Source organism: Triticum urartu, chromosome 1A (assembly GCF_056163025.1).
Source record: "Triticum urartu cultivar PI428250 chromosome 1A, HENAU_Tu73, whole genome shotgun sequence".
NCBI classification, from domain to species: domain Eukaryota; kingdom Viridiplantae; phylum Streptophyta; class Magnoliopsida; order Poales; family Poaceae; genus Triticum; species Triticum urartu.
In genome coordinates this window covers 498749075-498820663 of record NC_141873.1, presented here as the reverse complement: position 1 = coordinate 498820663, position 71589 = coordinate 498749075, and the positions used below count along the sequence as shown (strand labels likewise).

The 71589-nt window shown below is 45.6% G+C and overlaps 4 protein-coding genes, 1 long non-coding RNA gene and 1 pseudogene across 5 annotated transcripts in view; 5 read left to right on the top strand and 1 right to left on the bottom strand.

Annotated features, from left to right (window-relative positions):
• Positions 1–2162, top strand: part of LOC125522361 (calmodulin-2) — a 2268-nt gene extending 106 nt beyond the window's left edge. Inside the window, exons 1-2 of the mRNA XM_048687426.2 lie at positions 1–90; positions 1511–2162. The exon at positions 1–90 is cut by the window's left edge and continues 106 nt beyond it. Coding sequence (XP_048543383.1) covers positions 15–90; positions 1511–1884 — 450 coding nt within the window. The 5' untranslated portion in view covers positions 1–14 and the 3' untranslated portion in view covers positions 1885–2162. The remainder of the gene's footprint in view (positions 91–1510) is intronic.
• A 650-nt stretch (positions 2163–2812) lies between these two features.
• LOC125522353 (putative calcium-binding protein CML9) lies at positions 2813–3701 on the top strand. The gene has a single exon (XM_048687418.2). The coding sequence runs from the start codon at positions 2979–2981 to the stop codon at positions 3435–3437; it is 459 nt and encodes a 152-aa protein (XP_048543375.2). The 5' UTR covers positions 2813–2978; the 3' UTR covers positions 3438–3701.
• Positions 3702–14287: 10586 nt separating this feature from the next.
• LOC147991953 (uncharacterized) lies at positions 14288–16675 on the top strand (annotated as a pseudogene).
• A 5649-nt stretch (positions 16676–22324) lies between these two features.
• Positions 22325–33354, top strand: LOC125522278 (uncharacterized). The gene is made up of 4 exons (XR_007289711.2): positions 22325–22683; positions 22978–23068; positions 29097–29691; positions 32906–33354. It is a non-coding gene; the product is annotated as an uncharacterized LOC125522278 (long non-coding RNA).
• On the bottom strand, positions 23198–29357 carry LOC125522267 (uncharacterized). Its single transcript, XM_048687346.2, has 4 exons — positions 29219–29357; positions 29050–29131; positions 26384–28590; positions 23198–26252 (listed from the first exon to the last, which is right to left on the bottom strand). The coding sequence occupies exons 3-4, from the start codon at positions 28440–28442 to the stop codon at positions 23395–23397; spliced, it is 4917 nt and encodes a 1638-aa protein (XP_048543303.2). The 5' UTR covers positions 28443–28590; positions 29050–29131; positions 29219–29357; the 3' UTR covers positions 23198–23394.
• Positions 33355–49655: 16301 nt separating the features above from the next.
• Positions 49656–50892, top strand: LOC125527121 (uncharacterized). Its single transcript, XM_048691688.2, has 3 exons — positions 49656–50075; positions 50161–50277; positions 50355–50892. Exons 1-3 carry the CDS (start codon positions 49755–49757, stop codon positions 50430–50432), a joined length of 516 nt encoding a protein of 171 aa, XP_048547645.1. The 5' UTR covers positions 49656–49754; the 3' UTR covers positions 50433–50892.
• The last annotated feature ends 20697 nt before the right edge of the window (positions 50893–71589 follow it).

The following is a 71589-nucleotide window of genomic DNA, read 5'->3' as shown; positions in this document are numbered from 1 at the left end:
ACCTTCTCGAAGCCATGGCGGACCAGCTCACCGACGAGCAGATCGCCGAGTTCAAGGAGGCCTTCAGCCTCTTCGACAAGGATGGCGACGGTAACCCCCCCTCTCCCCTCTCTCCCCTGTCTCTCGCGGCCAGCCGGATCGGGCTCGGGCGCCGCCCGACCTCGATCCGGCCGAATTGGGTTTTGTCTCTAGATCCGGTCGGTGATGCCTGGGCTGCGTGGTCTCTTTAGGCCTTTCGTGTTGCTCTGGGCGTGCGCCTGCGCGGGATGGATGCTTGCATCTGTTGGATGGGGTCGTTTGCTCGGGCCAGTTGTTTGTTCTGTGGCCGAGTGCGGGCGGGTTGTCTTGTTACTGTGTTCCGATTTTTGGCTGTAGGACTTGGGGGTGCTCCCGTGGGAGGAACAATTCGGGGGCAGCAGCGACTGGTTGCATTTAGGAGCTAGGGTTTAGAGCTGTAGAGTGTTTCGGAATTTCTAGTGACAGAGATGAGAATCAGGTTGGTGTCATACACTGATGTAAATTTATCTAGGCCAATGAGCATCTGTTTTGTTACAATTATAGTGTGGAACGCACCAACGAGTGGACTAGATGGAGAATTGGAGTACTGTAGTAGATGATGCCAAGGATTTAGTCAGGATTTCTCATCCTGTTTAGCTCTCCTTTTATAACGCGACACTGAAGAGACTTTTTGGTGACAGTAGCAGCATGATCTAGCTTCTGGTAGCCTGGAAGTTGGAGATCTAGTCTTAACTGTGTAGTCTAAGACCAACACTTGATTTGTAGATTCCTCTTTTCTAGTAGTGTCATAGCTCATTTCTGCATCATTTAATAGTTATTTCCTTGCTTGTGCTACATTGAAGGACTATGTTTCAGCACGGCTTTAGATGCAAGTTGGTCTGGTCTGTGATCTGTGTCATATCTAATTGTACACATGATGACTTGTAGAATTGTAAGGTTGACTTTTGATTTCATATGTTAAATGGGCAGCAAGAACTACATTTTATTTACTTGATAGGATGCAATCCAAGTTGATGCTAAACCTAAGCACTGCTTTCTTAAGGCTTCTGCCTGGCGGTCCATCATTTCTTCAGCTGATGCATGATTCATAAATTGATTTCTAGAATTCAGTATGTTGAAATGAACGTCAGCGACACTATAGGAAAGCGTCTGGCAAGTTAACCTATCTTATTGTTCCCTTCATGTTACCCAGCCGGCCTATAATATTTAATCCTTACTGCTTATCCTGCAATACAGTGCTTGTTTAAAGCCATGTTTGTTTACGATTCCCAGCTGTTCCAACTTGCAGCTCCTTATAGTAACAATATATAGGTGCGTGTAAGTGGCCAACATGCTGATTGGAGGTATTATGACATATCATGTGTTGTTAGGACAACAAGAACACATTGGGTATTTTATATGCGGCGAACAGACCAATCTTAAATCCCTAGTAAACTTGCTCTTATTTTATTTCGTAGCGCTAGATAACGAATGCTTGCTGAATTTTGTGCAGGTTGCATCACCACCAAGGAGCTTGGAACTGTGATGCGGTCCCTCGGGCAGAACCCCACGGAGGCGGAGCTGCAGGACATGATCAACGAGGTTGACGCGGACGGCAACGGCACCATCGACTTCCCCGAGTTCCTGAACCTGATGGCGAGGAAGATGAAGGACACGGACTCGGAGGAGGAGCTCAAGGAGGCGTTCCGCGTGTTCGACAAGGACCAGAACGGCTTCATCTCGGCGGCGGAGCTGCGCCACGTGATGACCAACCTCGGGGAGAAGCTGACGGACGAGGAGGTGGACGAGATGATCCGGGAGGCGGACGTGGACGGCGACGGCCAGATCAACTACGAGGAGTTCGTCAAGGTCATGATGGCCAAGTGAGGTGGCGGCGGGACAGGGGTCTTCCCTCCCACGAAATAAGCTTAAAATTCAAGTGGATTGGAATGCCAGACAGACTCGCGTGGTTGTATTTTGTGCTATGTTTTTTAAGGATACTGTTGCCTGTTGGGTAGTTGGTCGGGTTATCTATCTTGTAGCGGTGTAGTCTTGGGGGAGCAGCATCGGAATTACTACCTGGTTTCTTTTGGTTGTGGCACTTATCTTGTTCGTCTTATCATGGAATTTAGGGGCGTTCTGCAAATCTCGGTTTTTGCGCTGCAGTTTGCGTGTCTGCTTGGTTTGTGTTCAGCTCCAAAATGCTGGCCGGAGTACATTGTATGGATTCCATTTGGCATGCTTGGACCTTCTGGAACTTCGGTGGTAGCTGTGATTTCTGAACTGCGCTGGTGCAAATTGTCTTGTACAGTTGTTGGACGACGGAACAGAACTCAAGTCGACAGCAAAACGAACAGCTGCATTTGTCGCAATCTAAACAGGGATCCATATGATGGGGCCTGGTTAGCTCGAGATCCAGCTCCTGGCGCCGCGATTCCCCGCTGTACTCTCTGGTGTTTTGCAACTTGTACCATCTTATGATTGAACGAAACCAAATGTGGTGGATGGCACGTCGCTCTTGTGTGCCAACAATATGGCATGGAAGTGGTAATCATGCTATGCTATGATGATCAATTGTTGGGTACATAGTTGGTTGGCGCCAGCTCGTTGAACTATTCCTTTTCCCTTTTCAACCTGTCCGTTGTTTTCATCAAAGCATAAGCCGTTGATATTTTTATCATAATACATCTTTTTCCGTTTTGAAAAAAATATCTTCACCATAAAAATGCCAAAATTGGCAGAGTTCAACATTGGTGTCATCTGTCATGTGCAGCGATTTGCTTCGGAGAATAACGAGAGAGGGAAAGTTGTCATTGCTTACGATCTCTCTTGATTTTTGACCTGTCAAAAGGAAAGAAAAGCGACCTTCGCTAAAGTTGCTTCATCGTGACGAGCAGCCCGGACAGCAATTAGGGCAATCAATCAGTCCATTTCTTTCCCTCTCCCTCCAGCAGCTCGGCTCTCTCTGGTCTCTGCCCGCCATGGCGGCCAAGCTGACCCAGGAGCAGGCGGACGAGTGCAAGGAGGTGTTCGACCTGTTCGACGGCGACGAGGACGGCCGCATCGCCGCCGGCGAGCTGGTCACGGCGCTCCGCTCGCTGGGCCAGAACGTGGACGAGGCCGAGGCGCGGGGCTTCCTCGAGGACGCCGGCGCGGGCGGCGCCGGCGCCGTCGCCATCGACCTCCCCACGTTCCTGGCCGTGGCCGCGCGCAAGGCCAACGCCGGCGTATCGGCCAAGGGACTGGCCCAGTGCCTCGACGCGTTCGACGACGACGGGAGCGGCGTCATCCCCGCGGAGCAGCTGCGGCAGGTGATGCTCACCCACGGCGACCGGCTCACGGAGGAGGAGGCCGACGAGCTGGTCCGCAAGGCCGACCCCCGCGGCGAGGGCCGCGTCCAGTGCAAGGAGCTCGTCAAGGTGCTCATGAACAACAAGTGATCAGCGAGCTTCTCTGATCTGATGCGTCGATCGATCGGCCGATCTGGGGACCGGTGAAGTGTTGTCCTCCGGTGAGGAAATGGTGCCATGTTTCTTGATTTGGTGATGTACTCCTACTGGTTTTGCTGTAATATTGGATTGGATGCGAATGCTCTGCATACGCGAAGTCCTTGCTGCAATATGTATGCTGCGTTTGTTTCGTTGTATGTATGTATTGTATGCATACACAAATTGCTTTAACGACGATTTTGCACATGTATCAAAGACATTGCCAGCGCAAATCCGGTGCGCTGCTTCCTTGGTTTGGTTAGTGAAATCGGTAGGATTTGAAAATGGATATTTTTCGCAACCGGCCGTTTCAATTTACTTAGCATGTTTTTCTTTACGGATTTACTTTGCATATTAGTATTGTGTCTGAAGTTGAACTACATAAATTTTAAAACAAAGTATAGAAAAAATCATCAACATCTATAATACCAAATCAACACTATTGGATTCATCATTGAATACATTTTCACATCATATATATGTTTGTTACTGTACCACACATAAAGAAAGAGGTAATACTACATGCATACATGATGGGTGAATGGACGGATGCATCATATAGTTAACAAGAGTGGGGAAGTATCTTCCATGGTGAACCTCACTTCATTCATTTTCTTTGAAAATTACGAACTTCATTTGGCAGGCCTTCGTTGGAGGGGTTACCTCATATCGAGGCTAGACTAGAAGTGGTGAATCACCGGCTTCTTCATCAGCCGGTGAATGTGCAGGGTACGTGTTGGAGCTAGTTGGTCCCCTCCCATTTGCTCCGGAAGGGATGGTGGGGTTTGAAGTGGACACTGAAAGTAGTAGTTGCATCAAGAAATCACTCACTCTTCCGATGTGTGGACGGCGCACACACATGAGCCCGATCTCCAACACACTTTTGAGTCCCCCGTCAAATTGGCCCCTCAGCCCTTTGTCAGCTACATCGAGAATTGTATTGTTTGCTTGACATTTCAGGACCTTCTCAATAAGGTTGTTCTTCTCATTAGTCTGTATGATTGGTTTTTCACCGCTGACAATCTCGAGCAACATCACGCCTAAGCTGTAGACGTCGGATTGCCTGCATGCCTTTCCGGTCTCAATATATGCCGGGCCGATGTATGATCGACTCCCAATTATATTCATCCTTGTGCGTGAGGTTTGGGTATGGTTGACTTGTGTCACCAGCCCAAAGTCAGACAGTTTGGCATTGAAGTCCGTGTCTAGCATTACAATTCCTGGCTTGATATCTCTATGCACGATGCACTTGGGACATTCAGTATGGAGTATGCAAGACCGGAGGCAATTCTGTTAGAGCGTGGACTCGCTTCCCACTTGGATTGCACGATCGTCTCTCACCACGTCCTGCCGCGGTTGCGCCCGGCTCCCCTATTTATGTACTCCTCTCTGTATTCTATAAGGACACTCAACAATCAAGCACTTTACAGCGTGGACTCGCTTCCCACTTGGATTGCACGATCGTTGCACGATCGTCTCTCCCCACGTCCTGCCGCGGTTGCGCCCAGTCCCCTATTTATGTACTCCTCTCTGTATTCTGTAAGGACACTAAACAATCAAGCACTTTACATGGTATCAGATATCCGATCCATCCCTCCCCTCCCACGATCGCCATGACGAATCTGAAGGAAATATGCCCTAGAGGCAATAATAAAGTTATTATTTATTTCCTTATATCATGATAAATGTTTATTATTCATGCTAGAATTGTATTAACCGGAAACATAATACATGTGTGAATACATAGACAAACAGAGTGTCACTAGTACACCTCTACTAGACTAGCTCGTTAATCAAAGATGGTTATGTTTCCTAACCATGGACAAAGAGTTGTTATTTGATTAACGGGATCACATCATTAGGTGAATGATCTGATTGACATGACCCATTCCATTAGCTTAGCACCCGATCGTTTAGTATGTTGCTATTGCTTTCTTCATGACTTATACATGTTCCTATGACTATGAGGTTATGCAACTCCCGTTTTCCGGAGGAACACTTTGTGTGCTACCAAACGTCACAACGTAACTGGGTGATTATAAAGGTGCTCTACAGGTGTCTCCAAAGATACATGTTGGGTTGGCGTATTTCGAGATTAGAATTTGTCACTCCGATTGTCGGAGAGGTATCTCTGGGCCCTCTCGGTAATGCACATCACATAAGCCTTGCAAGCATTGCAACTAATGAGTTAGTTGTGAGATGATGTATTACGGAACGAGTAAAGAGACTTGCCGGTAACGAGATTGAACTAGGTATTGAGATACCAACGATCGAATCTCGGGCAAGTAACATACCGATGACAAAGGGAACAACGTATGTTGTTATGCGGTCTGACCGATAAAAGATCTTCGTAGAATATGTAGGAGCCAATATGAGCATCCAGGTTCCGCTATTGGTTATTGACCGGAGACATGTCTCGGTCATGTCTACATTGTTCTCGAACCCGTAGGGTCCGCACGCTTAAGGTTTCGATGACAGTTATATTATGAGTTTATGCATTTTGATGTACCGAAGTTTGTTCGGAGTCCCGGATGTGATCACGGACATGACGAGGAGTCTCGAAATGGTCGAGACATAAAAATTGATATATTGGAAGCCTATATTTGGATATCGGAAGTGTTCCGGATGAAATCGGGATTTCACCGGAGTACCGGGAGGTTACCGGAACCCCCCGGGAGGTATATGGGCCTTAGTGGGCCTTAGTGGAAGAGAGGAGAGGTGGCCAGGGCTGGGCCGTGCGCCCCTCCCCCCTAGTCCGAATAGGACAAGGAGAGGGGGCCGGCGCCCCCCTTCCTTCTCTCTCTCTCCTCTTTCCCCCCTCCCGAATCCTATTCCAACTAGGAAATGGGGGGAATCCTACTCCCGGAGGGAGTAGGACTCCTCCTGGCGCGCCCTCTCCTGGCCGGCCGCACCCCCCCTTTGATCCTTTATATACGGAGGCAGGGAGCACCCCTAGAGACACAAGTTGATCTTCGTGATCGTTCCTTAGCCGTGTGCGGTGCCCCCCTCCACCATATTCCACCTCGGTCATATTGTAGCGGTGCTTAGGCGAAGCCCTGCGACGGTTGAACATCAAGATCGTCACCACGCCGTCGTGCTGACGGAACTCTTCCCAGACACTTTGCTGGATCGGAGTCCGTGGATCGTCATCGAGCTGAACGTGTGCTAGAACTCGGAGGTGCCGTAGTTTCGGTGCTTGATCGGTCGGGCCGTGAAGACGTACGACTACATCAACCACGTTGTGCTAACGCTTCCGTTGTCGATCTACAAGGGTACGTAGATCACACTCTCCCCTCTCGTTGCTATGCATCACCATGATCTTGCGTGTGCGTAGGAATTTTTTTGAAATTACTACGTAACCCAACAGTGGCATCCGAGCCTAGGTTTTATGTGTTGATGTTATATGCACGAGTAGAACACAAGTGAGTTGTGGGCGATATAAGTCATACTGCTTACCAGCATGTCATACTTTGGTTCGGCGGTATTGTTGGATGAAGCGGCCCGAACCGACATTACGCGTACGCTTACGCGAGACTGATTCTACCGCCGTGCTTTGCACACAGGTGGCTGGCGGGTGTTGGTTTCTCCAACTTTAGTTGAACCGAGTGTGGCTACGCCCGGTCCTTGCGAAGGTTAAAACAGCACCAACTTGACAAAATATCGTTGTGGTTTTGATGCGTAGGTAAGATTGGTTCTTGCTTAAGCCCGTAGCAGCCACGTAAAACTTGCAACAAACAAAGTAGAGGATGTCTAACTTGTTTTTGCAGGGCATGTTGTGATGTGATATGGTCAAGACATGATGCTTAAATTTTATTGTATGAGATGATCATGTTTTGTAACTAAGTTATCGGCAACTGGCAGGAGCCATATGGTTGTCGCTTTATTGTATGCAATGCAATCGCGCTGTAGTGCTTTACTTTATCACTAAGCGGTAGCGATAGTCGTGGAAGCATAAGATTGGCGAGACGACAACGATGCTACGATGGTGATCAAGGTATCGCGCCGGTGACGATGGTGATCACGACGGTGCTTCGAAGATGGAGATCACAAGTACAAGATGATGATGGCCATATCATATCATTTATATTGATTGCATGTGATGTTTATCTTTTATGCATCTTATCTTGCTTTGATTGACGGTAGCATTATAAGATGATCTCTCACTAATTATCAAGAAGTGTTCTCCCTGAGTATGCACCGTTGCGAAAGTTCTTCGTGCTGAGACACCACGTGATGATCGGGTGTGATAGGCTCTACGTTCAAATACAACGGGTGCAAAATAGTTGCACACACGGAATACTCAGGTCATACTTGACGAGCCAAGCATATACAGATATGGCCTCGGAACACGGAGACCGAAAGGTCGAGCGTGAATCATATAGTAGATATGATCAACATAGTGATGTTCACCAGTGAAACTACTCCATCTCACGTGATGATCGGACATGGTTTAGTTGATTTGGATCACGTGATCACTTAGAGGATTAGAGGGATGTCTATCTAAGTGGGAGTTCTTAAGTAATATGATTAATTGAACTTAAATTTATCATGAACTTAGTCCTGGTAGTATTTTGCAAATCATGTTGTAGATCAATAGCTCGCATTGTTGCTTCACTGTGTTTATTTTGATATGTTCCTAGAGAAAATTGTGTTGAAAGATGTTAGTAGCAATGATGCGGATTGGATCCGTGATCTGAGGTTTATCCTCATTGCTGCACAGAAGAATTATGTCCTTGATGCACCGCTAGGTGACAGACCTATTGCAGGAGCAGATGCAGACGTTTTGAACGTTTGGCTAGCTCAATATGATGGCTACTTAATAGTTTAGTGCACCATGCTTAACGGCTTAGAATCGGGACTTCAAAAGACGTTTTGAACGTCATGGACCATATGAGATGTTCCAGGAGTTGAAGTTAATATTTCAAGCAAATACCCGAGTTGAGAGATATGAAGTCTCCAACAAGTTCTATAGCCAAAAGATGGAGGAGAATCGCTCAACTAGTGAGCATGTGCTCAGACTGTCTGGGTACTACAATCACTTGAATCAAGTGGGAGTTAATCTTCCAGATAAGATAGTGATTGACAGAATTCTCTAGTCACCATCACCAAGTTAGTAGAACTTTGTGATGAACTATAGTATGCAAGGGATGACGAAAACGACTCCCGAGCTTTTCATGATGATGAAACCGATGAAGGTAGAAATCAAGAAAGAGCATCAAGTGTTGATGGTAGACAAGACCACTAGTTTCAATAAAAGGGCAAAGGGAAGAAGGGGAACTTCAAGAAGAACGGCAAGCGGTGAAGAAGCCCAAGTCTGGTCCTAAGCCTGAGACTAAGTGCTTCTACTCCAAAGGGACTGGTCACTGGAAGCAGAACTGCCCCAAGTATTTGGCGGATAAGAAGGATGGCGAAGTGAACAAAGGTATATTTGATATACAGATTATTAATGTGTATTTTACTAGTGTTCGTAGCAACCCCTCGGTATTTGATACTGATTCAGTTGCTAAGAGTAGTAACTCAAAACGGGAGTTGCAGAATAAACAGAAACTAGTTAAGGGTGAAGTGACGATGTGTGTTGGAAGTAGTTCCAAGATTGATATGATCATCATCGCACACTCCCTATACTTTTGGGATTAGTATTGAACCTAAATAAGTGTTATTTGGTGTTTGCATTGAGCATGAACATGATTTGATCATGTTTATTGCAATACGGTTATTCATTTAACTTAGAGAATAATTGTTGTTCTGTTTACATGAATAAAACCTTATATGGTTACACACCCAATGAAAATGGTTCATTGGATCTCGATCGTAGTGATACACATATTCATAATATTGAAGACAAAAGATGCAAAGTTAATAATGATAGTGCAACTTATTTGTGGCACTGCCGTTTAGGTCATATTGGTGTAAAGCGCATGAAGAAACTCCATGCTGATGGGATTTTGGAATCACTTGATTATGAATCACTTGATGCTTGCGAACCATGCCTTATGGGCAAGATGACAAAGACTCCGTTCTCCGGAACAATGGAGCGAGCAACTGACTTATTGGAAATAATACATACTGATGTATGTGATCCGATGAGTGTTGAGGCTCGCGGCAGGTATCGTTATTTTCTGACCTTCACAGATAATTTGAGCAGATGTGAGTATATATACTTGATGAAACATAAGTCTAAAACATTTGAAAAGTTCAAAGAATTTCAGAGTGAAGTGGAAAATCATCGTAACAAGAAAATAAAGTTTCTATGATCTGATCGTGGAGAAGAGTATTTGAATTACGAGTTTGGTCTTCAGTTAAAACAGTGTGAAATAGTTTCACTACTCACGCCACCTGGAACACCACAGTGTAATGGTGTGTTCGAACATCGTAATCGTACTTTATTTGATATGGTGCGATCTATGATGTCTCTTACAGATTTACCGCTATTGTTTTGGGGTTATGCATTAGAGACAACTACATTCACGTTAAATAGGGCACCATCCAAATCCGTTTGAGATGACACCGTATAAACTATGGTTTAGCAAGAAACCTAAGCTGTCGTTTCTTAAAGTTTGAGGTTGCAATGCTTATGTGAAAAAGTTTCAACTTGATAAGCTCAAACCTAAATCGGAGAAGTGCGTCTTCATAGGATATCCAAAGGAAACTATTGGATACATCTTCTATCACAGATCCGAAGGCAAGACTTTTGTTGCTAAATTTGGAAACTTTCTAGAGAAGGAGTTTCTCTCGAAAGAAGTGAGTGGGAGGAAAGTAGAAAACTTGATAAGGTAATTGCACCTTCTCCCTTATTGGAAAGTATTTCATCACAGAAATATGTTCTTGTGACTACTACACCAATTAGTGAGGAAGCTAATGATGATGATCATGTAAGTTCAGATCAAGTTACTACCGAATCTCGTAGGTAAACCAGAGTGAGATCCGCACCAGAGTGGTACGGTAATCCTGTTCTGGAAGTCATGTTACTAGACCATGATGAACTTGCGAACTATGAGGAAGTGATGATGAGCCCAGATTCCGCGAAATGGTTTGAGGCCATGAAATCTGAGATATGATCCATGTATGAGAACAAAGTATGGACTTTGATGGATTTGCCCGATGATCGGCAAGCCATAGAAAATAAATGGATCTTCAAGAGGAAGACGGACGCTGATAGTAGTGTTACTATCTACAAAGCTAGACTTGTCGAAAAAGGTTTTTGACAAAGTTCAAGGTGTTGACTACAATGAAATTTTCTCACTCGTAGCGATGCTTAAGTTTGTCCAAATCATGTTAGCAATTGCCGCATTTTTATGAAATCTGGCAAATGGATAAACAAAACTACATTCCTTGATGGATTTAAAGAAGAGTTGTATATGATGCAATCAGAAGGTTTTGTCAATCCTAAAGGTGCTAACAAAATATGCAAGCTCCAGCGATCCATCTATGGACTGGTGCAAGCATCTCGGAGTTGGAATATACGTTTTGATAAGTTGATCAAAGCATTTAGTTTTATACAGACTTGCGGTGAAGCCTGTATTTACAAGAAAGTGAGTGGGAGCACTACAACATTTCTGATAAGCATATGTGAATGACATATTGTTGATCGGAAATAATGTAGAATTATTCTGCAAAGTATAAAGGAGTGTTTTTAAAGAAGTTTTTCAAAGAAAGACCTCGGTGAAGCTGCTTACATATTAAGCATCAAAATCTATAGAGATAGATCAAGACGCTTGATAAGTTTTTTTAATGAGTACATACCTTGACAATATTTTGAAGTAGTTCAAAAATGGAACATTCAAAGAAAGAGTTCTTGGCTGTGCTACAAGGTATGAAATTGATTAAGACTCAAAGCCCGACCACGGCAGAAGATAGAAAGAGAATGAAAGTCATTCCCTATGCCTCAGCCATAGGTTCTATAAAGTATGCCATGATGTGTACCAGATCTATTGTATACCCTACACTGTGTTAAGCAAGGGAGTACAATAGTGATCTAAGAGTAAATCACTGGACATTGGTCAAAATTATCCTTAGTGGAATAAGGAAATCTTTCTCGATTATGGAGGTGACAAAAGGTTCGTCGTAAAAAGTTACGTCGATACAATTTTTGACACAGATCTGGATGACTCTAAGTCTCGATCTAGATACATATTGAAAGTGGGAACAATTAGCTAGAGTAGCTCCGTGCAGAGCATTGTAGACATAGAATTCACAAAATACTTACGGATCCATATGTGACAGACCCGTTGACTAAAATAATCTCGCAAGCAAAACATGATCACACCTTAGTACTCTTTGGGTGTTAATCACATAAATGATGTGAACTAGATTATTGACTCTAGTAAACCCTTTGGGTATAGGTCACATGACGATGTGAACTATGGGTGTTAATCACATGGTGATATGAACTCTTAGTGTTGAATCACATGGCGATGTGAACTAGATTATTGACTCTAGTGCAAGTGGGAGACTGAAGGAAATATGCCCTAGAGGCAATAATAAAGTTATTATTTATTTCCTTATATCATGATAAATGTTTATTATTCATGCTAGAATTGTATTAACCGGAAACATAATACATGTGTGAATACATAGACAAACAGAGTGTCACTAGTACGCCTCTACTAGACTAGCTCGTTAATCAAAGATGGTTATGTTTCCTAACCATGGACAAAGAGTTGTTATTTGATTAACGGGATCACATCATTAGGTGAATGATCTGATTGACATGACCCATTCCATTAGCTTAGCACCTGATCGTTTAGTATGTTGATATTGCTTTCTTCATGACTTATACATGTTCCTATGACTATGAGATTATGCAACTCCCATTTGCCGTAGGAACACTTTGTGTGCTACCAAACGTCACAACGTAACTGGGTGATTATAAAGGTGCTCTACAGGTGTCTCCAAAGGTACATGTTGGGTTGGCGTATTTCGAGATTAGGATTTGTCACTCCGATTGTCGGAGAGGTATCTCTGGGCCCTCTCGGTAATGCACATCACATAAGCCTTGCAAGCATTGCAACTAATGAGTTAGTTGTGAGATGATGTATTACGGAACAAGTAAAGAGACTTGCCGGTAACGAGATTGAACTAGGTATTGAGATACCGACGATCGAATCTCGGGCAAGTAACATACCGATGACAAAGGGAACAACGTATGTTGTTATGCGGTCTGACCGATAAAAGATCTTCGTAGAATATGTAGGAGCCAATATGAGCATCCAGGTTCCGCTATTGGTTATTGACCGGAGACATGTCTCGGTCATGTCTACATTGTTCTCGAACCCGTAGGGTCCGCACGCTTAAGGTTTCGATGACAGTTATATTATGATTTTATGCATTTTGATGTACCGAAGTTTGTTCGGAGTCCCGGATGTGATCACGGACATGACGAGGAGTCTCGAAATGGTCGAGACATAAAGATTGATATATTGGAAGCCTATATTTGGATATCGGAAGTGTTCCGGGTGAAATCGGGATTTTACCGGAGTACCGGGAGGTTACCGGAACCCCCCGGGAGGTATATGGGCCTTAGCGGGCCTTAGTGGAAGAGAGGAGAGGTGGCCAGGGCTGGGCCGTGCGCCCCTCCCCCTAGTCCGAATAGGACAAGGAGAGGGGGCCGGCGCCCCCCTTCCTTCTCTCTCTCCTCTTTCCCCCCTCCCGAATCCTATTCCAACTAGGAAAGGGGGGGGGGAATCCTACTCCCAGAGGGAGTAGGACTCCTCCTGGCGCGCCCTCTCCTGGCCGGCCGCACCCCCCATTTGATCCTTTATATACGGAGGCAGGGAGCACCCCTAGAGACACAAGTTGATCTTCGTGATCGTTCCTTAGCCGTGTGCGGTGCCCCCCTCCACCATATTCCACCTCGGTCATATTGTAGCGGTGCTTAGGTGAAGCCCTGCGACGGTTGAACATCAAGATCGTCACCACGCCGTCGTGCTGACGGAACTCTTCCCCGATACTTTGCTGGATCGGAGTCCGGGGATCGTCATCGAGCTGAACGTGTGCTAGAACTCGGAGGTGCCGTAGTTTCGGTGCTTGATCGGTCGGGCCGTGAAGACGTACGACTACATCAACCACGTTGTGCTAACGCTTCCGTTGTCGATCTACAAGGGTACATAGATCACACTCTCCCCTCTCGTTGCTATGCATCACCATGATCTTGCGTGTGCGTAGGAATTTTTTTGAAATTACTACGTAACCCAACAGAATCCAGGCGAACCACCCAACACCGGCGGCCAGCCAACCCTACCTCCAAACTGCGGCGGCCAGCCTATTCTTCCCCTCACCGTCGGCCAGCCCACACCTCCTTCCCCAGTCATCCAGTCTGCTATTCCCTCCGCTCTCTCCTTCAGCGATACGATCACTGACATCACTCCTTTCATCCCCATTGTTCTTGATCTCCACAGCCACAACTACTATCATTGGAGGCATCTCTTCGAGATCCATCTTGGCCGCTGTTCTCTCCTTCATCACATCACCGGCGACACACCACCGGCCCCCGCCAATCCCAGATGGCTCAAGGATGACCAGATGGCTCACCATTATTCAGTGGCTATATACCCGCATCTCCACCGAGCTCTTCAACCTTGTGGTGACCAATGGTGCCACCGCCCGTGACATCTGGCTCGAGCTCCGCCGGCTGTTTCAGGACAACCGCAACGCTCGCATCTCCGCGCTCAACACGGAGCTCTGCACCATCACTCAAGGTGATCGCCCTGTCGGTGTTTTCTGCCAATGCATCAAAGCCATCGGGCGACGAGCTGCGTGAGCTCGGCGAGGTGGTTGCCGACCGCTCCCTCCTTCATGCGCTCATGGGTGGCCTCGACGACCGCTTCGCCCAGCAGGCGACCTTGATTCCCATGCTCGGACCTTTGCCAACGCTCGCCGAGGCGCGCTCCATGCTCCAGATGAGGAGCAGAATCAGGCGCGCAAGGTCAGCACGCCTCCCCTCTTCCACACCTCGGCTCGCCCTGCTCCGACTCTTGCGGGTTCGTCCGCGGCTTCCTCTCCGGCGCCTCCAGCACCTCAACCGCCGCCGGGGTGGTGCCCCAGCCCCAACTACCAGGGCAAAAACCCGATCTATCGGCCACCAAAGCAGGGATCGGCGTCTTCTTCGTCGAGCTCTACTCCTGCACCGCCAACCGCTGCACCATCTCCTGCGCCTTCCTCACCGGCTCCCTCAACATGGCGCCCTCCACACGATCCCTGGACGGGGCTCGTGCAGGCTTGGCCCATGCCATGGTCCGCACCCTCCCCGTACGGTGCTCCGTCGGCCTACACCGGCGCTTGGGTGCCTGGCCTTCGCCCTTCCACCGGCGCTCCTGGGCTCCTGGGCTCTCGTCCACCACAGCAGGCCTACACCGCCTATGCTCCTCTGTACCAGGCCGTGGCGGCGCCAACGGCGCACTCCTTGTACCCCTACGGGGTGCCCACACCATCAACCTGGGAGCACGCTGCATCACCAGCGCCATCGCCACCTTAGCCACCCGTTGCTGCTGCTGCTCCTTCATGTTCGACCGCGCCGGCCTGGGATCAGGCCGCCTTCATCGCCGCCATGAACTCTCTCACCACCCAAGACGCAGGTAACGAGTGGATCTTCGACTCTGGTGCATCTGCGCATATGTCTGCATCTAGTAGCTCGCTTTCTTCCATTCATCCCTCTCTTCTCTTTCCCTCCAATACTATTGGTAATGGTTCCACTGTCCCTGTCTCTTGTGTCGGCACTTCCTCTATCCCTTCCTCTCACTCCCCTCTTCTTCTTCGCGAGGTTCTAGTCGCTCCTGCCCTCATTAAAAACCTCATCTCAGTTCGTCGTTTCACTATTGATAACCAAGTTTCTGTGGAATTTGACCCTTTTTGGATTGACTGTGAAGGATCTTCGCACCCGGATGGAGCTGGCGCGCTTTGATAGTTCGGGCGATATGTACACCGTCCATGGCACCTCCACTCCTTCGCCCCACGCCATGCTCGCCTCCATCAGTCTGTGGCATCGACGGCTCGGCCACCCCAACCATGCTACTACAACCACCCTCCTCGACGCGTTTAGGATCCCTTACAGTCGTGACTCTCATGACTCGTCTCTTTGTCAATCGTGTCAATTAGGCAAGCATGTTAGGCTGCCTTTTAGTTCTTCTACTACCAGTAGCTCTTTCCCTTTTAAACTGTTGCATTGTGACTTGTGGACGTCACCTATCCCTAGTGTATCCGGTTTCAAGTACTATCTTGTTGTTCTTGACGATTATTCTCACTTTATATGGACCTTTTCCCGTACGAGCGAAATCTGGTGTTCACGGCTTGTTTGTCAACTTCCAGCGTTACGTTTTCACTCACTTCTCTCTTCCCATTCGCTTCTTGCAATGTGATAATGGTCACGAGTTCGACAACACCCGCAACCGTGAATTTTTTCTTCACCACGGCATTCTTCTCCGGTTTTCATGTCCCTACACCTCGCCCCAAAATGGGAAAGCTGAACGCTCACTTCGCACGATCAACGACATTCTCCGTACCCTACTCATCCACGCATCCATGCCTCCTCAATATTGGGTTGAAGCGCTTCGGCATGCCACATATTTACTTAATGTCCGGCCCACCAAAACTTGTCCTCGCTTCTCTCCCTATGAGTCTCTCTTCCTAGCCCTACCCACCTACGCCGATCTTCGTATTTTCGGATGTCTATGCTTTCCCAACTTATCTGCCACTACTGATAACAAACTCTCACCTCGTTCCTTGCCCTGTGTCTTGCTTGATTTTTCTGATTCCCACAAAGGCCATCGCTGCCTCCATCTTCCTACAGGTCGTGTTATTCTGTCTCGCCACGTCACATTTGATGAAACCATTTTTCCTTTCGCCACTCACGCTACCCCAAACTTTTCTGCCCCAATTTCCGGTGCCGTCACCCCTTCACCACGCTCTTCAGCGATTGACGTGCATGGCGCTGTTGACGTGCATGGCGCTGTTCATCTGGACCTTACTCACCCACTGCATGCCCAAGATTTGCCACCCACTACCGCTTCCGCAACCGACCAACCCAGCCACGGCGATCTCTCGGATCGCCCGCCACCCAGCTCCCCGGGCCCCGCCACTCCACCACACAGCTCCCCGGGCCCCGCCACTCCACCAACCAGCTCACCTGGTCCCGCCACTCCACCAACCAGCTCTCCAGGCCCCGCCACTCCACCAATCCCGACTCCTTCTTCTGATTCAGCTGGCCCCTCCATGCCACCGACTGCCGTTCCCGTTCCCATTCCTCGTAACGCCCACACCATGCGCACACGCAGCAAGTCTGGCTTTGCCCAACCTGTTGATCGCCTCAACCTCACAGCTTCCACATCTCCTATCTCCCCCATTCCCACCTCTTACAAAGCAACCCTTCTCGATCCAAACTGGTTCCAAGCCATGAAAGAAGAGTATGATGCCCTTCTTCTCAATAACACCTGGTCGCTCATTCCTCGACCTCCTGGTGCCAACGTAGTCTCTGGGAAATGGGTGTTTCGTCACAAATTCCATTCGGATGGTTCCCTCTCCCGCTATAAGGCTCGCTGGGTTTGTCGTGGCGATTCCCAACAACCCGGCATCAATTTCGACGAGACATTCTCTCCGGTCGTCAAACCTAGCACCATCCGTGTAGTTCTCAACTTAGCCGTCTCCTCCTCCTGGCCCATTCACCAACTCGATGTCAAAAACGCCTTCCTACACGGCTCTCTCACTGAAACCGTTTACTGCCGGCAGCCGCTTGGGTTTTCCCACTCTTCCTATCCTGATCACGTCTGCCATCTCCAAAAATCCTTGTATGGCCTTAAGCAAGCACCCAGAGCTTGGTTTCAGCGGTTTGCCTCATTCATCCAGAGTCTCGGATTCATTCCCTCACGTTCTGACTTCTCTCTGTTCATCTACCACTCTTCCACCCACACTGCATATTTACTCTTATATGTTGATGACATAGTGTTGACGGCCTCCTCCGACTCTCTTCTCACTCACATCATCTCTTCTCTGCGCCAAGAATTCTGCATGACTAACCTCGGTCATCTTCACCACTTTCTTGGTATAGCTGTCTCACGCTCTTCCGCTGGCCTCTTCCTCTCCCAACGCCAGTATGCTATTGAGCTGCTCTCCAAGTCCGGCATGCTGGAATGCCATCCTACACGCACACCTGTTGAGACCGGTGCCAAATTGTCTTCCGCTGGAGAACCCGTTCCTGACGCCACCCTATATCGTAGCATTACTGGCGCCCTTCAGTATATCACTCTCACAAGGCCTGAAATCACCTATGATGTTCAACAAGCATGCTTATACATGCATGACCCACGTCTTCCACATATGAACCATGTCCGCCGCATCCTTCGATACCTCAAAGGTACTCTTGATCACGGTCTCTCCAACCTCTCTCACAGCTTACTCGGATGCAGACTAGGCGGGATGCCCAGATACACGTCGATCTACCTCGGGATACTGTGTTTATTTGGGTGATAATCTGATTTCATGGTCGTCGAAGCGGCAGCTTATTGTTTCCAGGTCGTCTGCGGAGGCTGAGTATCGCTCGATCGCTCATACAGTGGCGGAGACTGTTTGGATTCGACAACTACTCAGCGAGCTTCACCGACCTCTGCACCATGCTACTATTGTCTATTGTGACAATATTTCCGCAGTGTACATGTCATGTAATCCCGTGCAGCATCGTAGAACTAAGCACATCGAGATAGACATCCATTTTGTTCGCGAGAAGGTAGCTCTAGGTGAGGTTCGAGTTCTGCATGTTCCTACTTCCGCCCAGTTTGCCGACATCTTCATCAAAGGGCTTCCAACAACAACCTTCCTCGACATACGCTCCAGTCTCAACGTCGTCGACGCCGCTGCTGACACTGCAGGGGGGTGTTAGAGCGTGGACTCGCTTCCCACTTGGATTGCACGATCGTTGCACGATCGTCTCTCCCCACGTCCTGTCGCGGTTGCGCCCGGCTCCCCTATTTATGTACTCCTCTCTGTATTCTATAAGGACACTCAACAATCAAGCACTTTACAAATTCCAATTAGTACATTGCACTCGAAACACAAAACACACAGTCTCTGCCAGATCAGACACCCCCTGAAGTCGAGCTATATTGACTAGGAGATTCACCAGGAGATAAGACACCACTTCGCGTGCTCTAAGCCCTGGAGGAGGTCCCCGCAAGGGATAGCCTCCAGTTAGGTTTCTTTAGTCTAGAAACCTCCAGTTTTGTAGCAACTCTCGGAACCTCCGGTTAGTTGCCCTCAGCCATCTCCTTCCCCATCGTGGTCGGCACCACTTTCTCAGTCGTCGGGGCAGCGCTGGTCCCCGGTCACCCATGGCCCAAGCCGGGGCAGCTCCTGTTCGGCGCATAGGCTGTCACGAAGCGACCATGCGCATACCCCTGCCCCACTCCCCGTTGTGCATAAGTGGGCCGACCCACGTAGATCATGTCCGGTTTTGGGAAGGTCCTTCCTAAGCCGGGTTTTTCTCCTTTTTCATTTTCTTTTTTCCATTGCCCCTTTTTGTTTTATAGTTTTTGTTTATTTTCTTTCGCTTTTTATTTTATTTTTATTCTTTGTTTTTTCTTTTTCTCGTTTTTTTGAATATTTTATTCACTGAATTAAAAAAATGTTCATCTAAATCAAGAATGTTTGTGACATCCAAAATTAGTCATCGTATCTTAAATTTGTTCACCACAATTTTGAAAAATGTTAATCCATTTTCTAAAAGTTCATAAAAATTTCAAAAAATGTTCTAGAATTGAGAATTTGTTCCTCAAATTCATAAAAATGTTCATCAAATCAAAGTTTGTTCATCTAATAAAAAATGTTCATCAATATTCAAAGGGAAAGGCTTACCTTCTGTCGGCCGATCTCGAGCCCACGTCCGTCAGCTCCATGTCCGTCGGATCGTCTTTTGATCCAACGGCCGATAGCACCCGTACCCACGCGCACGGGTCTACAGCTGAGCTGCTATTTCAGAAACGCTTTCTGCAACAGAGCGCTCGTTGCGGGGCTCTGTGGTGGTTAGATCCAGCAGTGAGGAGGCGGAACACCGTGCGGTTGGGACAGAGGCGGCGACTGGGTGGTCGACGGCGGCTAGGCAACCGCGGCAGACCAGCCGTGATGGCGATGACGACGAGATCTGAGGTTGCTGACGGCTGCACAAGCAGCAGGTGTGTATCCTTTTTTGCAACAAAGACCTTGTTTCAGAAATAAAAAACTATTCTGGGTGAATTGTTTTTTCAACAACAGGGTCTATTTTTAGAAAATTTCTACAACACATGTCTTGTTTCAGAAAAAATCAAAGATTTTTTTTTCTGCAATAAGGTTCCTGCTTCAGAAACATATGCCCGGTTACAGAAAGCGTTGAAGAAGCACACGATCATAGAGCGTACAAGGCCAAGAATTGCAACACGATGCGTGTTTCAGAAACATAGCTTCAGTTGCAGAAATCGCAAAAGAGTTTCCGGCGTGGGAGCTCGTTGCCGCCATGCCGGAGTAGAGGTTGCACCTGTGCTCAAAGCAGGGCCCCTCGGTGAGCTCAATTTGTGTCAGGTCCAACCATCTGACACACGATATGATGCGCTGGAGTAGCTCCCGCACGCCGGTGGCGGGCAGATTTTGCGGTGGGTTGGCCGCCGCGCCGCGCGGGGTGCAGCTCTGTCGGAGCCAGCGACAGGAGTGTTGTTTCTGCAACAAAGCATTTGTTGCGGGAATAACGAGTGGGCATGCGGAACGCGGGCACTAGATCGGACGGCTATCAGCTCGGGTATCCAATGGCCCTCGCGGCGACGGATAAAATCTAAACATCGACCGGCGGACGCGTAGCGTCGCCCATATTCAAATTCACGAACATTTTTATCAAATTCGTGAACATTATTCGCATTGAAGGACATTTTTTGGCTCCACGAACTTTTTCAAAATTCACATTTTTTTGAATTTTAGAACTTTTTTGAAATCCCGAATTATTTAAACAAGAAAAAGAATGAAAAAAAAACAAAACTAAAAAAGAAAATAGGGGGCGTCTTGCTCCGTTCATGGGCCGGCGCAAATGGGCGCGTGGGGGCAGCGCCGAAGAGAAGAGAGGAGGGCGTGGGGTATTTCCGGAAAATCCTACTTGACGCACCTTGCGTCTTGTCGAGCTTTCGTACAGAGGTTCGCCAGCGAGGGATGACCTGGGCCGGCCCGCCCACCTCTATGCCATCTCGGTTTTGGGAACCTTCCAGGAATTCCTGAACCGGCTTTCTTCGGTTTTGGGAACTTTCTAGAAGCTTCCTGAACCGTTTTTTTGCTGTTTCAATTTATTTTTTTACTGTTTCTTTTTTCTATTTTTCTCCTTTTTCTGTTTCTTCTTCTTTATTTTTCGTTTTTATTTCAAAAAATATTCGGAGTTTTCTTCTCAAATTTATAAAAAAGTTTGCATTTACAAAAATTTAGGAGTTTCAAAACTTTCTTGTTTTCCAAAAAATGTTTGTGTTTGCAAAAATTGTTCACGTTTTCAAATTTCTTCCGTAGTTTCAGAAAATGTTTGTGTTTTAAAAAAACATTTCCTTTTCAGTATTTCTGTTTCTTTACTTCATTTTTATCTTTTTCTTTGTATTTCATTTTTCTTCTCTTTCTTGTTCTTGAGAATTTCAAATTTTGTTCAAAAATTCAAAAAGTTATTCAGAAATTTAAAAAATGTTTCTGTTATTATATTTTGTTAACAAATTCAAAAATCCATTCTCCATTTTTTACAAAAATCTTTGCATATTTGAAAAAAAGTTCACCTTTCAAATATTCTCCATTCTTATTAAAATGTTCGCGTTTTCGAATTTTGTTCAGGAGTTTGAATTTTTTTTCCTCTTTCAAAATTCATTCACAATTTCAAGAAAATGTGTGTGCTTTCCAATTTTGTTCGGTAGGTTCAAACATTGTTTCCATTTCAAAATTTGTTTGCAATTTTCGAAAATGTGTCTATTTCTAAATTTGTTTGGGAGTTTCAAAAAATGTTTGCAAATGTTTAAAAATGTTTACATTTTCCAATTTTGTTGAGGAGTTTCCATTTTTTTTCAATTTTCAAAAAAAAAAAATTCACGTATCCAAAATTTGTTCTGGAATTTGAAAATGTTCATCTTCTTTTTTCGGTTTTCTGCTTATTTTCACCGATCCTTTTTTGATTTTTGAGAATATTTAACAGTTTTAAAAAATGTTCTTGATTTCATAAAAACTGATCATGTTTTTCAATAAATGTTTGAAATTTTTAAAAATGTTTTAATTTTCGTATTTTTGTTCTGAGTTTGAAAAAATGTTCTTGGTTCAAAAATTGTTCACGGATTCCAAAATATTTGCGTTTCCAATTTTTTGTTCAGAGTTTAAAAAAATGTTCCCTTTAACAAAAAATTGTTGACATATTAAAAAATGTTTGTGATTTCAGAAAAGTGTTCCGTTTTATCAAAAAATTCTTCGCATATTCAAAAAATATTCGAGCTATTTATTTTCCTGCTCAAATTTGAAAAGTGTTCGCTTTTTTACGAAAAACACTTTTTCAGAATAATGATAGAGTTCGGAATTTGACAAAATGTTCGGATCTACATAACTTCTAGCTTCGCGCGCCGTTGTGAAACCTGAAATCTTATCTATCTTGTTGGCTATACTCGCTGCGGGAGCAACGTCAGCTCCCATGTTCGATCCCTCCCGCTTGCAGTATTTTTTTGGGATTTTTCACTGTGTTGCGCTAATGGGCCGGCCCAGCTGGAGTCGCGCCTGTGCGTCCGCTCAGCAATTCGCCGCAACGAGCGGCTCATAGGAACAGCCTATATTTTCTGCTGGTCCAGCAGTTTGATTTGAGCCCAGCACAGCCCATCCCAACCAAAAAAGGCCCGAACCACACGCATGCTGCACGGTGTGCCCAGAGCACACGCTCGCGCCGGCGCCGCCGTCACCCACCCTCCGGTCTCCGTCCCACCCGGCCTTCCCACGCGTCCCCCTCCCTCCTGCGCCTGCTGACTGGCTGCTCCGACCCGACCCCCTACTGCCGAGCCGAGTTGCCTTTCAAGGCTCCGCCCCGGCCAGCGGCCGGCTCGCCGTGCTGCACAGCTGCAGCGCAGAGCGGCAGAGCCCCAGAGTAGCCGCCGTGCTGTTGTGTGCTGTGGCTGTCGCCTGTCGCCGACTCGCCGTGCCGTTGTGCACTCGTGCTGCTGCTGCCTCTCTGCTGCGCGGCTGCGCCCAAGATTGGGTATTTTTTTTCTGCCAAATTGATGCATTTGATTAGCCCCTGTCTTTCCTCTGCATTCGAACGTTGTACTGAACTAGTGAAATTGAACTGAAAATAATCGATGGATTTAATCAGTGTATGTACTCAAATTGATTCGTTTTTATGTCAATTTTATTTCATGTTGTAGAACTAAGGGAATGTTATGATGTGTTTTTGAGTAGCTATAAGTGCCCACATTTTCCCATGTTACTGAATTTATTTGTTTCTGGCCCGGTGCTTACTATTGTTCCTGGCTCCGCCATTGACTCGGCGCAGCCCACCGGAACTCACCGCCGCCGCCAGAGCTGTGACTCACATTCAACGTGCCATCCACTCCGCCCTCGTGCGAATCAACTTCAATGCGCCGGTACTACAACCGCCTCCCCTTTTTTTTGCGTCAATGCACCATTCTCTACTGTTCGAGGTGTGTGAGCTCGGACGCAACCTCGAATTGTTGACCCGTAATCCAGTCTGAGTGATGAGACGAAAACAGATATTTGAGCAAATAGATGGTAACACATGAGATTAACCAAAGCACATATCCGCGGTTGAGAGTCTTGGCATCAGTTGCGCTGCAACTGTGCTCTAGAACACTAGATTATTAATGGCCGGAACAGCAGAACGGCCAATTTTGACATAACATTATTTACTACAGTCTACATAGAACAGTACTACACTGCTACAGATAGGCATTTAGAAGATCTCCTTGTACACTATGTTTTTCGCCTTTCCTTTGCTTGCGTGCTCTTCGTCGTCAGTGATCAGGATCTTCAGGCCATGCCTGTTTGTTACTCTGGAGACTGCCACATAGAGTTGCCCATGAGCAAAAACTTGCCTGGGCAAGTAGAGGCCGACCTTGTTCAAAGATTGTCCCTGGCTCTTGTGGATTGTCATCGCGAAGCACACAGAGAGAGGATATTGCTTTCTTTTTAGAACAAATGGCCATTTAGGCTCGAATGGCAACATGATGATCTGAGGGATGCACACCTTAGCACCGACGTGTGCTCCAGTTATGATCTGCGCTTCGATGACTCTTTCTCCAAGTTTTGTGATTATCATTCTAGTACCGTTGCACAGCCCTGCACTTTGATTGATGTTGCGGAGAAGCATCACTGGCAGACCAACTTTGAGCTCAAGTAGGTGTTTTGGACATCCCGGATGCTTTAACTTGTTTAGAAACTCTGTAGTATACAACAATTCCATTTCATGGCTGTAATTCATCGATGTGCTCACACTGTCATGGCTCAGGTACGTCACCTTGTCACCTTGGATTTGACTCATAATATACTCATTGATTTCATTGACTGTCTCGTTCAATGGACACAGTATCGCCCTTTCTTCCAGGAACTCGTGTTTGCAGAGATTGTCTTGCAGGTCAGGATAGGTACTTTGGATGATTTCTGTTTTTGGATCATCTCTATTTTCTAGCAGCAGGTCACTGGGGATACTTAGATAGTCCTTTTTATCTAGTAAACATGTGTCTCCATTGCCAATCTGTAGTATCCACTCCGCAAATTCCGCAGTCTTCTGCTGCTCTGCTTGATCACTGGATAGAGATTTGAGCCGCATATTTTTTGTCAGATTAAATACCTCGAAATATTGCCAGAGGTATGAACATTTGATTGATGCATCTATAATGTGCTCCCGTCCTCCTTTTGGCACAACAGGGAGGATTTGTCGGAAGTCCCCTCCAAGAACAACAGTCATGCCGCCAAAGGGCTTGGCACAACTATTCTCATTTGTGAACCTCAGCACGTCCCTTAGGCTCTTGTCAAGTGCCTCAAAGCATTGTTTGTTTGCCATTGGAGCTTCGTCCCACAGTATTAGTGACGTCCTCATTAATAAATCCGCCACATCTGAACCTTGTTTGATGTAGCATGTAGATTGATCTGTCAGATTGATTGGAATATTGAACGTTGAGTGTGCTGTTCTACCTCCTTGAAGCAGAAGTGCTGCGACGCCAGAAGATGCAACTGCAAGTACGATTTTCCCCTCTGATCTTAGCCTTGTTGTGATAGCTTTCCAAAGGTATGTCTTACCTGTCCCACCATGGCCATCCACAAATATTATTCTCCCTAATGATTGATCAGCTGATTCTATTATTGCATCAAAGGCCTTCTTCTGATCAAAATTTAGATTCTTTAGTATTTGCACGTGCTCACCCTTCAGTTTGTCTTTGTCATAGTTCATCTCTTCATTTATAAGCCTTTTCTCAGTTTCATGTAACCCGGGCATATTTGGTAGCTCCATGCCAGGGTATTCCTTTAGTGATTTTCCAGCTTGTCCCATTTGCTTCTCAATTTCCATTAAACTGCATTCCCTTTTGTGTGAAGGACTGAAGGGGGCTGGAAAGTCCAAGATCCAGCTTGGTGTATGCTGTATGTCTTTAGAGAGGACCTCCCAGTTGGATTCCCATAACATCCTTGGGTCAGTAACCTCACAGTGGCACAGTATAGTTGCAAACAATTGTCGTAGTTGCACCCCAGATGCCCAGTTGGATGCTTCCTTGATGCATTCAATCCACTCATTGTCATTGTTCAGAAATCCTAGCGCACGACATGCTGATTTGTATGACGAATGCACAATTCCGTTGACTGTCCTGATGTCTTCAAATGTCATGCAACCCTTCGCAGTGTTGAGGAGAACTCTAAGATAGTACCTTTCTCCACTTGCAGGATGTGCATTGTAGATCCTGCCAATTTTCTTTCCTCCTCTTCTCCGTGTCCACTTCTTTTCTGTGTGATTCCATGTCCATTTTGTAGGAAACTCTGAATATGTTAATTCTCTGGCATCTTCATGCTTTTTGTTCGTCTCCATCCACTCGGTAAACATAGTGACACCTGATCTTGGGTGTCTAATGATTTCATCTAGGTTTCTGGAGTCAGGAAAAATTACTAGTTGCTTGTTCTCCTGGTGAAACGTTAGCCTCTCAACAGATGGTTCTTGGTATTGCAGAGGGAATCTGAATATTCGCCAGCATGCTTCAGTCGCTGTTATGTATCTACATCTTAGGTACATTTTAATCTCATCATCAGTCTTTGATGGTACTTTTTCTTGAACCAGTGCTGTTGCTTGGTCATCTCCTTTGTGTATGTCCTTAAAGAGGTACTTGATTGACATGCATTTATTACACCACTCCACATTTATGTGCGCTTGGAATTTCACCAGCAGATCTTTGTTGTATGGTACAACAAAACCATTGTTCATTTTGACTCCTCCCTTATCTATTTGTCGCCCATTGTCTCGTCTCCTGTATCGTGGGAAATGGTCTTCATCTATGATCGTCTCTTCAGAAAATATTTTTGGAAAGCGCTTGGTGCACATATATTTCTCCATGCACGGGGACTTTGGATTTGCCTCTCCACACGGTCCGTGCATCATAAAATTCTTGACAGCTTTGAATGTTTCTGGATCCTTGTCATTGTCCGGGATCTCAGCGCATATTATTTCATCAATTTGTGAGGGCTTGAGACTTTTTTGTCCGTTTTCAAGGAAAATTAGAATATGGGCATGTGGGAGTCCTCTCTTTTGAAATTCTATTGCGTAGACGGCTGCATTTTTAAAATTTGTGTTAGTAAATGACTGGCCATGAAAAAAAATGCAAGCATCTGATACTGATAAAGTGATAAGTGATGATTCACGAATACTCTTTTTTTGCGGGAAATGATTTACAAATACTTACTTGCTTTAGTCTTTCCAAAATGCTGTTTTCTGCTAATATCAGACATTAGCTCTTTCAGTTTTAGCATGAACACTCGAACTATAATATCAGGACGTTCTGCTGGCTTCTGGTTCCCAGCTTCATTTAGCATCAACCGAATCTCTGGCCAATTAGGGTTGCATGTGAATGTTATGAACAATTGGGGTTGTCCAGCCCAACGGCATATTGCCATCATATCTTGGTAGTTTTGCTCTTTGTTTCGAGGACTTCCTGTAAAACTTGCTGGGAGTACTATTCTCCTCCCTACTTGTTCTGTCCGCGTGTCTCCTTTTCTGAATGCATCCTGTAGTCCGTCATAAAGTTCCGTTCGTAAAATTCCTTGATTTTGTCTGATCCAGTGGAGCCTATTATGTTCGATGCATGTGAAGACATCAACCACAAACTGCATTGACAGATTTCCACACGTTAGCATTAACATCGACTGGCCTGGGCGCTGTTGGAGGTGATATGCATAGTATTCCAGCATGCTGATGTATTTCTTGTTACTTAAACCTTTCCTTTTGTTGTATTTTATTCCAAGTCTATAACCATCTTCTCCATATGGGAAGAGCAACGGGTATTGCATGGCCATGAATTTTGGATGGATTTCTGATATCCTTTTAGGTTTCTTATCTTTGTACTCAAGAACAATGTCACGTCCATATCTTTGGGTTGGATCTTTGACTATCAACGCGGCAACTTCTGATGTTGATGGCATGTTGTGTTGTCTCCCATCTTGATCCCTATCACCGAGTAACCTTAGAGTCAAGTTATTGTAGTCATTTTCTTTAAATCTATCTCTTGCCATCCGGAACGATTGTGCCAATGTGTTATTCTTGTCGAGCATGGTTAGTAGGCCACTGACAATTTTTTCATCTAGTGAGGCATCACGTTTACCAGACCTTGATGCTTCTATCCTGTTCTGGATCTCATTCTTTGTGTCATAGATATACAACTGTTGAAAACGAGGCTTATTTCCTTCTTCAGGTAGCAGGGTTCCTATCTGGTGGCGGTTCTGACCATTCAGTCGGAAAACATAAGGTCCACGCCCTTTGTTTATTTCCTTATCCAAAGTTCCCCCCATTGATGTGAACGCAAACATGGAATTGTAAGACCTAATGTTTTTTCGGTAGTTTGCTGATATTTCCCCTCCACCCCTTGTCAATAAACTTGTAAGGTAAGGCGGTGGTTCTTTAAATGGCGGCAAGATAATCTTCCCTTGTTTGCAGCATTGTCCAAAGGATGGTTGTGTGCTACTAGAAGATTGTAGTTTTTCTCCATGCCACATAAGTGCATGGCAGTGCTGGCAGATGCATGTTGGCCCCCCAAAGTTCCATATCTTACTGGCATTAGAATTGTCAACCCTGTCTATTTCACCATTATTGATTCTGGCACGTTTTCTGCTCTTATTAAGTTGAATTCGTGCTTTCCTCTTCATTCGTGCCGTTCTTGTTAAGTCGTCCTGGCGTCTTAGTTTCATCATCTGGTCAGCCATTATTGCACTGTTTACAGCTGATGATTCCATGACTTGTGCTGGTTGATAATTTGATTTTGCCCCGAACGTGTGGCAACGTTGGCAAGTGCATAATTTTTGCAATCTCCAGCCCAGTGTTTGTTGTTTTCTTATAGCTGCCTCCTCAAAATTCCATATCTTACTACCAGTATTTGTGTTGAATTGCTCCTTCAACACAAGTTTCCTCTTCATCCTTGCTGTTCTTGCTAATTCATTTTCTTGTCTTTGTTTGGTAATTTGCTTCACAGTTACTGCACTGTGTACAGCTGATGGTTCCTTGAGTTGCAATGGTTGATGATTTGAATTTCCTCGTAACACCTTGCAAATTCGGCACCTGCACATGCATGGTTCCTTGAGTTGCAATGGTTGATGATTTGTACGCAAGTTCCAAAAAGGTATTTGTTGATCTGTATAGCTGATGGCAGGTAGGGCATCTCTTCCTTTGCCTTTTCCCATCAGGTCTGTATCTGTTACACTTAGTGGCCTCTTGCGCTGATGGTCTCGCTCTTCCTTTTTTCTCTTGCTCATCAGATTAGTTCTGTACCGATGCTTGATTTTATTTATCTTGCTGCTCTTTCTGCTTGTGAGTTCGGGTCATACACTCTTCCCCCTTCAAGATTTCTACTGATTCTTTTGACTGGCTTTAATTGTTTTGGCCCTGATGGGCATTATTTTCCTGCACACACACGTGAGAAAAACATGACACAACAGATCTTTTAGGCTGGAGAAAAATTCCACAGCTCTTACGAATAGCACGAGTCAAATTCAGTACTTGCAGAAAAAATTGTGATCACATAGCATAAGAGACTTGGTGTCTGTTTGGGAAAAAACAAGAGCTGCCTTGATCTATTATTTTGTTAGCAAACCAAGTCAGGGCCCGCAGAAGTTGGCAACAGCTTGAATTAGTGCTGAACGATGTTATAAATGTTCAAATTAGACCCGTGTTATTACCTACATGAGCTAAGGCAATCATGTTTCTTTCTTTCTAAGTCAAAGTCAGTGCATATCATTGTCTTGCTTCAGAGCAACCCAAAACTGTGATCAGGTGAAATATTTGGCTAGCATAGCAATGTATATTTGTGAGTTGCATCAACCATTTAGAGGAAACTTGAGTTATGTGTTGTTGAGACACTACCTTCAACTGACTAGCTTCAATTGTTCCCATTTCTCCTCTGCATGAAGCTGCATTGCCCTGAAAGCTAGAAGAGATTGTCCGACTGAAATACAGAAGAACAAGATGAGTCCATGAAAGGAACGCGGCCGTGGATCGTGAAAGAAGGATAGGAAATGAAGCACAAGATCACCTTGCACCTGCGTGCCCCACCTGGCCGTCTTCTCTGCAGCACAGTCTGCCGTTGGATTGCTCCTTGAACACAAGTTTCCTGACCATCAGTAAAACTCTGAACTGATTTCTCGCTGCTGCCGATGCATATCCATCCTTCCCACAGCCCACTCAAGGCAGTGACCGCAGATGCGTACTGGAAGGTGGCGATCTAGCAGAGCGGCGCAGGCCGGACAGAGGTCTGTGCCTAGTGGAGCGGCAGCTGCCGGTGCCTGTTCATCTAACACCCCTTGTAACTGATGCATTCTTGTACAGTCTGATCCCGTGACCATGTGCTGAAGAAAGTGACACCCAAAACTGCAGAATCTGCTTCAGTCTCTTCTCACCAGGATATGATGGACATGACTCTGAACCCCTTTGGATTCCTTTGGCGCTGCGTGCGTGCGTGCGTGTGCAGTACAGTATGAGATTCCCACTCCAGCAGCAGCACGCCAGGTCTTGTCCATGCCCCACGCCTTTTATGCAATTCACGTTTTTGGCATGTTTCCATTTCATTTTGAGGTTTTGGCCAGAGCCAAATTGAATGAATATCCGGCTCTTCACATAGTGATGTGCATGTAATATAGTTTTTCTTCTTCTTCTTCTGAACTGTAACAACACACTTTGATAAGCTGACGTTAATTGTTCCGTGTTTTGGTTTTTGCAAGAAGAATAAACCGCCGAGGGAAAGGGTATGGGCAAACCAATTCCTTGCTGACCATCCAAAATCATGACCAGAATGATGGTAATGCCAATTTTAGTCGCAATCCAAACATCCAACTTCAGGTCCCGTGATCAGCCTACCGATCAATCGCAACGTTTGCATTGCGAAGCTGACAGGTGCATTGCTGCGATTCCTAATAACAAAACAGACAACCAGACTAACCTTAGTGCAAGGGTGACAAGCAGAAATACCATATGGTCAGCTGGCCCGACATTTGCAAGCCATGTGATCAGGATGGTCTGGGCATCATGTCGTCCAAACACATGAATATCGCCTTGCTGACCAGATGGCTCTGGAGGATTGCCAACGGTGAGGGCGGGCTTTGGCTTGACATCATTATAAACAAGTACCTTCGGGGCCAGCCGCTAGCCTTTTGCCAGCGCTCCGAAGGGTCCCAGTTCTGGCAATCCATCATCCAGCTGCTTCCGGTCCTTCGCATCGGTTCGTCCATCTCGATCGGCTCCGGCTCTGCTACATTGTTCTGGTTCGATCGTTGGGCGGGTGACGCCCCTTTTGCCGCTCGATTCTCGGATTTATTCTCCACCGCGGTGGAGCCTAGGATCTCGGTCGAGGTCGCTCTCTCGGACCTTGGGCGCCTCGCGTTCTGGCGCCCCTTTGGTCCCCCAGATGTTGCTGCCTGGGATGAGATGCTCGAGTGCATCTCCCTCCACACCCCCGACGTAGACAGGGTCTCGCATCGCATGTCGTGGCACCTTGAGCCCTCGAGCCGTTTCTCCACTCGGTCCTTGTACCAGGCCATCGCCCCGTCGACGGCCCCGGCGGCTTTCACTGTTGTCTGGGCCGTCAAGCTGCCGCTCAAGATAAGGATATTCCTATTGCAATGGATTAGGGGTCGGATACCTTCTCGGGTGGAGGTGCTCAAACGTAATGGCCCTGGGGACGGAATGTGTCCCCTCTGCGGTACAATAGAGGATGCGAACCACATATTCTTTGTGTGTGTCACGGCCCAATTGTTGGGGAACGTAGTAATTTCAAAAAATTTCCTATGCACACGCAAGATCATGGTGATGCATAGCAACGAGAGGGGAGAGTGTTGTCCACGTACCCTCGTAGACCAAAAGCGGAAGCGTTAGCACAACGCGGTTGATGTAGTCGTACGTCTTCACGATCCGACCGATCAAGTACCGAACGCACGACACCTCCGAGTTCTGCACACGTTCAACTCGATGACGTCCCTCGTAGTCCGATCCAGCCGAGTGTTGAGAGAGAGTTTCGTCAGCACGACGGCGTGGTGACGATGATGGTGTTCTACCGACGCAGGGCTTCGCCTAAGCACCGCTACGATATAACCGAGGTGGATTATGGTGGAGGGGGGCACCGCACACGGCTAAGAGATCCAAGGGACCAATTGTTGTGTGTTTGGGTGCCCCCTGCCCCCGTATATAAAGGAGTGGAGGAGGGGGAGGGCCGGCTCTCTCTATGGCGCGCCCTAGGGGAGTCCTACGAGTAGGATTCCCCTTTTCCTAGTAGAACTAGGAGCCCTTCCATGTAGTAGGAGTAGGAGGGAAGGAAAGGGAAGGGAAAAGGAGAAGGAAGGAAGGGGGCGCCCCCCTCCCTAGTCCAATTCGGACCAGCCCATGGGGAGGGGTGCGGCCACCCTTTGAGGCCTTTCTCTCCTTTCCCGTATGGCCCATTAAGGCCCAATACGAATTCCCGTAACTCCCCGGTACTCCCGAAAATACCCGAATCACTCGGAGCCTTTCCGATGTCCGAATATAGTCGTCCAATATATCGATCTTTATGTCTCGACCATTTCGAGACTCCTCGTCATGTCCCCGATCTCATCCAGGACTCCAAACTCCTTCGGTACATCAAAACACATAAACTCATAATAAAACCGTCATCGAACTTTAAGCGTGCGGACCCTACGGGTTCGAGAACAATGTAGACATGACCGAGACACGTCTCCGGTCAATAACCAATAGCGGAACCTGGATGCTCATATTGGCTCCTACATATTCTACGAAGATCTTTATCGGTCAAACTGCATAACAACATACGTTGTTCCCTTTGTCATCGGTATGTTACTTGCCCGAGATTCGATCGTCGGTATCTCAATACCTAGTTCAATCTCGTTACCGGCAAGTCTCTTTACTCGTTCTGTAACACATCATCCCGCAACTAACTCATTAGTTGCAATGCTTGCAAGGCTTATAGTGATGTGCATTACCGAGTGGGCCCAGAGATACCTCTCCGACAATCGGAGTGACAAATCCTAATCTCGAAATACGCCAACCCAACAAGTACCTTCGGAGACACCTGTAGAGCACCTTTATAATCACCCAGTTACGTTGTGACGTTTGGTAGCACACAAAGTGTTCCTCCGGTAAACGGGAGTTGCATAATCTCATAGTCATAGGAACATGTATAAGTTATGAAGAAAGCAATAGCAACAAACTAAACGATCACGTGCTATGCTAACGGAATGGGTCAAGTCAATCACATCATTCTTTAATGATGTGATCCCGTTAATCAAATGACAACTCATGTCTATGGCTAGGAAACTTAACCATATATGATTCAACGAGCTAGTCAAGTAGAGGCATACTAGTGACATACTGTTTGTCTATGTATTCACACATGTATTATGTTTCCGGTTAATACAATTCTAGCATGAATAATAAACATTTATCATGATATAAGGAAATAAATAATAACTTTATTATTGCCTCTAGGGCATATTTCCTTCACCAATTCCTATGGAGTTGCTTTCGTGAGGCCGTGGGCGTCCATTGGTGCCACACTAACCCCACCGACCTCCTCGCGGAGATTGAGGCCATCCCCCCTTCGGTCCACCACATTAGGTGGCTCACCGTAGGCGCGCTCGCGTGGACTCTCTGTACGGTCTGCAATAAGCTTGTGATTCAGCGCGTTCCCCTTCGACGTGCAACTGACGTTGTCTTTAAACTGTGTGGTTACCTGCAGCTCTGGCGGCCGCTTAGCCGCCCTTCCGACCAGGACGCCGTCAACACCTTCATCGCCGACCTTCGCTCGATGGCGCGTCGTCTGTCTCCGCCGCTTCCACCGCCTCCGCCAGAGCCTGATTAGCCTGTTGTGGCTGCCCCACCCGGTGCTGGGTCTGGGCATGTGTGTTGTGTAGGGCTTGTTGAGGTGTGCCCTCAGCAGTACCCCGTACTTGTGTCGTCTGCTGCCTTGTGTGTGTGCCTCTGTGCCTGCGTGTGCGTGCATGGGTTGAACCTTGTTTCGTGGTTGTGCTCTGGCAATTTGCTTTATATATAAAGCGGGGTGAAAGCCTTTTTCGATAAGCAGAGAGCACATAACCATTCTCTGCTATAAATTGTACTAGCCACCAAGAATCCAAACCGCCATGAAATAAGGCTGAAAGATAGGTTTTCTCACACATGCCGTCTACTCTAGCACATAGACTTGGCTTTTTTTGAGATAAAAGAAAACTTTATTCATTAGAGATAGCAAGTACATCGTTTGTGAGGGTCATTACAATTTCATTTACAGGTTCCTCAAACCAATTAGAAATCAACGAAAATCTAGCTAAAGTCGCAAGCTTATGAGCTACTTTATTTGCTTCTCTGTTGCAGTGTTCGAATCTAGTAGCAACGAAGTCACAAGCATAATGAAAACAATTGTCGAAAATTGCCGCCGCCACACCCGCCGGCTGTCCTGCGTTCTTCATGGTATCAATCACCTCCAGGTTGTCCGAATTAATAATAAGGCGATTACATCCCGCCCTTTGCGCCAATGTTATACCAAATTTAAGAGCTGAGGCTTCCGCCATCAACACATCTTCGCAATAGTCAATCTTCCCGTTTCCTCCAGCGATAAACCTACCTTTTTCATCTCTCAAAACCACCCCCATCGTGCCCCTAAGTAGGTCATGGTCAAAAGTGTTGGGGAACGTAGTAATTTCAAAAAAATTCCTACGCACAAGCAAGATCATGGTGATGCATAGCAACGAGAGGGGAGAGTGTTGTCTACGTACCCTCGTAGACCGACAACGGAAGTGTTGACACAACGTAGAGGAAGTAGTCGTACGTCTTCCCGATCCGACCGATCCAAGTACCGAACGTACGGCACCTCCGAGTTCTGCACACGTTCAACTCAGTGACGTCCCTCGAGTTCCGATCCAGCAAAATGTTGAGGGAGAGTTTCGTCAGCACGACGGCATGATGACGGTGCTGATGTTCTACCGATGCAGGGCTTCGCCTAAGCACCGCTACGATATGAGCGAGGTGGAATATGGTGGAAGGGGGCACCGCACATGGCTAAGGAATGATCACGAGGATCAACTTGTGTGTCATGGGGTGCCCCTTGCCTCAGTATATAAAGGAGGGAGAGGGGGAGGTGCGGCCGGCCCTATGGGTGCGCCTGGAGGAGTCCTACTCCAACCGGGAGTAGGACTCCCCCCTCACCTTGTTGGAAAAGGAAGGAGGAATGGAGAAAGAGGAAAGGGGGGCGCCGCCCCCCCTTCCTTGTCCTATTCAGACTAGGGGGGAGGGGGCGCGCGGCCTGCCCTGGCCGGCCCTCCTCTTCTCCCTTATGGCCCATGTAGGCCCAATAACCCCCGGGGGGGTTCCGGTAACCCCCCGGTACTCCGATAAAATCCCGATTTCACCCGAAACGTTTTCGATATCGAAATATAGGCTTCCAATATATCAATCTTTATGTCTCGACCATTTCGAGACTCCTCGTCATGTCCGTGATCACATCCGGGACTCCGAACAACCTTCGGTACATCAAAACACAAAAACCCTAATTACGATCGTCACCGAACTTTAAGCGTGCGGACCCTACGGGTTCGAGAACTATGTAGACATGACCGAGACACGTCTCCGGTCAATAACCAATAGCGGAACCTGGATGCTCATATTGGCTCCTACATATTCTACAAAGATCTTTATCGGTCAGACCGCATAACAACATACGTTGTTCCCTTTGTCATCGGTATGTTACTTGCCCGAGATTCGATCGTCAGTATCTCAATACCTAGTTCAATCTCGTTACCGGCAAGTCTCTTTACTCGTTTCGTAATACATCATCCTGCAACTAACTTATTAGTTGCAATGCTTGCAAGGCTTAAGTGATGTGCATTACCGAGAGGGCCCAGAGATACCTCTCCGATAATCGGAGTGACAAATCCTAATCTCGAAATACGCCAACCCAACAAGTACCTTCGGAGACACCTGTAGAGCACCTTTATAATCACCCAGTTACGTTGTGACGTTTGGTAGCACACAAAGTGTTCCTCCGGTAAACGGGAGTTGCATAATCTCATAGTCATAGGAACATGTATAAGTTATGAAGAAAGCAATAGCAACAAACTAAACGATCAAGTGCTAAGCTAACGGAATGGGTCAAGTCAATCACATCATTCTCCTAATGATGTGATCCCGTTAATCAAATGACAACTCATGTCTATGGTTAGGAAACATAACCATGTTTGATTAACGAGCTAGTCAAGTAGAGGCATACTAGTGACTCTCTGTTTTTGTCTATGTATTCACACATGTATTATGTTTCCGGTTAATACAATTCTAGCATGAATAATAAACATTTATCATGATATAAGGAAATAAATAATAACTTTAATATTGCCTCTAGGGCATATTTTCTGCAGTCTCCCACTTGCAATAGAGTCAATAATTGAGATTACACAGTAATGATTCTAACACCCATGGAGCCTTGGTGTTGATCATGTTTTTTTCGTGGAAGAGGCTTAGTCAGCGGGTCTTTAAAATTCAGATCCGTATGTATCTTGCAAATTTCTATGTCTCCCACTTGGACTAAATCCCGAATGGAATTGAAGTGTCTCTTGATGTGTTTGGTTCTCTTGTGAAATCTGGATTCCTTCGCCAAGGCAATTGCACCAGTATTGTCACAAAAGATTTTCATTGGACCCGATGCACTAGGTATGACACCTAGATCGGATATGAACTCCTTCATCCAGACTCCTTCATTTGCTGCTTCCGAAGCAGCTATGTACTCCGCTTCACATGTAGATCCCGCCACGACGCTTTGTTTAGAACTGCACCAACTGACAGCTCCACCATTCAGTAAAAACACGTATCCGGTTTGCGATTTAGAATCGTCCGGATCAGTGTCAAAGCTTGCATCAACGTAACCATTTATGATGAGCTCTTTGTCACCTCCATATACGAGAAACATATCCTTAGTCCTTTTCAGGTATTTCAGGATGTTCTTGACCGTTGTCCAGTGATCCACTCCTGGATTACTTTGGTACCTCCCTGCTAGACTTATAGCAAGGCACACATCAGGTCTGGTACACAGCATTGCATACATGATAGAGCCTATGGCTGAAGCATAGGGAACATCTTTCATTTTCTCTCTATCTTCTGCGGTGGTCGGACATTGAGTCTTACTCAACTTCACACCTTGTAACACAGGCAAGAACCCTTTCTTTGCTTGATCCATTTTGAACTTCTTCAAAACCTTGTCAAGGTATGTGCTTTGTGAAAGTCCAATTAAGCGTCTTGATCTATCTCTATAGATCTTAATGCCCAATATGTAAGCAGCTTCACCGAGGTCTTTCATTGAAAAACTCTTATTCAAGTATCCCTTTATGCTATCCAGAAATTCTATATCATTTCCAATCAATAATATGTCATCCACATATAATATCAGAAATGCTACAGAGCTCCCACTCACTTTCTTGTAAATACAGGCTTCTCCAAAAGTCTGTACAAAACCAAATGCTTTGATCACACTATCAAAGCATTTATTCCAACTCCGAGAGGCTTGCACCAGTCCATAAATGGATCGCTGGAGCTTGCACACTTTGTTAGCTCCCTTTGGATCGACAAAACCTTCTGGTTGCATCATATACAACTCTTCTTCCAGAAATCCATTCAGGAATGCAATTTTGACATCCATTTGCCAAATTTCATAATCATAAAATGCGGCAATTGCTAACATGATTCGGACAGAGTTAAGCATCGCTACGGGTGAGAAGGTCTCATCGTAGTCAATCCCTTGAACTTGTCGAAAACCTTTTGCAACAAGTCGAGCTTTGTAGACAGTAACATTACCGTCAGTGTCAGTTTTCTTCTTGAAGATCCATTTATTCTCAATTGCTTGCCGATCAACGGGCAAGTCAACCAAAGTCCACACTTTGTTCTCATACATGGATCCCATCTCAGATTTCATGGCTTCTAGCCATTTTGCGGAATCTGGGCTCACCATCGCTTCTTCATAGTTCGTAGGTTCATCATGATCTAGTAGCATGACTTCCAGAACAGGATTACTGTACCACTCTGGTGCGGATCTTACTCTGGTTGATCTACGAGATTCGGTAGTAACTTGATCTGAAGTTTCATGATCATTATCATTAGCTTCATCACTAATTGGTGTAGGTGTCACAGAAACTGGTTTCTATGATGTACTACTTTCCAATAAGGGAGCAGGTACAGTTACCTCATCAAGTTCTACTTTTCTCCCACTCACTTCTTTCGAGAGAAACTCCTTCTCTAGAAAAACTCCGAATTATTGCCTTTGGATCTGTGATAGAAGGTGTACCCAACAGTCTCCTTTGGGTATCCTATGAAGACACATTTCTCCAATTTGGGTTCGAGCTTATCAGGTTGAAACTTTTTCACATAAGCATCGCAGCCCCAAACTTTCAGAAACGACAACTTTGGTTTCTTGCCAAACCACAGTTCATAAGGCGTCGTCTCAACGGATTTTGATGGTGTCCTATTTAACGTGGATGCAGCCGTCTCTAAAGCATAACCCCAAAACGATAGCGGTAAATCAGTAAGAGACATCATAGATCGCACCATATCTAATAAAGTACGATTACGATGTTCGGACACACCATTACGCTGTGGTGTTTCGGGTGGCGTGAGTTGCGCAACTATTACGCATTGTTTCAAATGTAGACCAAACTCGTAACTCAAAGATTCTCCTCCACGATCAGATCGTAGAAACTTTATTTTCTTGTTACGATGATTTTCAACTTCACTCTAAAATTCTTTGAACTTTTCAAATGTTTCAGACTTATGTTTCATTAAGTAGATATACTCACATCTGCTTAAATCATCTGTGAAGGCGAGAAAATAACGATATCTGCCACGAGCCTCAACATTCATTGGACCACATACATATGTATGTATGATTTCCATCAAATCCGTTGCTCTCTCCATAGTACTGGAGAACGGCGTTTTAGTCATCTCACCCATGAGGCACGGTTCGCAAGTACCAAGTGATTCATAATCAAGTAGTTCCAAAAGTCCATCAGTATGGAGTTTCTTCATGCGCTTTACACCGATATGGCCTAAACGGCAGTACCACAAATAAGTTGCACTATCATTATCAACTCTGCATCTTTTGATTTCAACATTATGAATATGTGTATCACTACTATCGAGATTCATCAAAAATAGACCACTCTTCAAGGGTGCATGACCATAAAAGATATTACTCATATAAATAGAACAACCATTATTCTCTGATTTAAATAAATAACCGTCTCGCATCAAACAAGATCCAGATATAATGTTCATGCTCAACGCTGGCACCAAATAACAATTATTTAGGTCTAATACTAATCCCGAAGGTAGATGCAGAGGTAGCGTGCCGACCGCGATCACATCGACTTTGGAACCATTTCCCACGCGCATCGTCACCTCGTCCTTAGCCAATCTTCGCTTAATCCGTAGCCCCTGTTTCGAGTTGCAAATGTTAGCAACAGAACCAGTATCAAATACCCAGGTGCTACTGCGAGCATTAGTAAGGTACACATCAATAACATGTATATCACATATACCTTAGTTCACTTTGCCATCCTTCTTATCCGCCAAATACTTGGGGCAGTTCCGCTTCCAGTGACCAGTCTGTTTGCAGTAGAAGCACTCAGTCTCAGGCTTAGGTCCAGACTTGGGTTTCTTCTCCTGAGCAGCAACTTGTTTGTTGTTCTTCTTGAAGTTCCCTTTCTTCTTCCCTTTGCCCCTTTTCTTGAAACTGGTGGTCTTATTGACCATCAACACTTGATGCTCCTTCTTGATTTCTACCTCCGCGGCTTTTAGCATCGCGAAGAGCTCAGGAATAGTTTTATTCATCCCTTGCATATTATAGTTCATCACGAAGCTTTTGTAGCTTGGTGGCAGTGATTGAAGAACTCTGTCAATGACACTATCAATAGGAAGATTAACCCCCAGTTGAGTCAAGTGATTATGATACCCATACATTTTGAGTATATGTTCACTGACAAAACTATTCTCCTCCATCTTGCAGCTATAGAACTTATTGGAGACTTCATATCTCTCAATCCGGGCATTTGCTTGAAATATTAACTTCAACTCCTGGAACATCTCATATGCTCCATGATGTTCAAAACGTCGTTGAAGACCCGGTTCTAAGCCGTAAAGCATGGCACACTGAACTATCGAGTAGTCATCAGCTTTGCTCTGCCAGACGTTCATAACATCTGGTGTCGCTCCTGCAACAGGCTTGGCACTTAGCGGTGCTTCCAGGACGTAATTCTTCTGTGCATCAATGAGGATAATCCTCAAGTTACGGACCCAGTCCGTGTAATTGCTATCATCATCTTTCAACTTTGATTTCTCAAGGAACGCATTAAAATTCAACGGAACAATAGCACGAGCAATCTATCTACAATCAAACATAGACAAGCAAGATACTATTAGGTACTAAGTTCATGATAAATTTAAGTTCAATTAATCATATTACTTAAGAACTTCCACTTAGAAAGATATCCCTCTAATCCTCTAAGTGATCACGTGATCCAAATCAACTAAACCATGTCCGATCATCACGTGAGATGGAGTAGTATCAATGGTGAACATCAATATGTTGATCATATCTACTATATGATTCACGCTCGACCTTTCGGTCTCCGTGTTCCGAGGCCATATCTGTTATATGCTAGGCTCGTCAAGTTAAACCTAAGTATTCTGCGTGTGCAACTGTTTTGCACCCGTTGTATTTGAACGTAGAGCCTATCACACCCGATCATCACGTGGTGTCTCAGCACGAAGAACTTTCGCAACGGTGCATACTCAGGGAGAACACTTATACTTTGATAATTTAGTGGGGGATCATCTTATAATGCTACCGTCAATCAAAGCAAGATAAGATGCATAAAAGATAAACATCACATGCAATCAATATAAGTGATATGATATGGCCATCATCATCTTGTGCTTGTGATCTCCATCTCCGAAGCACCTTCATGATCACCATCGTCACCGGCGCGACAGCTTGATCACCATCGTAGCATCGTTGTCGTCTCGCCAATCTTATGCTTCCACGACTATCGCTACCGCTTAGTGATAAAGTAAAGCATTACAGCGCAATTGCATTGTATACAATAAAGCGACAACCATATGGCTCCTGCCAGTTGCCGATAACTCGGTTACAAAACATGATCATCTTATACAATAAAATTTAGCATCATGTCTTGACCATATCACATCACAACATGCCCTGCAAAAACAAGTTAGACGTCCTCTACTTTGTTGTTGCAAGTTTTACGTGGCTGCTACGGGCTTAGCAAGAACCGTTCTTACCTACGCATGAAAACCACAATGATAGTTTGTCAAGTTGGTGCTGTTTTAACCTTCACAAGGACCAGGCGTAGCCACACTTGGTTCAACTAAAGTTGGAGAAACTGACACCCGCCAGCCACCTGTGTGCAAAGCACGTCGGTAGAACCAGTCTCGCGTAAGCGTACGCGTAATGTCGGTCCGGGCTGCTTCATCCAACAATACCGCTGAACCAAAGTATGACATGCTGGTAAGCAGTATGACTTATATCGCCCACAACTCACTTGTGTTCTACTCGTGCACAACATCAACGCATAAAACCTAGGCTCTGATACCACTGTTGGGGAACGTAGTAATTTCAAAAAAATTCCTACGCACATGCAAGATCATGGTGATGCATAGCAACGAGAGGGGAGAGTGTTGTCTATGTACCCTCGTAGACCGGCAACGGAAGTGTTGACACAACGTAGAGGAAGTAGTCATACGTCTTCCCGATCCGACCGATCCAAGTACCGAACGTACGGCACCTCCGAGTTCTGCACACGTTCAACTCGGTGACGTCCCTCGAGTTTCGATCCAGCAAAACATTGAGGGAGAGTTTCGTCAGCACGACGGCGTGATGACGGTGATGATGTTCTACCGACGCAGGGCTTCGCCTAAGCACCGCTACAATATGACCGAGGTGGAATATGGTGGAAGGGGGCACCGCACACGGCTAAGGAATGATCACGAGGATCAACTTGTGTGTCATGGGGTGCCCCTTGCCTCAATATATAAAGGAGGGAGAGGGGGAGGTGCGGACGGCCCTATGGGTGCACCTGGAGGAGTCCTACTCCAACCGGGAGTAGGACTCCCCCCTCTTGCCTTGTTGGAAAAGGAAGGAGGAAGGGAGAAAGAGGAAAGGGGGCGCCGCCCCCCTTCCTTGTCCTATTCGGACTAGGGGGAGGGGGCGCGCGGCCTGCCCTGGCCGGCCCTCCTCTTCTCCCTTATGGCCCATGTAGTCCCAATAACCCTCAGGGGGGGGGGGATTCCGGTAACCCCCCGGTACTCCGGTAAAATCCCGATGTCACCCGAAACGTTTCCGATATCCAAATATAGGCTTCCAATATATCAATATTTATGTCTCGACCATTTCGAGACTCCTCGTCATGTCCGTGATCACATCCGGGACTCCGAACAACCTTCGGTACATCAAAACACAAAAACCCTAATTACGATCGTCACCGAACTTTAAGCGTGCGGACCCTATGGGTTCGAGAACTATGTAGACATGACCGAGACACGTCTCCGGTCAATAACCAATAGCGGAACCTGGATGCTCATATTGGCTCCTACATATTCTACGAAGATCTTTATCGGTCAGACCGCATAACAACATACGTTGTTCCCTTTGTCATCGGTATGTTACTTGCCCGAGATTCGATCGTCGGTATCTCAATACCTAGTTCAATATCGTTACCGGCAAGTCTCTTTACTCGTTCCGTAATACATCATCCTGCAACTAACTTATTAGTTGCAATGCTTGCAAGGCTTGAGTTATGTGCATTACCGAGAGGGCCCAGAGATACCTCTCCGACAATCGGAGTGACAAATCCTAATCTCGAAATACGCCAACCCAACAAGTACCTTCGGAGACACCTGTAGAGCACCTTTATAATCACCCAGTTACGTTGTGATGTTTGGTAGCACACAAAGTGTTCCTCCGGTAAACGGGAGTTGCATAATCTCATAGTCATAGGAACATGTATAAGTTATGAAGAAAGCAATAGCAACAAACTAAATGATCAAGTGCTAAGCTAACGGAATGGGTCAAGTCAATCACATCATTCTCCTAATGATGTGATCCCGTTAATCAAATGACAACTCATGTCTATGGTTAGGAAACATAACCATCTTTGATTAACGAGCTAGTCAAGTAGAGGCATACTAGTGACTCTCTGTTTTTGTCTATGTATTCACACATGTATTATGTTTCCGGTTAATACAATTCTAGCATGAATAATAAACATTTATCATGATATAAGGAAATAAATAATAACTTTATTATTGCCTCTAGGGCATATTTCCTTCAAAAAGAAGCGTCAACGTTAAGTTTCAGAAAACCTCTAGGAGGACATGACCAACCCCCCTTTTTCATAGTAGCCTTGGGGGATGATGCTTTTACGAAGTTTGACGTAAGGGCTAGAATCCCCATTGAAATCTGAAGTGCATTCTGAGTTGTCTCCTTGTGCACTAACTTTCGTCTTTCCCACCATAGATACCATGCTGAAACAACAATCATTTCACGCACATTGTGATGACCCATTATCCTCAAATCTTGGTCTGGCAGAAGTAGTAGGTATTCCAGCACCGCCTCTCCAGCAAGGTCAACCTTGCAAGCTTTATCAATGATATCATCCATCCCCAGCCTTGTCCAAACCTCCTTTGCTCTACTGCAAAGGAAAAGCATATGCTTTGTATCTTCAGAACCCTCAGAGCAAGTAGGGCAAATGGGCGTGACCTTCATATGTCTATTTGCGAGCGTAACCCGACATGGAAGTGTTCCATGTAATGTACGCAATATAAAATTTTTGACTTTTGCCGGACACGATAACTTCCATATCTTACTCCAAATAGGATTAACCGTGCTTCGCCTCGTCCCGTTAGAATGTCTTAGTCTACTTCCATACTGGTGGTTCCACTCCACAAAATAAGCAGACCGAACCGAGAACATACCATTTTTCGTATAGCTCCAAGCAATGAAATCTGGCATATCATGTTGCGAGATTGGAACTGAGAGAACCCGTTGAACATCAATGTGCTACATTGTTTGTGTAATCAGATCTTCGTCCCAAGAACTGAAACAAGATCAACCAAATCACCCACCTTAGTTAACAGTTGTCCCCCCTAGGTGTCACAACTTTTCTAGTATCACAATTTGGGATCCAGGCATCTTCCCAAATATTTATATTTTGTCCATTCCTCACACGCCAAATATAGCCACGTTTCAGAGAATTTATGCCAACCATAATACTTTGCCAGGTGAAAGAAGAGCCTTTCTTTTGTTTAGAATTTAACAAATCGCCATCAGGATAGTATTTAGCCCTTAGAATTGTGGCACACAAAGAATCTGGATTATCCAGAAGGTGCCATGCCTGTTTGGCGAGCAGTGCCAGATTGAAACAGTGAATATCACGAAATCCCACCCCCCTTGGTTTTTAGGTACACACATTTTCCACCAGGCCATCCACTGCATACTCCTATGGTTCTCCTCGTCTCCCCACCAGAAATGCGCTATCGTGTCAATGATTCCTTTACAATTTTTTTAGGAATTTTAAAGACCGACATTGCATAGGTGGGTATGGCTTGGATCACAACCTTGAGCAGGATCTCCTTTCCCCCGGCAGACAATAATTTTTCCTTCCAGCCACTAATTTTCTTGACAATCCGTTCAATCAGAAATTGGAAACAGTCTGTTTTATCTACACCCACATTTGCTGGCAAGCGCAAATATTTATCACCGAGGGCCTTTGTCATTATATTCAGCGTTATACACAATCGTTCCCTAATCTCCACCTTCGTGTTTGGGCTAAAGAAAATGCTGAATTTTTTTAATGCTTACCAATTGTCCCGATGCCTGACAGTATAAATCTAACGCTGTTTTCAGAGCTTCCACATTGTGTTGGTTGGCTTTCACGAGAATCAAAGAATCATCCGCAAAGAGAAGGTTTGTGATGGGCGGGGCATCTCTACAAACTTTTACTCCTGAAATAGTTCCAATTTCCTCCGCCCGTGTAAGTAGAGCATTCAATCCCTCTGTGCACAACAAGAAAAGGTATGGTGACAATGGGTCACCGTGCCTCAAACCCCTTGTTGGTTTAAAACTCTCGCTATCCTCCGCGTTAATCCTTACTCTGTATTCGACCATTGAGACGCATTGCATAATTAATTTCACCCAATCTTGACGGAAGCCCAGTCTCAGCATAATCTCCTTCAAAAAAGGCCACTCAACTATGTCATAAGCTTTGTGCATATCCAGTTTAATAGCACACAAGCCCTCTCTACCTTCTCTTTTATTTTTGATTGTGCGAAAACACTCATAAGCTATCAATATATTATCCGTTATTAGTCTGCCAGACACAAAAGCACTCTGAGTCGGGCTTATAATATCTGGCAGGAGAACCTTCAAGCGAAGGGCCACCATCTTTGCAATTATTTTATATACCACATTGCATAAACTGATCGGCCTAAATTGGGTTACTTTTTCCGGTGTGTTAACCTTTGGAATAATCACAATCGCAGTATCGTTCCAACCAGCTGGTATAGTACACGTATTGATGGCTTGTAGGACCTCCTCAACTAGATCGTCCCCTAGCATAGGCCAAAATCTTTTATAGAAGATAGCATGGAGTCCATCTGCCCTGGAGCTTTTAAGTCCCCAATCTCGAATAGCGCCTTGCGAACATCTTCAGCAGTATAAGGGGCAAGAAGAGCATTGTTCATTTCAGTCGTCACTCTCCTACGAACTAGGGACAAAAGCTCTTGATTTGGATGCTGGACTTCTGATGTGAAGAGTTTTGAAAAATAATCAGTAATGTGATTCTTCAGCTCCTTACCTTCTCTCCAAACCCCAGAATCATCTAAAAGTTTCTTTATATTATTTCTCTTTTTCCTAGCCGTGGCTGCGTTGTGGAAGAACGATGTATTACGATCCCCGTGCATCAACCAGTTTGCACGACCCCTTTGTAGCCAAAAAATTTCCTCTTGGTCCAATAGGTTCTCAATTACCACAATAATCTCCTTCTGTCGGCACCGTGATTCTGTGTTCAAGGGACCACGCCTCAGTCTCTCTAGCTCTTTTTTTAATTTATTAATTCTTCGCTTTGGGCCCTTGAGAGTTACACGATCTCAAGTGTGCAAATCGGCATGCACGGCTATCTTTCGATCAGCTAGTGAAGGGCTAATACTTGCTAACTTTGCTCTTTCCCAAGAAGCCTTAACAATTTCAGTAACAGTCTCTTCCTTTAACCACCTAGCTTCAAATTGCTTCACGCACCTCTTTGGTCGTCTGAAAATATTGTCATCCTCAGCGGCTTGATACAACACATTGGCCTACACAATAATTAGGGGATACAGTGGGAGAAGGTTAATGTTAGAACTGAGTATAAATAAGCCTTCACCACGCTCCTCGGAGACAAAACCTGCCATACAGTTTGCCCGTAGTTAGAACTTATAAGTTTTGAGCTTCTTTCTTGACTTGATTTTTTTCCCACATTACATGAACATATATTCACATGTGTAAGAACTTCTTAATAGTCTATATTTTTATTAATAATTGATTTTTAATACAAATATAGCTTTATATACTAGATCTTTTCTTAAAGATGTTATTCATATTACCTCCGTCACAAATTAGGTGTCTTAGATTTGTCCACATACGGCATCTTTTAGTGTATAATTAGGGATGGAGGGAGATGTAAGAAAATTTTCTTACATATATATCTTTTTATATCAAAACATTTTCTTATATCAGAACTTTCTTAAAAGACCTTTTTTCAAAGATGTTTCTATAAAAAATGCAAAAAAATATAAATATATAATTATTTATACACGGAAAAAATCAGATAGACAATGAACATTTTATTGATATGCATGAACATTTATACGTACATAAGTAAACAATCTTTCATCTTTCCAATATATTATTTTTCCATTTCTTTTTTTTATTCCCGCAAAAAAATCTGTTTTTTTACGACATTATTAAACCTATTATGCTCTCAAGCCATCGGCGTCTCTTTGATTCCCACCCCCTCATTGATCGTCAATGTAATTTTTTAGTAATCATTTGCCCCTTTATCAATTATCAGAAATAAGGGCAAGAAAGCCCACACCCATAGGCGGATTTCCAAACCACACAAATGGTGTGCTGGTTGTAGGGGTAGCGGGCTTCTAGATAGAGTATGCATCTATTTATTCGAACTTTGCCTAAGAAAAACAATTTATTCGTACTCCTTGGTTCATGGCAAAACCTTTAATCACTAAGCTTCTTCGACCAAGTCTTGATTCCTCCATCTCAGATTCAAGCCAAAGTTGCTTCCATTGTCTCAGCTTCAAACTGCTCGGCGAAAGAGATGGTCGAGCCCCCAAGGTAATGTCCAGCTGCATCATGAGCCACAAAAGTGACAGATTCCCAATCTATGTCTCTGCTCAGTCCAGTGTCCACATTTATCTTCACGAAATCACTGGAGGCGGATTCCATTTAGCTGCCACAGATACACGAGGAATAGCCACTCCCATCTCCGGTTTAGTCATTGATAGATATGAGAATAGTTGGTCGATGAAATTGTGTGCGACAAACGGGGACTTAAATATATTTTTCATGCATGGCCTTACTCCTAGCACGCAAACTGCCCATGGTCACGGATATTCTTGCAACATGTACAGGGTGAAGGTTTTCAATCAAGTTAAAGAACTAACTTCCAGCGCATCGCCCCCTTTGAAAATCCAGCATACCTCTCGTTTCCTCGTTGAGAAGAGCCCATACACACCTCACAATGGTGCACTCTAAGGGCATCTCCAGCCGTTGGCCTCCCAGTGGGCGCCTAAAATCACCGTCTGGGGATGAGCCGGTGTAAAAGTTAGGCCTGAAGACGAGTTGGTCCTCAGTCGCCGGCTCCAGGGCCGCCCCCAGACACGTTTTAAAATAAAAAAAGTTCGGCGAAGTTCGGCTTAAACACGATAAATTTCGGCCAAACACGATAAATTTCGGCACATTTCGGCGAAGTTCGCGGATTTTCATTACATAGCACATATATATAAACTAATCTAAAGGAAAAACTGGCTGAAGTCGTCGCCGTCGCCGCCATCGTCATCGTCGGCCTTCTCCTCCTTGACGCGGGCGCCCTTGCTGGACCCCTGCCCGGCGTCGCCATGGCGGACTGGTGACGGCGCATCGTTGTCGTCGTCGTCGCTGTCGTAGATGACGACGACTCCGCCTTCGTCGCGGCCGCGTCGACGCTCCGCGAAGCGAAGCAGGGCGGTGCACTGGCGCTCCTTCGTCTTCTCCAGGCGCTCCTTCTCCATCGCTATGGAGTCCCTGCGCGCCCATTCCAGGGCCGTGTCGTCGTCGTCGAGCTCCGTCGTCACCGGCGCGGCCGGCTCCTTCTTCACCGACGCGAGCCCCGGCTCCGTCTTCACCGGCGCGAGCCCCGGCTCCGTCCTTGGCTTGACGAAGCGCGGAGGAGGAGCCGACGAGTAGGCGCGCCGGCCGCCCTCGTTGATGACGATGCCGGCGCTGCAAGTGCGCCGGCCGAGCGGCGTCTCCGCCGCGGGCTCGGCCTTGACGCCAAGCAGGGCCGGAGTGCCGGAGGAGTGCGATGAAGATCAGGAGGAGGAAGAAGAGGAGGAGGACCCGAACCTCCTTGGCGCCCATGGCTCGGCGCGTCGGTGCTGCGCCGGGGCGGCCACCCTCGCCGGGTACGCAAACGGCGGGTCGTTGCCGCCCTCGAGGTACGTCAGCACGCCCTCGAGTGTGCGGCCGGGGACGCCCCACCACAGGTGGCGCCCCTCGCTGTTCTGCCGGCCGCCGACCACCGGCGCGCCGTTGGTGGACGCCAAGCGCTGCTGCTGGCGGCGCTTGAAATACGCCGCCCAAGCCGCGTGGTTGTCGGCGGCGTACTGGGAGAGGGAGAGTTGGGCGTCGATGAGGGAGGCGCGCACGACCTCGACTTCCTCGGCGAAGTACTTCGGCTTCGCCACGGCGTCGGGCAACGGGGGAATGGGCACTCCCCCGGCGCTGAGTCTCCACCCCGTCGGCCCGGCGCGCATGTCCGGCGGCGCCGGGATGTTCGCTTGGAACAGGAGTCAGGACTCCTGTTCGTGGAGCGAACGGCGGCCGAAGCCGTTGGCCGCCGCCTCGTCTCCGGTGAAGCGTTCTGCCATAGCGACGGGCTCGGGAGAGGTAGAGAGATAGAGGGAGGGGCTGGGCGGCGGCGCTCGGGAGAGGTAGGGAGAGGGAGGGGCTGGCCGGCGGCGAGGGGCGGGGCTGGTGTGGGCACAGGCGAGTGGAGGCCACCGGCTATATAGCCGCGCCGCGCCCGTGTGTACGCGTGCGAGGGAGGGGAGGCGTCGGCGCGCCGTCCCGTGACACACCGCCTGTGAGGAATCAATGGCAAGGCTGACCGGCGGCAGCCTTGGCATTGATTCCCCGCGGGAACCGAGGCCGTTGGGGGAAGACGAGGCGCCGTGTCACTGATGCGGCTGGCCCGCGGCTTTTTCGCGCCAAAACAGCTCGCCCCGGCGCCCCCGGGCGCGTTGGGCCCCGGGCATCCCCCAGCGCGCCGGATTCGGCCTGGGTCCGCCGGCGCTGTTTTCGATCGAGGCCGGCGAAAATCGGGCTCTTAAGGGCGCGACTAGGCCATTTTTTCGACACCAACGTAAAAAAATCGTTTGGGAAGGTCTTTCTGAGGGCGCGGCTGGAGATACCCTAACGAGTGGTGTTATGTATCTTCATCGCCACAGATGGAGCACATGTTTAATGATGCAATATTTATGTGTTTTATAGATCCACGAAAGAAAGGAATAGCGTGCCAATCTTCACAGAACAACACAACCTTTTGCTCGGATTTGCACTTGCTATAGCGCAGTAGACGGTTTTCCCCTCCGCCAATCGTCAGAATTCGCAGGTCTCCCTTCCAACTAGTCTTCCCTCTTACTTTATATATACTTAATAGAAGATGATGTGATGATCTCACTATGAATACCCGATGGCCTTTGGTTGCTAAGCCGAGAAGTCATCTAGTTGGTGTGTACTTAGCGGAGTCTGTACAATTTCCTCAACATCCATTGGCGGGAAGAAATCACGCAACTTTGTTTGTTTGACGTTTCTAACGATGCTTCGATAAATCCACTCAACAATATTGAACCTTCCACTGTTGGAATCCAATTCTCGTTACAAGCAGTAGTGATGGATTAGAGCCAAGTGACGCATCCCAAAAAGTCTTGATCTAGTAGATAGTATTTTGACCTGAGCATCTGAGCAGTACGGCTTCCTGGATCATGCAATATTCGACACGTCTAACCGGGCATGGCACGGCCCACCAAGTCCCGATTAGTAAATGGGCTGTGCCCTTTGCTAATCGGGCCGGCCCGTTCAGGCACGTAGGCCCAGATGACCACCTTCCTGGAGGACGAACCGTGCACCGTGCGCCGCGCACGTCCTATCCACACTCGCCCGGTCGATTCCACACACACCGCGCTCCAAGCTCTCCCACCGCAAGACCTCGCGCTCGCATCCATCCATGGCCGCGGCAGCCATCTCCCTCTGCGGCTCGCGCTGCGTCGGCCCGAGCCGGAAGCCCGAACCTCGCCTCGCCTCCCAAGCGGGCGCCGCGCCGTGCGCGACGCGGCCGTCGTCGTCGCGCCGAAGGCTGGTGGTCGCGGCCGCCAAGTCGTCGGGCAAGAAGGCGGACGAGAAGGTCCCCTCCTGGGCCCGGCCGGGCTCCGACGAGCCCCCGCCGTGGGCGCGCGACGAGGGCGGGGCCTCGGGGCAGGACGGCGAGGCCGCCCAGGTCCCGTTCTACGCCTACCTGCTCGCGTCCGCCGTGACGGCCATCGCCGCCGTACGTTCCTCCAACCCTTCTTTATCCCCCTTCTTCTCCTCCTCCTCCGCTCAAGGGATCCGCTGACCGTCGCGTCCGCGTGCAGATCGGGTCGATATTCGAGTACACGAACGGGCGGGCGGTGTTCGGCGTGGTGGGCACCGACAGCCCGCTCTACGCGCCCATCCTCGGCTTCTTCGCCGTCACCGGCATCCCGACCTCCGTACGTCCATCTTTTATACCCAGATCGATCCTACACTAAATTTGCACTTCTTGATCGAGGAGTTGTCTGGATTCCAGGGGTATCTGTGGTACAAGGCCGTGCAGACGGCGAACAAGGACGCCGAGGAGCAGGACCGCAGGGACGGCTTCCTCTGATTTGGTTTTCTTGGGAGAGCAATGAACACGCTGAACATACTTATGATGTACGCCCTGTGTTCATTAATACAAGACGTTTTGGCAGTTTAATTTGAACTGCCAAAACGTCTTATGTTAATGAACAGAGGTAGTGGTACTTAGTAGTATTCGTTTTTGGTAAATTTGTTGCCGATCGAGCAGAGCAGATGGGTTAGCACTGGAAAAACAGCAGCAGGTGGACTAAGAGCAGAAGATCTTGCCTGCTCCCTCCCTCCTCTGCACATGGAGCATTCGCTGTCTGAACTCTGCGTTTGAATGGAGGAAGTGTCCCCGTTCAGTTTTCCCTGAGATATCGTTGTGAGTGTGTATATGAAGGCTCATGAATATATCGAATCCATCAATGCACACTTGCAAGTTGCTGCGCAAAGTCGCCTTTGCTCTGAAGTTTCATTTTCTTTAACATGTAATCGTCTTTGTTCTAGAGTACCAGCCTTTTTTGCTGGTTGTGCTTAATGTTAACATAATCGAGCATAAACCCTCACGAGGCTAGGGGGTAATTACATTTGTTGCCATGCTGAATGCATGTCTAGCGACCATGTCCTTGTCTCTTCCCAGCGTTCAAGACCAACTAAATAGATCCTTGGGGCAGTTGGGTCTTGTCACTCTAGATGCATTGTTTTATATATGTCCTCTGATTACGTAGGTGTCCTTTTCTTTTTGCAAATTAGGATCTTTATTGATCATTATTTTTTTGCGGGGGAGGAGCTTTATTGATTAACCAAATCTTGGTAACAATCACGAGAAATACAATCTTGGATGAAGGCGAAAATACAGTTAAGCCAATAAGCCATGAACACCTCCTTTCAAGCAAGGATGGCGTGGCGACGGCGGCATCCTCGTGGTGGACCTGTCTCCTTCCAGCGGCGGCGTGGAGCTTGGGAGGTAGTTCAGGAGCGGATGCAGATTGTGGTCTGCATCGACGACATCTAGAAGACGGAACATGTGCTGGGTTCGTGGTTCGTGGATGGCAGATATGGTTTCCTCCTTCGGCGCCTTAGTCGTGGTGGGGTGTCAGATCTGGAGTTCGATGGCGTGTCCGGGGTGTTGCCCCGATCTGATTCGTTCAACGGCTGGCTTCACTTTTGGTGAGCCACCTTGGAGGTCCGCAAAGCTGTATATCAGCGATGGAGCCACGTCGAGCTCGGGTGAGGAGGTGATTGATACATCTCCGTCGTATCCACTTTTCCAAACACTTTTGCCCTTATTTTGGACTCTAACTTGCATGATTTGAATGGAACAAATTCGGACTGACGTTATTTTCAGCAGAATTGCCATGGTGTTATTTTTGTGCAGAAATAAAAGTTCTCGGAATGACCTGAAAATCAACGGAGAATTATTTTGGAATATATAAAAAATACTGGAATAAAGATTCACGTCAGGGGGGCCACACCCTAGCCATGAGGGTGGGGGCGCGCCCTACCTCCTGGGTGCGCCCCCTGCCTCGTGGGCCCCCTGACGCTCCACCGACCTTAACCTTGACTCCATATATTCACTTTCGGGGAGGAAAAAATCACAGAGAAGGATTCATCGCGTTTTACGATACGGAGCCGCCGCCAAGCCCTAAACACTCTCGGGGGGCTGATCTGGAGTTTGTTCGGGGCTCCAGAGAGGGGAATCCGCCGCCATCGTCATCATCAACCTTCCTCCATCACCAATTTCATGATGCTCACCGCCGTGCGTGAGTAATTCCATCGTAGGCTTGCTGGACGGTCACTGGCGGAGGAGCCCAGTGGGCAAGGTGTGGCAGCCGCCACACCTTGATTTGGCACCAACTTTATATATATATATATATATATATATAAGCATATACTTTTCTTCATGGAAATGCAAACATATACTGCTCGTTAGTTTTAGACCACGCTAGATTGATTCATCCAAACAAAGCTAGATGAAGCACATAAGTAGATCGAAAGCACACAGACTGGCAGCTTAATTGATGTGTTGCCCAGCACATGCCCATCTCACTACGTAGACGTACGCGAACCAGCTCGCTTTCACTGCACATGCCCATCTCACTACGTAGACGTATGCAAAATAACTATCTTTTGCATCTCTGAGGCCTAAAATACCTCTTCAACAGATAGTGTAGATGCAAATAATAATAATAATACATTTCCGTCTCCCGAAGATGCAAACCACAACACCTCACGGTGCAAATTTGCATCTACACCTCTAGGAGATGTAAAAGGAACGACAGTGTGTCAACCGCCCAACCGTCTTCATTGCACCTCCGCCAGCCCGCCCGCCGGTGATTTTTGCCCTGAAATGCGTCGCCGTCGCCTGTCGGCCCATCCCTGATCCCACCGCCGATAGCAGCGTTGAAAGGACATGCGGTGCCCCCATGTGTGGTTTTGGTAATTGATGACAATCTCTATGGACTAACCGTTGCCTTGAGTTATATTTGAAGCATTTGTCCATAGGATTGTCTTGAAGTCCATGTGTTGGTTTCAAGGAGTTTATGAGATGGCCAAAGTGCTTTTCAAGGAATTATCCAAAGATTGGTCATGTGTGAGTTGAGATGGCCAAAGTGCTTTTCAAGGAATTATCCAAAGATTGGTCATGTGTGAGTTGAGATGGCCAAAGTGCTTTTCAAGGAATTATCCAAAGATTGGTCATGTGTGAGTTGAGCTTATTGCAAGCATGTCTTGAAGAAGAAGATTGTGTGATCATTCATGTTTACCTTCAAGACATCATCCAAATGAAGAGAGTTGGAAAGATTCAATGTTGATCAAGACTAAGTCAAGAGTGAATCAAGTTGATCAACTCACAAAGCGTAGAAGAAGTACCGAGAGGGACCAAGTGATCCCATGGTATGGTAAGCATTGTCCATTAGGCTTTGTGTACTAACCCATGGTCTACGTGAGAGTTCTTTGTGGGGTTAGGTATGTTTCCATGGTCTTGCGTCAAGAGGAAGATCTCATACAACCCATGGAGGATGACATCAAGTGGTGATCGTCATCAAGTTTGCAGTGTGAAAGTTCAAGTGGAGCAACTCGAAGAGTGGCTCACCCATAATGGAGTATGGGGGAGCAATCAAGCTTGAAGCTTGCCGTCCATTCTGGTGTCAATGGAATTTTGAAGATGTGCCAAAGAGTGGCTCACCCATAGTGGAGTATGGGGGAGCAATCAACTAGTCTTCATCGAGCCAACACAATCAAGAAAGGTGGTCCAACTTGAGGAAGTCAAGATCGTCATCATCTAGCTCAAGTGGACTATGTGCAAGGCAAAGGTTTGTCCTTGATAGGTTTTCTATTTTACCGGTCTCATAGTGGTAGTTGGGAGACCGGGTTGTAGGATCGATTGCCGTACTATCAAGGGGGGCTCTCTAGGGAGTAGCTTGATCGTATCATTAGTCGAGAGCTCAAACCATTGCATCCTTGCATCATCTTTCTTGGTTCTTGTTTGGTTCCATTTGTGAGTCTTAGAGCTTATGGTCATCTTGATGACAAGCTTGAGTTCATCGAAAACGGAGTTCGCATGCATCTTCTATGATGTTTTCGGTGTTGGAGGTTTTACCGATCTTATCCAAGGAAGGGTTCTCACCATTTTATTATGGTCCTTTTCTCATTTGCTTCTTATTGATATTTCTCTCAAGATTGTGTTAGCCCTTGTCATTAGCTTTCCAACAAACTTGGTTTCATTGAATTCGGAGCTCGTATGCGAAAGTTGTGGCTGTTTTGATATTGCCTGTTTTACACAGAGAGGTTGTACCGCCCCATGGAGAGGTTGTACCGCTTGACCGGTACAACCGGTGTTTGGAGCGGTTGTACCGCTCCAGAATTGGTCCGGAGGTTGTACCGGTCATGTACCGCTCTACCACCGGACTGGTCTCTGTTGTGGTGCGGTTGTGGGCCGGTTGTACCGCTTATTGCCTGTTACCGGTTGTACCGGTGCTCATAGAGGTTGTACCGCTCCTATGTTATTCTGTACATAACGGGCAGATTCGTGGGGACCTATTTAAGGGGGTCTTCTTCCCCAATGGTTCCCCATCTCTTGAGCTTGTTTTTGCCCCCATTGTTGACCTTCTTTGAGCTTGCTAACTCTCACTCCCTCCATGGATTCTTGCTAGTTTTTGAGGGAAAAGAGAGAGGAGATCTAGATCCACATTTCCACCAATCACTTTCTCCTCTATGTGAGGGGAACCCCTTGGATCTAGATCTTGGAGTTCTTGGTGTTCTCCTTCTTGTTCTTCCTCTCATTTTCCTCCCTAGCATTAGTTGCTCTGGTGGGATTTGAGAGAGAAGGACTTGGGCACTCCGTGTGCCCTTGCCATTGCATTTGGTGCATCGGTTTGAGTTCTCCACGGTGATACGTGGAAGTGAAGTTTGAGAAGCTTATTACTCTTGGGTGTTTGGGCACCCTAGAGCTTGTTCCTCTTGGGTGCCTTGGCGCCCTAGACGGTTGGTGTTGTTCGGAGCTCAATCATTATGGTGTAAAGCTCCGGGCAAGCGTCGGGGTCTCCAATTAGGTTGTGGAGATCGCCCTGAGCAATTTGACGGGTACCGGTGACCGCCCCCAAGGGTTGCCAAAGTGTACGGGTTCGGTGACCGCCCCCAAGGGTTGCCATTTGTACGGGTTCGGTGACCGCCCTCAAGGGTCCCTTAGTGGAATCACGACATCTTGCGTTGTGCGAGGGCGTGAGGAGATTACGGTGGCCCTAGTGGCTTCTTGGGGAGCATTGTGCCTCCACGCCGCCCCAAACGGAGATTAGCATCCGCAAGGGTGTGAACTTCGGGATACATCATCGTCTCCGCGTGCCTCGATTATCTCTTACCCGAGCTCTTTACTTATGCACTTTACTTTGTGATAGCCATATTGTTTCTTGTCTTATATCTTGCTATCACATAGTTGCTTATCTTGCTTAGCATAAGTTGTTGGTGCACATAGGTGAGCCTAGTTGTTTTAGGTTTTGTGCTTGACAAATTAACCGCTAGGTTTATTCCGCATTTGTTCAAGCCTAAATCGTAATTATTTTAAAACGCCTATTCACCCCCCTCTAGGCGACATCCACGATCTTTCAATTGGTATCAGAGCCTCGTCTCTCTTTATTGGGCTTAACCGCCTAGAGAGTAAGGATGTCGACTAGGGGTTTAGGATTCTCTGACACTCTTAGTTTCGATGGCACAAATTTTGATGTTTGGGTAATTCGCATGCTTAATCTCTTTAGGGTCATGGACCCAAATTTAGAGCGAATTGTAGATATGGGTTTTTCTCCTCCAAAGGATCCCCAAAGATTATCTTTAGAGGACGAGAAAAACTCTTATCTCAATGCTCAAGCTTCTAATGTGCTTTTCGATGCTTTGAGCAATGTAGTTATATTTCAACTCATGCCGTTCCGGGATGCTCATGAGTTGTGGACAAAGCTTCAAGAAAAATATGGTGTGTCCAAGATTTGTGGGGATGATTGTTCTCCCTCCACCTTCGGTCGTATAGTCTTCTCAACTTCTTCTACTTCACCTACATGTGGTTTGCCACAAGGTAATGATATGGTGAGTAGTGTTGGTCATTGCAATAATGATAGTATGCTTATTGTGGATGATCCTTCATCACTATCTTATTGCAATGCTCCTTCTTTGGACTTTAACACTTCGAGCACTCTAAATGTTTCACATGATTGTGTTAAAAGTTCTTGCATATCTTGTAGAAATTGCTTGCTCAAATCTCATGATGATATGCTTGCTATGTCTTGTTGCCATGATAAAAATGTATCTATTTCCTCGAGTTGTTGTGCTAACAGTGTAGAGGAAACCCAACACTCCATGGAACAAGATGTGGTCTTGAACGGTGCTTCAAGGGATCCTACATCATCATCGGTTGCTTTTTGCCTTATGGCCAAGGCTTCAAAGGTATCTCCCACTTTGAATCCCAATATATCTTGTGATAATATTGATGATGGCAAGAGTGATGATGATGTCGATTATGATGAAGAGAATGATGATGTTGCCTCCTTAAAAGTTAAGGGGGAAATAATTTTTAAAGCTCTTCTGAAGAATAAAATTGCTCGTTCCAACTTCATGGAAATCATGTCTATTGCTATTGAGGGCAAGGAATATATTGATGAGTTGGAATCTCGTCTTGAGGAGCATGAGGTCACCATTGATAAAATGGAAGGTCATGAGAGTGATTACGCTAATGAGATTGCAGACCTCTCTCAAGCTCTTGAACTTGAACAAACCACCAAGGAATCTCTTGAGGAGACTTTTGCTCTAGAGTTATCTAGAGTGAAGGAATCTCATGATAGAGCTCTTGAGGTGGCCAATGTTTTTGAAACTAAAAATGCTAAGCTTGAAGTTGCTCATGCTGGACTCCTTGAGGATTTTGAGCACCTCGAAAATGGCTCAAGGGTCATCAAGGGTGAGCTCATCAAACTCACCGAGTCTCATGCTCAACTTGAAGCTTCATATTCAAAAGAGCTTGCCAAGTTGTCTTCTCCTCTTGTTTCTAATGATGATGCTTGTGCCACTAACTCTATCTCTTGTGAAGCATCCATATTGAAGGAGAATGTTGAGCTAAGGGCTCAACTTGAGTTGCTATCTAGCAATTATGGGATGTTGGAAGAAAATCATGTAAAGCTCACAAGCTCTCATGATTATCTTCTAGTATCCCATAATGTGCTAAAGTTAGCTCATGAGACCATGCTTGCTAAGGTAACATCTAGTGAGCCTCATGTGGATACTAGCACCACTTTTATTCAAAATGCTATATTGCCTTGTGCTAGTCCTCGCGATTCATCCATGCATAACATTGGTACATCTTGTGATGAATTGCTTTCCTTGCCTTGTTGCTCTAATGATGAAGCTTATACTTCCTCTAGTACTTGTGTTGAGACTAACCATGTAGAGGAAATCAAAGAGCTCAAGGACCAAGTCACTTCTTTGAAGAAAGACTTGGAAAAGAGTCATGAAGGGAAATTTACTCTCAACAACATCTTGAGCGTGCAAAAATCCCCCAATGACAAAGGTGGCTCCAACAAGAAGAAGAAGTCCAAGGTGAACAAAAGGAAGGGCCAAGAACAAGTCAAGAATTCGGCCAAGATTGTTTGCTTCAAGTGCAAAGTAGAAGGGCATCATGTTAGATCTTGCCCATTGAAGAAGAAGCCCATTAGTGACAAGCAACAAGGGAAGCGGCCACAAGTACACTCTCATTCTCAACCTCAAGTTGAAGGAAAGCCTCTTCCCAAGAAGACTCAAGCTTATGCTTCTCAAGTTGAGAAATCAAGTGAGAAGAAAGTGAAGAGTAGACGTTGCTACCTATGTCGCAAGAAAGGTCACCTCGCCTCTTCATGCACTAGTGGTAACTTATCCAACCCAATTATTATTGATGATGTTTATTCTCTTGGGAAGGATAAGGTTGGCAATGTGGTTGCAAAGTTTGTTGGTACTCAAAGTGGTTTGAAGCAAAGAACCATTTGGGTAGCCAAGCCTATTGTGACTAACCTCTTAGGACCCAACTTGTTTGGGGACCAACAAGCTCAAACTTGATCAATAGGTGATGTTGGAGGTCATTGGAGACTTGGCTACATTATGAAGAATTAAGGGTACTTCATCATTCTTATTGTCTCAAGCCAAGTCAATTGAATCATCAAGATTATATCTTATATCCAATGTGCCTCCTTGCGGTAACTTGTACCTCAATTGCTTACATTGAAAGTTACTTGCCCCCTTGCATGTTTTGGTTTTGTTCCTTGCATGTGTGTGTATATGTTGTGCTGCCAACTTGATTATCTTGAGCAATCAAGTATGTGTGTGTTGGTTTGCACATCATGTACGTGTGTGTCATGCGTTGAGCCTTTTGCATCTTGTTTATTTCTTAGTTGGCTCTTGTGAGAGATTAATGGAATATCCCATTATGGGGGAGTGATGTGCTTTGTGCACCTCACAATCCTATAAATGTGTGTACATGAGTAATACCATCTAGTATTGATATTTCAAGATTATCTAGTCGCTATGTGGTATGTCTTCTCATGAGAAATTCAAATTCTAAATAGTCCATTAATTATCCCTTGTTGGATCCTTTTATTTTCCTCTTGTTTATCCTTATTGGTATCACATTATGGGGGAGTAATATGCTATGTGTATATTACCAGCCTAGAAAATGTGTACATTTGAGATATTGTCACCTAGAGTTGATATTGTAAATTATCTTGTTCCTAGGTGGCATGTTAGCTCTACAAGTTGCAATTTGCTTTTGTTTGGTGTGATGATGTCGGATATCCTTGTTATCTACCACCAGGAATTATACCCAAATACTTCTTGTCTTTTGACAATTGGTACTCACTTATGTGTGGTAGAAATTATTGATCATCTTTACATTGGCCTTTGCTTTTATTTACTTTATCTCTTGCCTAGGGTTGTGTCAACTCCCATTGTATTCCATACCACTTGTGGATCTTGTTAATTTCTTGACCTTGTCTAGTGTTTTCTAGATATAGTGAAAGTGGTGATCCCACCTCGTGCATTTTGTATTCAAATGCAAATTCTCTATAATGCACTAGTCTTGGGGGAGCTATCCTATTCTCTATAAAACACTCATCTTGTGATCCTTATCAAGTGTGTGTTTGTGGAAGGCAAGCCGTTTCTTTTTGGTGCTTTGTGCCATCATGAAACTTTGTAGAGGGCTTGGTTTGTTTGGAGCCATTCTCTCTTTTGGGAGTTTGACATCTTTCTTTTTGAGTGTATCAATGGATATCTCATTCCTTGATGTATCTTTTATGGATATCCTCCAAGTGATGATTTATTCATTTGGTATCTTTTCTTCGCTTGGTATTTCTTTGTCTTTTGGTCTCGGTTCTTGAAAGTCTTGAGCATGCATATTTACTTCTTGTAGTTTCTTTGGCATGTTTTCTTTCTTTGACCCAATATATAGGGGAAACTCCACCAAGTCTCAAATTGGATGAGATCTGCATGAAATTCATTTTCATATCTATATGCACATATTTATGTGGAGTTTGTCCTATGTGTTGTTGGTTCTCTAACTCTTTGGTCCCAATGAGTTTGGGTACCATTTTGTTTGTGTTGTTGTTCTAGGAACAAGTGGAGATGCATTGGATGCTCGGCTCACACACAAGGAAGGTGTTGTCACCATGTGCTTATTGGAGTCAAGCTAGGATGATCAATGAACTACTTTGTACCTTCAATTGGTATCTACTACATCCTTCCAATGTTATCTCGGTAACAAGTATCTTCATATACTTCATGCACACATTTCTTGCATCAACCTTGTGTAGGTTGTATCATGGCATGTTATCCATTCTTTCTTGTGATACTTGTTTCCTTTCTCAAAGCATCCCAACAATGATGTCTTGTTGCTAGTTGTGATGTCTTTGATGTTCGTGTGGTTGGAATTCATTTATATACAATAAGACCATATCTAGCCATGTGCTATGCTCTCAAGCAAATATCTTATTGGTATATGTATGACTTCATTTTGGATATCTTGTTCCTTCGTGTTGTAACTATTTCGGGTGTACATCCTTCTTTGTAGATATATATATCATCATGATTTCGTCTACCTAGAATCTTATACACTTGAGAGAAGTTGCATATCTAGATGATATCCTTTCTTTCACGTCCACCTTGTCTTTCTTATGTTATTTCTTTGGTGGCTCTGTGAAAGCTTTTGCCTTGAGTGCGTGTCTTCTATCGTTGCATCTTGATGCACTCGTGTGTGGTGAAGATTATTTTCCTCATGCTTATCTTTACGAGGTTTTTAATTGGCATCCCTTGTCTTGATGTGCTTTTCATCTTCTATCTTCACCGCAGGTTGTCACAAGCATAGGTTCTCTATATGCGTATTAGTAAGCTTGTGAACCCATTTGCTAGTTGTGTGTGGGAATGATAGGCCTTGCACCGTGTGCCTCATTCTTTGAAGACTTTATTGTTGCTTAATGTTCTTCTATACATTAGTCTTCTCAAGTGCATTGCCTTGACTCACACACATCTTTTTGGTTGAGCCCACTCTTAAGTTGGCTCTCTTACTTGTTGCTCAACCATGTGTTTGTTACATGTACTAGGCTTAGTTTCCTATATGCTCACTTGCACTTGTTGTAAGTTTCTATTGATTTGGGGGAGCTGTGATCCTATTTTGTGCAATTTGTATCCAAATACAAAAATTCTTATGTGTGCACAAATCATGGGGAGCTTCTCTAGTTTCTTTAGAACACTCCTTGGCTCATATCATAATATCCTTTATTCATGTAGCTCGTAGGATCTTTGGTCTAGTTGGTTCAATTGATACCCGTTGATTGCTTGCTTCAATTGGTACCTTTTGATTGCTTGATTGCTTGTTTCTTTCTTTGTTATGCCCTTGTGGCATATCATTCCTTTAGCAATCTTGGTGCCTCAATATAGTTGGTCTTCCTCCAAGTATTACCGTTGGATATGTGTATTGCATTCCACTCTCTTATTGAGAAATACACAACTTATGGAGGAACATAATTTATATTGGCCTTCTAAGCTTTTCGCCCATTTCGGCAATCGATGCCAATGGGGGAGAAGTTTCAGAGAGTTTTGTGGATAAGTTTAGAGAGTTTTTTTTCTTCTTGCTTTGGTTTTGTACCTAAGCATTTGCATCTCATACACATGCATTGTTGGTTGTTGCGTTGCATGGTGATAAATAATTCCTTATATAAACTCTCTTGAAAGTGATTGTCATCAATTACCAAAATGGGGGAGATTGAAAGGACATGCGGTGCCCCCATGTGTGGTTTTGGTAATTGATGACAATCTCTATGGACTAACAGTTGCCTTGAGTTATATTTGAAGCATTTGTCCATAGGATTGTCTTGAAGTCCATGTGTTGGTTTCAAGGAGTTTATGACATGGACAAAGTGCTTTTCAAGGAATTATCCAAAGATTGGTCATGTGTGAGTTGAGATGGCCAAAGTGCTTTTCAAGGAATTATCCAAAGATTGGTCATGTGTGAGTTGAGCTTATTGCAAGCATGTCTTGAAGAAGAAGATTGTGTGATCATTCATGTTTACCTTCAAGACATCATCCAAATGAAGAGAGTTGTAAAGATTCAATGTTGATCAAGACTAAGTCAAGAGTGAATCAAGTTGATCAACTCACAAAGCGTAGAAGAAGTACCTGTTGGAAATATGCCCTAGAGGCAATAATAAATTGATTATTATTATATTTCCTTGTTCATGATAATCGTTTATTATCCATGCTAGAATTGTATTGATAGGAAACTCAGATACATGTGTGGATACATAGACAACACCATGTCCCTAGTAATCCTCTAGTTGACTAGCTCGTTGATCAATAGATGGTTACGGTTTCCTGACCATGGACATTGGATGTCGTTGATAACGGGATCACATCATTAGGAGAATGATGTGATGGACAAGACCCAATCCTAAGCATAGCACTAGATCGTGTAGTTCGTATGCTAAAGCTTTTCTAGTGTCAAGTATCATTTCCTTAGACCATGAGATTGTGCAACTCCCGGATACCGTAGGAGTGCTTTGGGTGTGCCAAACATCACAACGTAACTGGGTGGCTATAAAGGTACACTACAGGTATCTCCGAAAGTGTCTGTTGGGTTGGCACGAATCGAGACTGGGATTTGTCACTCCGTGTGACGGAGAGGTATCTCTGGGCCCACTCGGTAGGAAATCATCATAATGTGCACAATGTGATCAAGGAGTTGATCACGGGATGATGTGTTATAGAACGAGTAAAGAGACTTGCCGGTAACGAGATTGAACAAGGTATCGGGATACCGACGATCGAATCTCGGGCAAGTATCGTACCACTAGACAAAGGGAATTGTATACGGGATTGATTAAGTCCTTGACATCGTGGTTCATCCGATGAGATCATCGTGGAACATGTGGGAGCCAACATGGGTATCCAGATCCCGCTGTTGGTTATTGACCGGAGAACGTCTCGGTCATGTCTGCATGTCTCCCGAACCCGTAGGGTCTACACACTTAAGGTTCGATGACGCTAGGGTTATAAAGGAAGTTTGTATGTGGTTACCAAATGTTGTTCGGAGTCCCGGATGAGATCCCGGACGTCACGAGGAGTTCCGGAATGGTCCGGGGGTAAAGATTTATATATGGGAAGTCCTGTTTTGGTCACCGGAAAGGTTTCGGGGTTTATCGGTAATGTACCGGGACCACCGAAGGGGTCCGGGGGTCCACCGGGGGGCCATGGGCCCCAGAGGCATACATGGGCCAAGTGTGAGAAGGCACCAGCCCCTAGGTGGGCTGGGGCGCCTCCCACTAAGGCCCATGCGCCTAGAAGGGGAGAGGGGGCAAACCCTAAGGGTAGATGGGCCCTAAGGCCCATACTCCCTGCGCTTCCCTCTCCTCCCCCCTTGTGGCCGCCACCCATAGATGGGTTTGGGGCTGCCGCCCCTCTAGGGGTGGGAACCCTAGAGGGGGCGCACCCTCCTCCCCTTCCCCTATATATATGAGGCCTAGGGGCTGCCCAATACACGCGATCTGATCTCTGCCTGTTGGTGCAGCCCTCCCTCTCTTTCTCCTCATATCTCGCGGTGCTTGGCGAAGCCCTGCAGGATTGCCACGCTCCTCCATCACCACCACGCCGTTGTGCTGCTGCTGGATGGAGTCTTCCTCAACCTCTCCCTCTCTCCTTGCTGGATCAAGGCATGGGAGACGTCACCGGGCTGTACGTGTGTTGAACGCGGAGGTGCCGTCCGTTCGGCACTAGGATCATCGGTGATTTGGATCACGACGAGTACGACTCCATCAACCCCGTTCTCTTGAACGCTTCCGCTTAGCGATCTACAAGGGTATGTAGATGCACTCTCCTTCCCCTCGTTGCTAGTTTCTCCATAGATAGATCTTGGTGACACGTAGGAAAATTTTGAATTTATGCTACGTTCCCCAACAGTGGCATCATGAGCTAGGTCTATGCGTAGTTTCTATGCACGAGTAGAACACAAAGTAGTTGTGGGCATTGATTTTGTTCAATATGCTTACCGTTACTAGTCCAATCTTGATTCGGCGGCATTGTGGGATGAAGCGGCCCGGACCAACCTTACACGTACGCTTACGTGAGACCGGTTCCACCGACTAACATGCACTAGTTGCATAAGGTGGCTGGCGGGTGTCTGTCTCTCCCACTTTAGTCGGATCGGATTCGATGAAAAGGGTCCTTATGAAGGGTAAATAGCAATTGGCATATCACGTTGTGGTCTTTGCGTAGGTAAGAAACGTTCTTGCTAGAAACCCATAGCAGCCACGTAAAACATGCAAACAACAATTAGAGGACGTCTAACTTGTTTTTGCAGGGTATGCTATGTGATGTGATATGGCCAAAAGGATGTGATGAATGATATATGTGATGTATGAGATTGATCATGTTCTTGTAATAGGAATCACGACTTGCATGTCGATGAGTATGACAACCGGCAGGAGCCATAGGAGTTGTCTTTATTTATTTATGACCTGCGTGTCAACTTAAACGTCATGTAATTACTTTACTTTATTGCTAACCATTAGCTGTAGTAGTAGAAGTAATAGATGACGTGACAACTTCATGGAGACACGATGATGGAGATCATGATGATGGAGATCATGGTGTCATGCCGGTGACAATGATGATCATGGAGCCCCGAAGATGGAGATCAAGAGGAGCAAAGTGATATTGGCCATATCATGCCACTATTTGATTGCATGTGATGTTTATCATGTTGATACATCTTATTTGCTTAGAACGACGGTAGTAAATAAGATGATCCCTCGTTAAAATTTCAAGAAAGTGTTCCCCCTAACTGTGCACCGTTGCGACAGTTTGTTGTTTTGAAGCACCACGTGATGATCGGGTGTTAGATTCTAACGTTCGAATACAACGGGTGTTGACGAGCCTAGCATGTACAGACATGGCCTCGGAACACATGCAAACACTTAGGTTGACTTGACGAGCCTAGCATGTACAGACATGGCCTCGGAACACAGAAGACCGAAAGGTCGAGCATGAGTCGTATAGAAGATACGATCAACATGAAGATGTTCACCGATGTTGACTAGTCCGTCTCACGTGATGATCGGACACGGCCTAGTTGACTCGGATCATGTAATCACTTAGATGACTAGAGGGATGTCTATCTGAGTGGGAGTTCATAAGATGAACTTGTTTATCCTAAACATAGTCAAAAGGATTTTGCAAATTATGTCATAGCTCGCGCTTCAGTTCTACTGTTTAGATATGTTCCTAGAGAAAAATTAGTTGAAAGTTGATAGTAGCAATTATGCGGACTAGGTCCGTAAACTGAGGATTGTCCTCATTGCTTCATAGAAGGCTTGTGTCCTTAATGCACCGCTCAGTGTGCTGAACCTCGAACGTTGTCTGTGGATGTTGCAAACATCTGACATACACATTTTGATAACTACGTGATAGTTCAGTTAAACGGTTTAGAGTTGAGGCACCGAAGACGGTTTTGAAACGTCGCAAAACATATGAGATGTTTTGAGGGCTGAAATTGGGATTTCAGGCTCGTGCCCACGTCAAGGGGTATAAGACCTCCGACGATTTTCTTAGCCTGCAAACTAAGGGAGAAAAGCTCAATTGTTGAGCTTGTGCTCAGATTGTCTGAGTACAACAATCATTTGAATCGAGTGGGAGTTGATCTTCCAGATGAGACAGTGATGTTTCTCCGAAGTAATTACCACCAAGCTGCTAGAGCTTCGTGATGAACTATAATCGGGGACATATATGATGATCCTTGAAATATTCGCGATGTTTGACACCGCGAAAGTAGAAATCAAAAGGAGCATCAATTCTTGATGGTTGGTGAAACCACTAGTTTCAAGAAGGGCAAGGGCAAGAAGGGATACTTCATGAAACGGCAATTTAGCTGCTGCTCTAGTGAAGAAACCCAAAGTTGAACCCAAACCCGAGACTAAGTGCTTCTGTAATAAGGGGAACAGCCAGTGGAGCAGAATTACCCTAGATACTTGGTAGATGAGAAGGCTGGCAAGGTCGATAGAAGTATATTGGATGTATTATGTTAATGTGTACTTTACTAGTACTCCTAGTAGCACCAGGGTATTAGATACCGGTTCGGTTGCTAAGTGTTAGTAACTCGAAATAAAAGCTACGGAACAAACGGAGACTAGCTAAAGGTGAGCTAACGATATGTGTTGGAAGTGTTTCCAAGGTTGATATGATCAAGCATCGCACGCTCCCTCTACCATCGAGATTGGTATTAAAACCTAAATAATTGTTATTTGGTGTTTGCGTTGAGCATAGACATGATTGGATTATGTCTATCGCGATACGGTTATTCATTTAAGGAGAATAATGGTTACTCTGTTTATTTGAATAATACCTTCAATGGTCTTACGCCTAAAATGAATGGTTTATTGAATCTCGATCGTAGTAATACACATGTTCATGCCAAAAGATATATGATAGTAATGATAGTACCACCTACTTGTGGCACTGCCACGTAAGTCATATCAGTATAAAACGCATGAAGAAGCTCCATGTTGATGGATCTTTGGGCTCACTCGTTTTTGAAAGGTTTGAGACATGCGAACCATGTCTATTGGTGTATATGCATGAAGAAACTCCATGCAAATGGACCGTTTGGACTCACTTGATTTTGAATCACTTGAGACATGCAAATCATACCACATGGGCAAGATGACTGAAAGCCTCGTTTTCAGTAAAATGGAACTAGAAAGCAACTTGTTGGAAGTAATACATTTTGATGTGTGCAATCCAATGAGTGCTGAGGCGTGTAGTGGATATCGTTATGTTCTTACTTCACAGATGATTTGAGTAGATGTTGAGTATATTTACTTGATGAATCACGAGTCTGAATTATTGAAAGGTTCAAGTAATTTCAGTGTGAAGTTGAAAGATCATCGTGACAAGAGGATAAAAGATCTATGATATGATCATAGAGATGAATATTTGAATTACGAGTTTGGCACAGAATTAAGACATTGTGGAAATTGTTTCACAACTAATACAGCCTGGAACACCATAGTGTGATGGTGTGTCCGAACATCATAACTGCACCCTATTGGATATGATGCATACCATGATGTCTCTTATCGAATTACCACGATAGTTTATGGGTTAGGCATTAGAGACAACCACATTCACTTTAAATAGGGCACCACGTAATTCTGATAAGATGACACCGTATGAACTATGGTTTAGAGAAACCTAAGCTGTCATTTCTTAAAAGGTTTGGGGCTGCGACGCTTATGTGAAAAAGTTTCAGACTGATAAGCTCGAACCCAAAGCGGATAAATGCATCTTCATAGGACACCCAAAACAGTTGGGTATACCTCCTGTCTCAGATCCGAAAGCAATAAGGGATTGTTTCTAGAATCGGGTCCTTTCTCGAGGAAAAGTTTCTCTCGAAAGAATTGAGTGGGAGGATGGTGGAGACTTGATGAGGTTATTGAACCGTCTCTTCAACTAGTGTGTGGCAGGGCACAGGAAGTTGTTCCTGTGGCACCTACACCAATTGAAGTGGAAGCTTATGATAGTGATCATGAAACTTCAGATCAAGTCACTGCCAAACCTCGTGGGATGACAAGGATGCGTACTACTTCAGAGTGGTACGTAATCCTGTCTTGGAAGTCATGTTGCTAGACAACAATGAACCTACGAGCTATGGAGAAGCGATGGTAGGCCCGGATTCCGATAAATGGCTCGAGGCCATATAATCCGAGAGAGGATCCATATTTGAAAACAAAGTGTAGACTTTGGAAGAACAGCTCGATGGTCGTAAGGCTGTTGAGTGCAGATGGATTTTAAAAGGAAGACGGACAATGATGGTAAATGACACCATTAGAAAGCTCGACTTGTCGTTAAGATGTTTTTCGACAAGTTCAAGGAGTTGACTACGGTGAGACTTTCTCACTCGTAGCGATGCTAAGAGTCTGTTGGAATTATATTAGCGATTACTGCGTTATTTATGAAATATTGCAGATAGGATGTCAAAACATTGTTTCCTCGATGATTTTCTTGAGGAAAGGTTGTATGTGATACAACCGGAAGGTTTTGTCAATCCTGAAAGATGCTAATAAGTATGCAAAGCTCCAGCTATCCTTCTGAGGACTGGAGTAAGCATCTCGGAGTTGGAATGTATGCTTTGATGAGATGATCAAAGATTTTGGGTGTATACAAAGTTTATGAGAAACTTGTATTTCCAAAGAAGTGAGTGGGAGCACTGTAGAATTTCTGATGAGTATATGTTGTTGACATATTGTTGATCAGAAATGACGTAGAATTTCTGGAAAGCATATAGGGTTATTTGGAAAGTGTTTTTCAATGGAGAGCCTGGATTAAGCTACTTGAACATTGAGCATCAAGATCTATAAGGATAGATAAAAATGCTTAATGGTACTTTCAAATGAGCACATTCCTTGACATGATCTTGAAGGTGTTCAAGATGGATCAGTCAAAGAAGGAGTTCTTGCCTGAGTTGTAAGGTATGAAGTTAAGACTTAAAGCTCGACCACGGTAGAATAGAGAGAAAGGACGAAGGTCGTCCCCTATGCTTAAGACGTAGGCTCTACAGTATGCTATGCTGTGTACCGCACCTGAAGTGTGCCTTGCCATGAGTCAGTCAAGGGGTGCAAGAGTGATCCAAGAATGGATCACAGGACAGCGGTCAAAGTTATCCTTAGTAACTAGTGGACTAAGGAATTTTCTCGATTATGGAGGTGGTAAAAGAGTTCGTCGTAAAGGGTTACGCCGATGCAAACTTTGACACTAATCCAGATTATTCTGAGTAGTAAACTGGATTCGTATAGTAGAACAGTTATTTGGAATAGCTCCAAATAGAGTGTGGTAGCTGCATCTAGGAGATGACATAGAGATTTGTAAAGCACACACGGATCTGAAAGGTTCAGACCCGTTGACTATAACCTCTCTCACAAGCATAACATGATCAAACCCAGATCTCATCGAGTGTTAATCACATGGTAAATGTGAACTAGATTATTGACTCTAGTAAACTCTTTGGGTGTTAGTCACATGGGGATGTGACCTTGAGTGTTAATCACATATCGATGTGAACTAGATTATTGACTCTAGTGCAAGTGGGAGACTGTTGGAAATATGCCCTAGAGGCAATAATAAATTGATTATTATTATATTTCCTTGTTCATGATAATCGTTTATTATCCATGCTAGAATTGTATTGATAGGAAACTCAGATACATGTGTGGATACATAGACAACACCATGTCCCTAGTAAGCCTCTAGTTGACTAGCTCGTTGATCAATAGATGGTTACGGTTTCCTGACCATGGACATTGGATGTCGTTGATAACGGGATCACATCATTAGGAGAATGATGTGATGGACAAGACCCAATCCTAAGCATAGCACTAGATCGTGTAGTTCGTATGCTAAAGCTTTTCTAATGTCAAGTATCATTTCCTTAGACCATGAGATTGTGCAACTCCCGGATACCGTAGGAGTGCTTTGGGTGTGCCAAACATCACAACGTAACTGGGTGGCTATAAAGGTACACTACAGGTATCTCCGAAAGTGTCTGTTGGGTTGGCACGAATCGAGACTGGGATTTGTCACTCCGTGTGACGGAGAGGTATCTCTGGGCCCACTCGGTAGGACATCATCATAATGTGCACAATGTGATCAAGGAGTTGATCACGGGATGATGTGTTACGGAACGAGTAAAGAGACTTGCCGGTAACGAGATTGAACAAGGTATCGGGATACCGACGATCGAATCTCGGGCAAGTACCGTACCGCTAGACAAAGGGAATTGTATACGGGATTGATTAAGTCCTTGACATCATGGTTCATCTGATGAGATCATCGTGGAACATGTGGGAGCCAACATGGGTATCCAGATCCCGCTGTTGGTTATTGACCTGAGAACGTCTCGGTCATGTCTGCATGTCTCCCGAACCCGTAGGGTCTACACACTTAAAGTTCGATGACGCTAGGGTTATAAAGGAAGTTTGTATGTGGTTACCGAATGTTGTTCGGAGTCCCGGATGAGATCCCGGACGTCACGAGGAGTTCCGGAATGGTCCGGGGGTAAAGATTTATATATGGGAAGTCCTGTTTTGGTCACCGGAAAGGTCTCGGGGTTTATCGGTAATGTACCGGGACCACCGGAGGGGTCCGGGGGTCCACCGGGGGGGCATGGGCCCCAGAGGCATACATGGGCCAAGTGTGAGAAGGCACCAGCCCCTAGGTGGGCTGGGGCGCTTCCCACTAAGGCCCATGCGCCTAGAAGGGGAGAGGGGGCAAACCCTAAGGGTAGATGGGCCCTAAGGCCCATACTCCCTGCGCTTCCCTCTCCTCCCCCCTTGTGGCCGCCACCCATAGATGGGTTTGGGGCTGCCGCCCCTCTAGGGTGGGAACCCTAGAGAGGGCGCACCCTCCTCCCCTTCCCCTATATATATGAGGCCTAGGGGCTGCCCAATACACGCGATCTGATCTCTGCCTGTTGGTGCAGCCCTCCCTCTCTTTCTCCTCATATCTCGCGGTGCTTGGCGAAGCCCTGCAGGATTGCCACGCTCCTCCATCACCACCACGCCGTTGTGCTGCTGCTGGATGGAGTCTTCCTCAACCTCTCCCTCTCTCCTTGCTGGATCAAGGCATGTGAGACGTCACCGGGCTGTACGTGTGTTGAACGCGGAGGTGCCGTTCGTCGGCACTAGGATCATCGGTGATTTGGATCACGACGAGTACGACTCCATCAACCCCGTTCTCTTGAACGCTCCCGCTTAGCGATCTACAATGGTATGTAGATGCACTCTCCTTCCCCTCGTTGCTAGTTTCTCCATAGATAGATCTTGGTGACACGTAGGAAAATTTTGAATTTATGCTACATTCCCCAACAGTACCGAGAGGGATCAAGTGATCCCATGGTATGGTAAGCATTGTCCATTAGGCTTTGTGTACTAACCCATTGTCCATTAGGTATGTTTCCATGGTCTTGCGTCAAGAGGAAGATCTCATACAACCCATGGAGGATGACATCAAGTGGTGATCGTCATCAAGTTTGCAGTGTGAAAGTTCAAGTGGAGCAACTCGAAGAGTGGCTCACCCATAATGGAGTATGGGGGAGCAATCAAGCTTGAAGCTTGCCGTCCATTCTGGTGTCAATGGAATTTTGAAGATGTGCCAAAGAGTGGCTCACCCATAGTGGAGTATGGGGGAGCAATCAACTAGTCTTCATCGAGCCAACACAATCAAGAAAGGTGGTCCAACTTGAGGAAGTCAAGATCGTCATCATCTAGCTCAAGTGGACTATGTGCAAGGCAAAGGTTTGCCCTTGATAGGTTTTCTATTTTACCGGTCTCATAGTGGTAGTTGGGAGACCGGGTTGTAGGATCGATTGCCGTACTATCAAGGGGGGCTCTCTAGGGAGTAGCTTGATCGTATCATTAGTCGAGAGCTCAAACCATTGCATCCTTGCATCATCTTTCTTGGTTCTTGTTTGGTTCCATTTGTGAGTCTTAGAGCTTATGGTCATCTTGATGACAAGCTTGAGTTCATCGAAAACGGAGTTCGAATGCATCTTCTATGATGTTTTCGGTGTTGGAGGTTTTACCGGTCTTATCCGAGGAAGGGTTCTCACCATTTTATTATGGTCCTTTTCTCATTTGCTTCTTATTGATATTTCTCTCAAGATTGTGTTAGCCCTTGTCATTAGCTTTCCAACAAACTTGGTTTCATTGAATTTGTAATTTGGAATGTTATACACTAGATCATCATGCATATCATATTTTTCTTGCATTTTGGTTGATCCTAGAAATTTCACGCAACTCAAGGACCCTCGGAGAGAGTTGGAGATTTCGTTATTTTCATATTTGAGAGTTTTCTCGAAATTTTGAAAATAGGATCATTTGATTTATTTATTTTATCTTCAAGAATTTTTCTGGTGTCAAAATATATGAGAGAGGGAATAATATGACTTTCCCAAATTTAGGAAAAAAATGAAGATATAATAAATAGATCAATTTTGTTTGCCGGAGTTTTATTTGCATTTTATTTGGATAGGGAAAAATGCGCGTTTTCAAAAATTGCATTTTAGGCCCGGAGAAAAGTTCATTTTGTTCGACTCATTTTTAGGAGTCGGGGAAAATTTACTTTTTTAGATTTGGAGTCCGGTAGATTTGTTTTTTTTTTCTCGA

Excerpts from the sequence above, each read along its gene's own strand:
- LOC125522353 (XM_048687418.2), top strand. The coding sequence starts at position 2,979 with ATGGCGGCCAAGCTGACCCAGGAGCAGGCGGACGAGTGCAAGGAGGTG.
- LOC125522267 (XM_048687346.2), bottom strand. The coding sequence starts at position 28,442 with ATGAGCAAGAGAAAAAAGGAAGAGCGAGACCATCAGCGCAAGAGGCCA. Across the intron at positions 26,253-26,383 it reads TTTTGGAAAGACTAAAGCAA|CCGTCTACGCAATAGAATTT; the intron begins GTAAGTATTTGT and ends TTAAAAATGCAG.
- LOC125527121 (XM_048691688.2), top strand. The coding sequence starts at position 49,755 with ATGGCCGCGGCAGCCATCTCCCTCTGCGGCTCGCGCTGCGTCGGCCCG. Across the intron at positions 50,076-50,160 it reads CCGTGACGGCCATCGCCGCC|ATCGGGTCGATATTCGAGTA; the intron begins GTACGTTCCTCC and ends GTCCGCGTGCAG. Across the intron at positions 50,278-50,354 it reads TCACCGGCATCCCGACCTCC|GGGTATCTGTGGTACAAGGC; the intron begins GTACGTCCATCT and ends TCTGGATTCCAG.